A 60,948-nucleotide genomic window follows, 5' to 3' on the forward strand; every position below is an offset into this window, starting at 1 on the left:
AGGGCAAGGAGTAGGCTCTGTAGCAAGGTTCTCAGGGAAGGGGCAGGCCCGTGTCACCGTGGTTTCCAGCATGCTCCTGCTGAGGGAGGAGTCGAGGCAGCTCAGGAGCTTCCTGGGGGAAGGCGACGCCGCCTCTTCAGCTGTGGCGTGGATACCACACCACACCGGTCCTGGCCCTTGCCACACACAGGAAGCCCCAAAAGTCCTATAGGGCCCAACGTGTACTGCTGTACTTTCTTGCCTCTGACACCCAGGACTCAGGCCTTGGCAGCTGAGGACCCTCACACAACTGGAGCCGTAAGCAGGGTGGGGGAAATCTACCTTAGCGGGAGAAGCAAGTCCAAGGAAGCCCCTCCAGGGACACTGGTAGACAGGGGGCCCCAGGTGGGTGGCAGGGCTGAGCAGGAGCTCCCTCCCACAGCCTTTCCCTCTCCTTCTTCTCCCTTTGTCTCTTTTCCCAGGGGTCTCAGAAGGATGTTTTCTTAAAGGAGACACACGGGAAAAACACAACTATTCCTGCCATCTCTTTGTCTCAATTCCTGCACCCTCTCTTCCCCAGAAAGCAATCTTACCCCCAAACAGTCAGCAAAAAAATAGAAACCCTCCATGGTGACTAGTACTGGGAATATAGGACTCTGGGGATCTTCACCTGATTTGGTGCTGTAGGAAGCTGAGGTCCTTAGAACCAGAGGTAAAATACTGATAGATTCCAGAGCCAGAACCTGAACTCTTCCTCACTCATCGCTTTCTCCCTGGCTCACAGTTTTGGTACCTGCAAACTCTGAGGAAGGACCTCTGTGTACTAATATGTACCTACATGCCCATCCTTGGCCAACTCGCTAAGGCTCGTCTGCTGCTGAACAATGTTTCTGGGGAAGTTGAAAAGAGTGTAACTGAATGTAGGGAGGGAGACGTAGGAAAGCAGGGTGCCCCTCCACTTTCTCTTCCAGCCATCTTCCAAGGGACTTGGAGAAGAAGTCGGGGGAGGAGCCAGCATTCCAAGTAATGTCTGACCCTGGCAGTGGGGCCCAAAGGCCTTAGCCATAGTTACTAATTTTACCCTCCCGGCTTCCACCCTTCCGGACCTGGACTGCATCGTCTCCGTCACCATTTCCACCCAAGCTGGCGGAAGAGAGGCTGGAACAGGGCCTGGGGCCCGCCCCAAGTCTGCCTGGGAAGAGGGAAGGCAAAGGCCATTAACTTACACCAAAGCTCAAGGTGGCCTGGCACCTCCCCAGGAGACCCGGCCAGGGGGAAGAATTTCCAGGGACAGAGACTGCTGTACTCAGGGAAATCCCTCAGCATTCTCTGAGGGAGGAGAGGCAAGAGAGTGGGTTGGGGATGGAGAGTTTCTATAAAAGAGGGGGTAAGAAAAACAAAACGATAAACAATGGTGAAGGAAAGGCATCATCACTTAGTGGAAAGAGCTTTAGACTGGGGTACAAGAGCCTTAAATTTTATTTTATTTTATTTTATTTTTTAGAACCTTAAATTTTAATCCTGACTTTATTATTTATTAGCTGAGAGATCTTGGACAAGTTACTTAACTTCTCTGAGTGTCAGATCATTCTCTATAAAACTGGAATAATGATTTAAAGAAAAAACACCCACTACTTGCCTGGGGCTAGGGGTGGAATGGGGAGTGACTATAAATGGGCAGATTTGAGGGGGGTGATAGAAATGTTCTAAAACTTACTTGTGATGACGGTTGCACAGGTCTGTAAATATACTAAAAATCACTGAATGTACATTGAAATTAAGTGAATTTTATGGTATGAACATCATACCTCAATAAAACTGTTAGGTTTTTGTTTTTTTTAAAGATGATTGTCTGGAGATTCAGGTATTACATGAAATGACACTCTGTGAAGTGCAAAGCACTATAAACATGCCAGTTATCAGTATGAGCTTCATGATCTTGAACAAGTCACTTCACCTATCTGGGCTTCAGTTTCTTCACCTGTCAAGTTGTCATTATCACTCTGTGAGGTGGCAGTAGGTGTGCTCTTTTATTTACACCAAGGATTTCAAGTGCAGATAAAGATTGTAAAGGAATGAGGTTGATGGGGAACAAGAGTGATTGGAGGGGAGGAGAGAAGGGAATAAGGAGGTGAAAGAAGAAGGAGAGATAAGGAGAGAGGTGTAGGGAGAGACAGAGAAGATAAGAAAAGATGTAGAGATTGGGAGGCGCGGGGCTGTGGCCCCAGCTCCGAAACCTAATCCAGGTGAAGTGGAAAGGTACACCAGACCGGCGCGTCCCAGCACGTGGGCGGCGCTCTGACCCAGGGGCTGCGCAGCGGCCGGGAGAGCAGCCACGGGGTGGGGGGCGTGGGGGACGGGTCGGGGCGGGGGCGCCTTCTCCTCCCACCCCACCCCCCTGGCCGGGAGTGCCAAGCGGGCTGCTCCGGGGCGCCTCCCACCGGCCGACCTGCTCCCGTCCCACCGGGCTGCCCACTACCCGGGGCTGTAATTACCCAGCCCGCTCGCCCAGCCCGGCCTCCGCGGCCGCTCTGGGAAACCCCGCCCCGCCCGCTGCCAAAAAAAGGCCCCTGCGGTGCGAGTCCAGCTCTCGGGGAGGAGGGACTGGGGGAAGCGCCGCGGTCAGCCTCGGCTCTCAGTAGCCCTCCTGCACCGCGAGCAGAGATGCCCAAGCTCTTCCTCGGGGTCAGGGTGGCAGAGGCCTGGGTGTCTGGAGGGCCCCTTGTGGGGCGACGCCGGGGCTCCGGCAGGTGACCCCGCTCCGGCCCCTCCGGCCTCTCGGCCCAGCGCGAACGCCCGGGCATCCAGGCCACGGGGGATCAGCAGCCCTACCCGGTCCCCAGCTCTCTGCGCCTCGTGGGGCGCCCAGAGTCACCGCTTCGGGGGTCTCGGCGCCTTAGCCAGGGCGGTGGGGGCCCAGGGAGCGGCCGGAAAGGTCTGGAACCGACAGGCACTGGAGGAAGTCCAGACTCCAAATTAGGCACCAGAAGAAAGGTCCGAGGCCGGCCCCGGAGCGAAAGCGGTCCCGGCGGGGCCCCCGCACGGGTGCTTCCGCTCCGGCCTCACCTGTGGCCCCGGCGGCCAGCCCAGGCCTCGTCTCGGGCGTCGCATGGCTGTGGCCCGAGGCCTCCGGGGCAGAGCTGGGATCCTCTCGACCCGCTGCCACCGCCTTCGCCCGTCCGGCGCACATCCGCCCTCGAGGAAGGGCCGCCGGCGGAGGAAGGAGCCGGGAAGGGAAGGAAACTGAGGCTGGGAGCTCAGCGGGCGGGGCGCCGGAGCCGGGCGAGGGCGGGGGAGGGCGTGGGGGAAAGCCAGGGACGGAGGGAACTTCGGGAGAAGGAAAACGAGGGGTCTGCGGAGGGACGGGGCGGGTGGGAAGACGAAGGGATTTGGAGGGAAATAAGAAAGAGGGAGACTGAGGGATGAGGGAAAAGGAGGGCTGGGGAGGGAAGACTGAGGGCAGAGGATGGGGAGGAGGGGAAGGAGGTGGGAAACCGGATAGAGTCCAGGGGACGCAGAGGTGGGGGGAGACGGGGACGGAAAGGTAGAGGGACTGGGGGACGAAGGAGATGGGGGAGACTGGGGACAGAGAAGTCCTCAAGGAAAGGGGGTGACGGACCGGGGGAGCAGTCGAAGGTACCCAGGGCCGTGGAGGGGGAGACCGGGGGTGTGGTGGGAGGCGGGGCCCTGGAGTAAAAGAGGGGGCCGGAGGGCAGGCCGGGGGACCCAGGAGTGGGGAGAGACCGTAGGCGGGCAGCCGGGGCTGGAGGAGGCGGCGGGACAAGGCGAGAGTGTAGTTCGGGGGTGTGATTTTACTTGTGTGCGGGGTGGAGGTGGGGTGCCGGAAAAGGGCAGCTCTCCGAGGCCGGGGAGGCCGGGGGACTGAGTTGGGTTTCCGCACGGAGGGCTCCCTGCTGCCCCTCGCCGCCCTCCCCAGGGCCGCCAGGTGGGACAAGGCCGCAGTGTTGGGCCGCCTGCCGGGCCGCCCCGCCCGCCGCTGACGCCGGACAAGCGGCCTTTCTTTGGCCAGGCGGGGAGAAGGGGCCGCTTGTTTGCCCGGCGGGGGAAAGGGGCGGCCCCCAGACACCGCCGGCTCCCCGCGGGCGGCGGCGGGAGGGGGGCCGCGTGTGCAGCATTTGTGTGTGTGGGGGGGGGGTGCGTGTGTAACAGTCGGCCTGTGTGAGGACTGAGTGCGTGATGGGTGTGTGTGAACGGCGGGGCCGCGTGTGTCGGGGTGCGTGGCCCGGGGAAGGGCGTGAGCCGCAGGTGTGAATGTGGGCTTCCTGGGAGGGCTGCGGGTGCTTGGCCTGTGTGTGGAGTCCTAGGTGTGCGCTGGGTCCCACACTTGTCACGGCGGAGAGAGACGCAGCTGTCCGCGTGGCGTGTGCGGTGGGAAGGGTGCGTGGGTGATGCCGGGTGGGGCGCCGAGTGTGTCTGCGCGTGGGATGCCTGACGTGGTGGGGAGGTTGGCTTTGTGTGTGACCGGTTCGATGAGTCAGACTCCGGGACGGCTGAGCTAACGGGCCCAGTATGCAGCCCCGCCCCGGCGCCCTGGGTCCCCCGTCGGACCTCTCGGTCTCCCGGCCCAGGCTCCCCTCTTGCCCGCCTCGGCGGAAGCGTCCGCGGGCGCCTCGGCCAACCAGCTGCCCCAGACCCCCGCCGCCCCCGGCCGCCCGCGCTTCCGTATCCCGGAGGAGCCCGGAGGACCTGGCTCAGCCCCGGCACCAGGGAACTCCGCAAGGGATTCGAATCTGGACCGTGCGGGCGTGGCAAGAGCGGAGACTCACTGCCCCCAGCTTCCCCCCTCTGGCCTCCCAGACCCCTAAAGACGCGGGGCCTTGGAGAGGGCCGGGGAAGCCTCAGATGTGCCACCCATCTCCTGAACACACGCAAGAGTCCCTCCCGGACACCACTGCTTCCAAGCCGGACTCCGCAGCCCCTTCCTGTCCGCCAAGGCGGCCCGGCCCGGGACTGGAGCTGAGATGCCCCGGGAGACACCTCCGCTCCTGGTGCAGGGCTCTCAGTCCTTCTGTCGGCGAGAGAGGGGAGGTGTGGGGAGCAGGCGGACGAGACCCCGCGAGTGTCACCCAGACGTCTGGGTGCCCGAAGGAGGGTCTTGGGACGAGGATCCGCGTTCCCCCCGGGGGGGAGAGCGCAAGGGCCCCCTCTGGCGGCGGCGCGGGCGGCGGCTCGGGAGGGCAGGAGCAAGCAGCTCTCGGGAAAGCAGCGGAGCCCACTCCGCACAAAGCCTCTCGCGCCCCCACGCACTCACCTGTGGACCCCCTCCTCCCCTACCGGTTTCTTCCTGGCTCTTCCAGCCCAGAGCTGATCTGAGGGCTCTCTCCAGGTCCCTGGGACTTCCTCTTATCCAGTCCCAGCCGCGCAGCGAGCAGGACCCGCACGCGTAGTGGGGGAGAGCGTTCTTACCTCGGGGGGAAAGGGGGACACTGGTTCCTTCGCCTGGCTCGGCCGCCGCGGCCCCAGGCTCAGAAGGACACTCTTGCTTTTCCCTGGGAGCCCGCTGAGTAGGAGGAGAGCGAGTGGGTCCCGCCTCCCTACCCCACCCCCCCGCTAGTCCCCGCCCCCGTCCCCCGTCCCGTCCGCCAGGCCAGCCGGAGGAGACGCCCTTGTGGGACCGGAGCCCAAGATCCCCCCACCCACCCTTTCCCATAGCAGCACCCCCCCCCCCCCCCGGCCTGCACAGCGCCCGCTTTGTTCATCTCTCTGCAGCTGGGCTCTCCACTACCACCACCACGTACACACCCCTATCCCCACTCACCCTCCCCTTCGGGCTCTCCTAGACCACCCTCCACCCCTAGGCTTTAAGGCTCTTCTGAGAAGGTGTTTTTGACAGTTTTTCTCTAAACAACCCCCCCACCTTTTTTTTCCTCACTTTAGATGCCTGAATCCTCCATGAGCTCCCAATGAACTTCATGGTCGCAGCCCTACAACATAGTCTCATCACCTCCAAATATCTGCTGAGGGCACCCAGGTCTACTCTCTGTTGCCCCTTCTCCTCATCCTACTCCAAGCCCCTCCACCATGACGACCTGTAAGTGGGGTGGATAACTCTGCATATAGGGTGTCACAGATTTTCCTAAGGATACGTATAAGAAGGCACGGTACAGTGCCATGCAAACTGTAAAGCAAAGGAAAGCTGAATGGAATTATCGTCTTACCCCGTGTAGCTCCACCCTCACCACAACCTGCAGGATTACACTTGGGAGACAAGCTGTAGGTTTACTGTTGAGCACACCATCCTACAGCAGTCTGGGTCTCTGTAGGAGCGAGCGAGGGGTTAATAAGGAAGAAGAGGGGGGCACCGAAAACCTAAGGTGACGCCTAGAAACTGAGCCTGGTTGAAAGTCATTCTCCCCACCCGAAATCCAAGCTGACAGAGGATTCTTACCTTGCAAAGCCAGCTCTCGCCCCAGGAGACTGACAGGGGAGGCCCTAGGGAGCTGAACGCAGCTAGACTGGACCTCTTTAACCAGCACTGGAGGGACCCCTGAGACTCTTCCTCCCTGAAGGAGAGGAAGGAGAAATCCCCCAAGGCTGGCATAAATTCCAGTGAGGGAAGGATAGCAGAAAATAATTTGTCCTCTTTGGGATGGACAAATCTTGCTCTGATTCAGTGACTTTAGTGTGTACCCTCCCTGCCTAACCCAGGAACAGCAGAAGGTTGAACTGCAGGAATCTTTGGTCACTCATTGACAGGGCCAGCATTAGCAGGGGGACCCCCCACGTCTGGAGGCTGGAGCTGACCGGACTAGAAGCAGGAGGGGGTGGGACGCTCTCTGCAGCTACCTGCTATAGCTAATAGAGGTCAAACTATCAGGCTTCAGCATGTGCTGTGGGCACCAGGAAGCCCCAGGATTTGGCCTGGGGTGGAGGAGCGGTGTTGGGGGTGGAAGCCTCTTATTCTTTCTTTCTTCATACTGTTTGAGGCTCATAACAGTATTTTAACTCTGACCACCTTTTTATGAGGCAGATCACAACAGTAATTTTCAGGCTATTCTGTTTAAAAAAGAAAAGAGAGAAAATGAAACAAACCCCAAACTTGTTGTATCTTATGTGCCAAGACCCAGAGTTTGAGGGAAGAGGCTCAGATTGGGGTACCGCAAAGGCTTTTCACATAACTGTTTCACAATTCCAGCTCTTCCTTACCGTCTTGATCAGGAGGAATTTCAGGGAATAATCAAGGCTGCCACGGAGGCAGGCGATGCTGAGGCAGGGGGTTGAAACATCACCCAACTGCTCTCTGTCCTCCCAGCCCAGCGGCCAGCTGACCCCATGATAAAGGTTCTGTGCACTGTGTCCTCACTCCTGCTGTGTCGGGGCCCTATGTTCCCACAGTTAGAGCACTCAGGGGACTTCAGACCTACCATCCCCACCCCGCTCCACATCTGGAGCCCATCAAAAAACTCAGTGCTCTCTCACAGTTACGCAAGAGGTTGAGCAGCTGGGAGCTCAGAAAGGGGGAGGAAGAGAGAAGAAAGCAGAAAACAGCTTTCCAAGCATGCTTCAGACTTTCCGAAGTGGAAGCAGGGGGAGAGGGCAAAGGCTGGGTGTGGAAGGAAGAGTGGATTTTTTAAGGCCCTCTGCACTTGGCTATGAACGTCAGGAGTGGACTTCCACACCCAGCCTGCCTTTGCCACGGCACATTTCCCAGCTCTGTCCGTCCTCTGAAATTGTACACCCTCCAGCCCCAGAAAGAGGTGATTATTGCTCATTACAGCAAGCAATCCCTGTAGATGCACACCCTATCCCAGGAAGCTAACCTTTCTGGCCTCTTTGGATCCTGAACTCAGGCATCATTAGTGTAGGTGTGGTGGCAGCAACGATGCCAAGTAACTCCTCACTGCATCCAACTTGGAGAAAAAGTTCAAACCTTTCTTCACTAGCTGCAAAAGAGCAGAAGCTCTCTTCTCAGCTTGCCTTTGAAGCTGCACAATTCACACTTCCACCCACAGCTAAGGTACGTCCAAGCTGAGTGGGAAATTTGGGTAGGACAGAAGACTGGTCTTATTTACCTTCCGTGGCTCAGGACCTTCCTATGAGCGGAAAAGAACAAGCATTCATTCGGGCAAAAGAATGGGAAACAAGACCTATTTCCATTTCTCTCATTGCTTTGAATTGGTAACACTTCTTTTTCAAAAAGCCCGTTAACCTGATCTCAGATTTACATCTATGGGAACTTCCCAGAATTGGACTAAGCCTTAAATAACCACATAACCCCTGCCCTATGAACAGCAAGGCAAAAAACTTTCCTTTTTGACCACTGAGGGCAGAGGTAGGGGAGTGGCCCAAGCTTTTGAAAACCGCCTGGTTGCTTGATTCTTGTTTGAGAGGGGGCAACAGATCAGTTTGGAAAAGTAGTCTAAACTTCCTAAAGGCCTGCCTCCACATCAGTCACTAACTCCCCAGGGTGAGATGTGAAACTGACTCTTGTAGACATGCTATCTGCTCTTGGGTCAGGAGCAATACACAGCAACCAACCTACTTGTGGATCTTCTAGGAGTTTCAGAGAAGCTCTACAGCTGCAAATATATTTACCAAATGGGGCAAAAAGAGGGAATGAAGGGAGAGGATGGTTGCAGTGAGAGATGTGCATAGTACAAGGGAGTCAATTCGGAGTTTTTGCTTCCTTTTGAGCGATTCCTCTAAAACCTACCAGACCAAAGCTCTATTCCTCACCCTCATTGAGACCCACGTTGAGTATCACTAGTTGCAGTTGACACCGACCTACCTTAGCAAGAAAGCTTTGTAAGGAGGTACAGCCATTGCTTCCAGTTCTTCAATCTTCCTGAGGATGGGGACTCCTCCTATTTTCCTCCTCTTCTCCTCCAATGAGCCCTGCAGATGTAAACTTTTTTTTTGGCCCCGCCTCGCAGCATGCAGGATCTTAGTTCCCTGACCAGGGATCAAACGTGCACTCCCTGCAGTGGAAGCGCAGTCTTAACAACTGGACTGCCAGGGAAGTCCCATAGACTTTTAAGAAAAGCTATTCTCTATCAACCCTGGAAATCTCTGAGAGCGTACCCAGTGTGAACGTTAAATTAATTGGAGGGCAAAGTTTCCTGTAGAGATGCATGGGTTGATAGATTTGGGGTTTGATACTGTGAGTAGATGAATGACAGACCTTTTTTTTAAAAGGAACTCACCTACCTCCCTACCTCCTCTGTGTGGAATTAATTAACCCAGAGCAGGAACCACAGACCTCCTACATTAAACAGAATGCCCAGTCAGATCTAATTATTTTGTTAGTTTCCCTCACAAGAGGCCAACAAAAACTCCCCTTGATGCTGTGGAAGGATCAGCTGCCAGTCAGAGGGTGTGGCGTGGTTTTGGTGTGCTTCATTTCACTGGATTAACGTTACAGCCTCAGAGATCCAAGCCACACTTCAGCAACATTAAAGATACTTGCAATTTCTCTTGCAATTTCTCAAAATCTTGGCTTTCACCATTAAAATAAAAACTTATTCATTCCCGAAACTTACTATTCATCAGAGATTTGCCTTCCAATTTGGTGACATTCAATAGTTTTTCAAGTTAAATAAAAACAAAGTAAGGAAGAAGCCTTTTCTGAGGGAGTTATCAACTTCCAAGGAAGGCCTTCATCACTCATGCCTGCATCACTTACTTCTTACCACTGTTTGTCTAATGGGGAAGAGAATGCTCCAAGATATCACCAACTATGGTTATTCTTTAAAGATGAAGCCTCATTTTTCTGACTCTACAACTGGCTCTGACAAAATTAAGATCAAAAGCCCATAAGTGGCATCAAATTCAAAAGCTACACTGTCAAAAAAAAAAAAAAAAAAAAAAAAGCTACACTGTCAGGAGTGCATGTGTATGTGTATATGCTCAAATGTAGAAAAATACACAAGACACAATACCTGTAATAGGGAGAAAAGGCAATGAATACTCTCAGATAGAGATTATTTCCTCTTAAAGAAACATATCATTAATTTTTAATCTTAGATCCTGTTACAGCATTCTGAAGACACCAGAGAAGACACCAAAGTATGAGAGTCAACAGTCTAAAAAACATTCATTTTATAATACTTTTTATTTGATTAAAGAATTTGCCTTCTTTGTGTACAATGGAATGTTATATTCCCTATGTATTTTACAGGGTTACAAAACTTCTCTCATTTTAAATATTACCCCAAAAGTAATTTTAGAAAAAAAAGTTTTTGTGAAACTAAACTTCACTTTAAAAAAATCATATGGACAAGCAACTCTCAAACAAAACTGAATTAATAAGATTTCTTGTCTACTTAACTACATGACAGATTTTTTGTTCCAGTCCCCTTCCTCAAAAAAACCTTATGTGGAAACCAAGCTAGAGATAAGGATTCTTCCCTGATGCAGTTAAGGGAAAGGGAAAGGCCAGAAATTTCTTTGGCAAACAATTCCATCCATGGCCATTTGTGTGTGACTGCTCTGCTTCAATTACAGTACACTCTTTGCAGGGAAGGTCAGATGTTGTTCAGAGTGGGAGTCGTACTCTCCAACCAGCTGAAAGTGCAGGAAGTCATCTACTGTCATCTGTCTCTTCCCCCTGTCTGTGGCTGCAGCCTGGCAGCAACTCCACCAACTCCCAGTGCAATACTGGGTTAAAAGCCAACGCTGGGCTGGCTGATGTAGTCTTCTCCATTAAAGAAGTAATGGATGAGATGGGGCTGAGAAACAACCATTACATGATGACACTAAACAGAAAAGGCTTAGGGGAGAAAAAGGAAGGATTTCAGACACAGGAACAGAAAGGCTGCTGAAAAAATGCTGGGCAGGCTAGAATGGAATATATCAATGCCTACACAGCAATATAATCAGCTGAATCTTGAAATGCTAAAAACTTGGTGGTGAAAAGGGAGGCTCCTTGATAGTTCAGGACCAATGGGATTGGCACAAAGACTCACTGAACCTACAGCCTCCAAAATCATAACCTCATGTCTGACAGAAAGGAAAAAACTGATGACACAGAGAACATTCAGAAAGAGGGAGGTGGTGAATCTCAGGAATGTGAATGGATTACAAAGACCATTAGCTATCATGTTTTAGCTGAAGTACCCAAAATATGGAGAATGGAAGGCTGGGTAGCACCAGCAGCAGACATGATTACCTGTGGGTGTGAAATCCCTAACTGGACATGACCATTCTCCTCCCAGACACCTTGAAGTGGGGGCTATACCATTTGAAAGCTGCTTCTCAGCTGTCTTTAATATTGACACAAGTGGGATGCACACTAGTGTTCTAAACCAGAGCAACAAGACTGCAAGGAAAACAGCCTGGCAAAGGAATGGAGGGATGAATAGATATAGGAAAAGGATAAGACATCCTTATCTTTTAACTTCTAGACCCCCTACCCCTCAAGCAGTTCACCTGCATAGTCCAGAAATCAAGAATGGATTAGATCAACCTGTTCCCGGAGTGCCAAATACAGTGCCTATATGCAAATGATCTCAGTGCTGGATTGGATATATAGAAAGAAAAAAACAGAAGGTAAAGGAAAGGAGTATGAAAGATTAAAACCTTCTGCAGAAAAAACTTTTTAAAAACAAAGTATGAAATATATTTAGGCATTAAAATAAAAAACAACTTAGCTGATGGGGGACAAAGTGTTTAACTGGGGGCATTCTCTGGAGAGCTTGCTTTCCTGCTGGCCAGTAAAATCTGCCAAAGAAATCAGCAGCCTTTCCCTTTATGTTTGTGTCATTTCGTTGCCAGAGAATGTCTCTGTGACACTGAAACACTGAGGGTGAGTTGAGGGTCCTTGCGCTCAGAGAATCGTGCACTGTATTTGAAAAAAAGGGTCTCCAATGGCTTGCAGGTTTGGAAAAAATTCTTCAGCCACTGTTAGCTTCTTCTTTATTAATTTGAAAAATTTCCTTTTCGGTTCCCTCTTCTTGGTATTACAGAATTTCATACTTATCCACTAGGAAAGTGGTCTCTGTGGAAAACCTTACAGGGCTGTTTCCATCTACCTGGGTCACTTTGGTAACCTAGGAAAACAAACAAAGAGTAAGGTAAAGCAGAAGGAAAGCGGGTCTTTAAGGTGCTGGCTAAATTCTCAGTACAGAACAGATCAAATCCCCTAAAGCAGTATTAAAAGTAACTCAGAAATACTAAAAAAGTTCAATTCACAACTGCAGCTCACAGCATCACTCTTCCCCACCAACATGATTAATCTGCTCTCTAGATAGAAAAGACAACTGTTGGGATGACATGTAGAGTGGTATTAATATTAAGTAAAAGGTCCAGAATGAGTGGCCACTGCCCAGGCCCTGCCCTATAAAACCTATGAAAGTCATAGACATTCTATCAGGATGATCGATTAACATTTTGATCCAAAATGCAACATTCTAACAATTCAACATTATTTAATTTGCTCTCAGTCTCACTAAGTTGTTCTATCATATTCATTTTCTAGGTATGGCTGGGTCCTTCTCATGAGATTTCTTTTTATTTATTTTTTATTTAAACCTACTTTTTTTTAGTATTTATTTATTTGGTTGCACTGGGTATTTAGCTGTGGCAGGTGGGCTCCTCAGTTGTGGCATGCGAACTCTTAGTTGCGACATGCGTGCGGGATATAGGTCCCCGACCAGGGATCAAACCCAGGCCTCCTGCGTTGGCAGTTCGGAGTCCTAACCAGTGCACCACCAGGGAAGTCCTGAGATTTCTCTTTATTAATAATAATAGATGTCCAATTTAATGAACTACCTGTAACAATGGTGCGCATAATGGCACCAACACAAAACTTAAACCACTGATTCATATTTTCTAGTGAGGTTCTGACAGAGCAATTATACTGTCCTGTTCTTCAAATGGTCAGTAACAGGAAAATGTCTTGGGTTCAACAGTGTGCTGTCAATACTGATGGGGTTAAGCCAATAACTGAGATGGGGGGGGAGGGAGGGAGGGGGGGAGGGAGGGAGGACTGCTCTTTGGAATCATCCAGCAGATGAAACTATAACTTCCCAAGCACTTTCAGGAGAGACAGAGAACATCTGGGAAGATAACCAGAATGACAAGCAAATCAACAAGTCCAAGGGGAAGATAACAATATTAACTCGGTGCTTATAATGCAACTTGAATGCTGGAAGAACAAAGAGTTAAAAATAATGATCTGAAGGACAGTTCACAGGGAAATCCCTGGCAGTCCAGCAGTTAGCACTCAGCGCTTTCACTGCCATGGGCCTGGGTTCAATCCCTGGTCAGGAAACTAAGATCCCACAAGGTGCATGGCACAGAATGAATGAATGAATGCATGAATACATAAATAAATAAATAAACAGTTCACAGATTTCCCCTGCTTTGCCTGCCTACCTTAAGGACAAGGTTTACAACAGAATTGGCTTACGACTATCCGTATTAATGAAGGGAAGCTGTGACATAAAAGAACATAAAAACTGTATCTATTTGTATTAGAATCACCTTTTTTGGCAGTAATTTTGTCTTCCAAATAAACTTTCTTTCATTCCTTGGGATCAAACCAAGTGACAATACAGAAGGCATTACTAAGTCATGTGTTGAGTGTTTTGGCAAATGGATTTTAAGATACATGAGATTATTTTAAAAAAAACAGGCAACTAAGAGATATGAGTCTTGCACAACCCATAAGTACTTTTATATGTAGTCATATTCAATTTCTTTACTTTGATCTAGAGAGGAAAACTGAGACAAAGCAGGTGAAGAACTGACCAAGATTACACAATGAGGCAGCAATGGAATCCACGGGGGACATGAGCTTTTCTGATTTCTGCTCTGACCATGAAGTCATGTTGCCTATCAGGTATCCGTCCTACCACTTTCCCCATATAAGTTCTCTATTAAACAGGGGTACCTGTATGTTACAGTAATTTTTTTTGGAGATGAAGGAGACTTGAACAGGGAAGAAATCATTGGGCTGCCCAGCAATGCTGAACTCAAGGCTGCCACTCTTATTTTTGGCATCAATCACTGGCAGGCACCACTCCAAGGTATTTCGTCGACTGTCATGTCGATATTCGCCGTCAATCTCACCAATCACCGGTGCACCGACACCAGATCTGTCACAAGAAACATCCGTGTCAAGTTAGCTGTCCAGAGCTAGAAGAACTATGCCAAGGAAAACCAGCCCCAAATTTGATTATGCTCCTCAAATTCTGCCCGCTTTCATATAGTCCTAGAAAAAATTAAGACTCCCTGATAACTTCAAGGACCCTTAACCTTGGCCAAGAGTCTCATTAATTCCTTTTGTAGGTACAGATATATGCAACCATAAGTAATGGGCAAACATAGTCCTGGGCTGCTCCAACTTACGGACTAGATCTGGAGCTGGCAGGGGACTGAGACTGACAAATGTGTAAAGTGGGATGTATTTCCAAAAATACTGCACTAATGGTTTGCTGCCTTGTCATGATGGAATTTTAACATAGTGTAGCTCTCTTCATAGATGCCAATGAGGGGAAAAACAGGTTGATAATAACAGTGGGGAAGAACTTAAACACCATTATGTGGTTATTTAGAATGGAGATGAATTTGGACCTCTGAAAGGATGTTTTTAAAAGATTTTAGGGGCTTCCCTGGTGGCGCAGTGGTTGAGAGTCCGCCTGCCGATGCAGGGGACACGGGTTCGTGCCCCGGTCCGGGAAGATCCCACATGCCGCGGAGCGGCTGGGCCCGTGAGCCATGGCCGCTGAGCCTGTGCGTCCGGAGCCTATGCTCCGCAACGGGAGAGGCCACAACAGTGAGAGGCCCGCGTACCGCAAAAAAAAAAAAAAAAAAAAAAAAGATTTTAGAAGGTTTTAAAACTTATTGTAGTTGATGCCAGTGGGTTTATTTGATTTATAATCCAGTAACTGAACTTTTATTTGATAAGTGAAAGCACAATTACCCCTGGGCAAAATGTGAACGTGATGGGAAAGAGAGATATTACACAGTTGTCCTTAGTCTGCAAGAGAACCAGGGCTAGTCAGGACGCACTGTGCATCCCCGCACACGGCTGACAGGCAGTGCCAGCTACTCCTACACACTCTAAATTTACCATCTTTTAATTCACCAGTGACATCCAATGTTTGCATTAAAGGCAGGGTAAATAAGGGAGACAAAGAAAACTTTAAGGGTGGTATAACACAATTAACTCTTCCCTATCAATTTTATGGTCCCAGTTGTATGTATGTTTCTTCCCTTTGCCCTTGTTCCAATTCTGATTCTGAGATCCTCTAATTTGATCAGTTCTAGACAATAGGGTAAAATGCTGTCTAAGGGTCTCTTCTGGAGACTATTGCAAAGTTGAACTAAGACACAGGAAACCACCATAACCACAATTATAGGGTATATGGAGAGGCCTAAAACTTGTGGCATCCTAAAAATAGTCTAGTAAAATAAATCTTGACAAAATAAAACCCACACCTGTCACCAACGCCCAAGTCTCACAATGGTTCAAGGCAGCCATCTATTGTTCTGAAATAATAACCAAGCTGTGAAGAATAAGATGATTAGCCCATTAAAGGGGATATTGGTAATAAAGCATATTTTAAAAAATGGAAATAAGAATGACTAAAACCAGATCTGGCCATGTAAAGGCCTGAATCAAACTACAAATAAATTAGATTTAATTTTAATTCAAATTAAATTAAAATTAATTTGAACACAACTACAGATTAAATTAGAACCATTTTCTCTGTAATAATAACCAAGCAATTTAATAGTATAGACACACTAAGAATTCACTTACTGGGTATTCATAATTAAGCCCTGTACTTAATCATGGGGGTGCTGAAAGGCAGAGCAGAGAAGCAGGGATTCAATGGTGAAGTAATAATAGTTCAGTCACTAGAAATGCTAGTGAGGAGATAAAGTAGAGAGTATTTCCAGATGATCCTAGAAAGTAGGCCATTTAAGCACACATCAAAAACTTACAGGAAGTAAACTTCTGGGGGGGGATGCATATTTTTGTTATCTTAATTGTGATGATGGTGCATACATGCCAAAACTTATCAAACTTTATAATTTAAATACGTGTAGTTTATCACGTCAACTATACCTCAATAAAGCTGTTAGAAAATTTACTGAAACTAATGCAGATATCTTGTTTCAGCAAGAATAGTACCCTTGAAAACATAATCTCATCTTTAGCTGAAAATTTAGAGAAGAAAGTGAAAAAGAAAAATTCAGTCTGTCAGACTCAATTCCTTTAAGAGTTGCAAAACAAAGCAGAGAAAGTCTGACTGAGAATTGGCTCCTCCTTCTGGAAACCTTCATTACTACATGAACAATCTGAAGACCAATATCTGAAAACACAGCCCTAGAACTATAACCAGCTTTGCTTGTTTGGCTTTAAAATCAGTAATATCCACTCCTTTAAAAGTGTACAGCTCAATGCATTGACAAATGTAGCCTGTAAGCACCATTACTATCAAGTCATAGAACATTTCCATCATCTCCAAAAGTTCCTTTGTGCTCCTCTGCAATCAAATGCTTCTCTTTGCAATCAAATGCTTGATTTCTGTTCCAAGAGTAATACCTTTTCAGAATGTCTTATAAGTGGCATCATATAGTAAGTATGCAGCCTTTTGTACCTGGTTTCTTTCACAATTGACCTTTATGAGAAACAAATATCTTAGAATGGATAGCCAGCTAAGTGCTGCCTCCAAAAGGAGTTCCAAAAGACTAGTTCTATAAGCTCGCTATAGAAAAAATGATTATGTGGGGTACTTACGGGAGTGGGATGGTGATAACCACATCATTCAGTTCTAAATTATCTTCTTGTAGCTCATATTCTATGTTGACATCACAACCATTTCCACTTTCTGAGGGCCAGCAATTAACTGAAGAGAAAAGCAAAGCAGGTATATTAGAACATTAGAAAAAGAACGGAGGAAAGTTAAGATGGCAAATCAAAACTGACAACTGCAGGCCTTAAACATCCTAGTGTAAACTACTAAAAATAATGGTTTCAAAATTAAAAGTGTTTAAAATTTAAGCTACTTATTACCAAAATACACTAAATATAGCACTGAGTCCATTTTGAAAGGTCATTTTGTGAAAAAGAATTGTGGCAATGAAGAAGGTACAAGCCAAGGCTATTTCTAGTTCTCAGTGCAGTCTAGCTTAGTAGGACTGGCCAGAGGCACTTACTTGTCAGTGGAATAAAAGACTCCTCTGTGGTTTGTAGTCTCCACTTCAGCACCCCAACGTCACTACTGACTGGAAATGACTTCTCTGGATTCTTCAAGCCAATTAGAGATTCTGCAGTGAAAAGTTTTTTATCCACATTTGGATGGGTCTGAAATGAGAAGGGAAAGAAAACTTCTGAGGTTCAGACATTATAAGACAGGAAATAAATTCCTTTTGGTCTTACATGGCCCATAATCTAAACATCTAAAACAGGGTGCCTAAAAAATTCCAATTATTTTTTATTTTGAAGAAAGATTTCCCTTCTTCAAAGACTTGTAAAGATTTAAGACTCTAAGCCATTCTGTTTGTAAGTAACAAGTTAGTAACTTTGTAACTGAAAAAGTTAAAAGACCATTAACCAAGTCCTTTACAAAAATACTTCATAGGGAGCAGCCTGATGGTGAGGCCAAGCTTGCCAAATAGAAGACTAGGGTCAGACGTTGATAAGCTGGCTGGGTCACATAGCAGTCCTGGCCTTATACTAAGGAGACAGGAGAGGGAAAAGCTCTGTGGAAAGTTTAGCTGCAATTTTGCCTAAAAGTTGTTCAAACTCAGGCCAACTAAGATGGACTGATCTTTTTAAAAGAAGTCACATTAGGAGAAAAAAGGAAAAAGAAGTAACTTGTGGATAGCAGACTACATAGACTTTATGAGCCAGCAAAGCTACTGTCAAATAATATAAGCACTACTTCCAAAAGACAACTGTGTGCTGGTTATGAGTGGAATAAAACGTAGATAAAACCACTTTCTTCGCTGAAAAGGCTTTGTTCTCGTGACAAGAGATATAAGATCAACCATCTAAATAAACTGTAACAAGAACTGTAATAATATAAAGAAGGTCTCTTACACAGCCAGGTAGGTGGAACATACATATTCATTTTTAAGCATTTTATGTGCTTTTCAAATACACCATTAGATACTGCCCTTCAGCTAACAAAACAAGCACTGGCAGTTTATATAGCAGCAGAATGAGTAAACTTCGTGTCATAACCTGCTTTAGTAAAGTACCTCCCGGGCTTCCCACTGGTGGCGCAGTGGTTAAGAATCTGCCTGCCGGGACCTCCCTGGTGGCTCAGAGGGTAGGAATCCTCCTGACAATGCAGGGAACACAGGTTCGAGCCCCGGTCTGGGAAGATCCCACATGCCGTGGAGCAGCTGGGCCCGTGAGCCATGGCCGCTGAGCCTGCGCGTCCGGAGCCTGTGCTCCACAATGGGAGAGGCCACAACAGTGAGAGGCCCGCGTACCGCAAGAAAAAAAAAAAAGAATCCGCCTGCCAATGCAGGGGACACAGGTTTGAGCCCCGGTCCAGGAAGATCCCACATGCTGCGGAGCAACTAAGCCTGTGCGCCACAACTACTGAGCCTACACCCTAGAGCCCGTGAGCCACAACTACTGAGCCCACATGCCACAACTACTGAAGTTCTGGCACCTAGAGCCTGTGCTCTGCAACAAGAGAAGCCACCTCAATGAGAACCCTGTGCATCACAACGAAGGATAGCCCCACTCACTGCAACTAGAGAAAGCCTGTGTGCAGCAACAAAGACTCAACGCAGCCAAAAATAAAATAAAAAAATAAATTTAAAAATAAAATAAAATACCACCCTACTGTTTTAAAACTTTGTTTTTTTAATTATATTTCAAGCAATATCCTAAATGAATTTACTCTTTGCATAATAGTAACAAATATGCATCTCTTTGTACCTTTGTGAGTATGAAGTCATTTATTAGATTTCAAAATGACCTTTCACTCAATTCCAGTATTAAAAGGCCATACTAATACAGCTGCTGTCAGTCATTCCCAACTGCTTGGGAAGGCATTTATCAATTCAAGGCTTCCACTGTAGGTAATAAATTACTTCTCTCCTATGCATCTAGAATGGCACTAGTTATATAAGTTAAATAATCTTCTGTGTTTAAATTAACTTCTTTCCTATGCATCTGGAATGGCACTAGTTATATAAGTTAAATAATCTTCTGTGTTCTATGGTTCATACAGGGAACTCCAGTTGAGAAAGACAGTGTTAGGTAGACAAAAGCCTTAATACTCCCTTATCGAAAGCCTCTACACACCTGTAGCTGCACCCCTTTCTTGTCTTCATTTTCCACATGAAGACGAATTCGGCCAAATTTATCATCTGAGATCCTAAGCATGATCATGCCATGCAACTCCATATTCTGTAATCCTCCATCTCGTCCACAGATTAGTGTGATCTTTTCCTCAATCTTCATGTGCACACTGTAGAGAAAGAATGATAAATCTGCTCAGACAGGTAAAAACCAGAACTCTCTTTCTCCGGGGTTTAATGGTGATTAGCCATAAGCAACTTAGTTAAAGGTGCTGCAGCCATATGTATCAAAATTTAAAGCATTATATAAACTATCACATTTAGAATGGATAAACAACAAGGTCCTACTGTATAGCACAAGAAACTATATCCAATCTCCTGGGATAAACCATAATGGAAAAGAATATTAAAAAATAATGTGGGGACTTCCCTGGTGGTGCAGTGGTTAAGAATCCACCTGCCAACGCAGGCGATACGTGTTCGAGCCCTGGTCCGGGAAGATCCCACATGCCGCAGAGCAACTAAGCCCGTGTACCACAACTACTGAGCCTGCACTCTAGAGCCCGCGAGCCACAACTACTGAGCCTGCATGCCACAACTACTGAAGCCCGCATGCCTAGAGCCGTGCTCTGCAACAAGAGAAGCCACTGCAATGAGAAGCCCGCACACCGCAACGAAGAGTAGCCCCTGCTCGCCGCAGCTAGAGAAAGCCCACACGCAGCAATGAAGACCCAATGCAGCCAAAAATAAACAAATAAAATTTAAAATAAACAAAAATTAAAAAGAATGTGTATATATTATATATATTATGCATAACTGAGTCACTTTGCTGTACAGCAGAAATTAGCATAACATTATAAATCAACTATACTTCAATTAAAAAAAGGAAAACCACCTTTATCCCTAAAAAATAAAATAAAATAAAATAAAAGCATTACACCCTTTGGTTCAGCAAATCCTCATCCTACAGATAAATTCTCACCTGTGCAAAACAATGGAGTAAGTTATTCACTGAAGAATTGTTTGTAATAGCAAAAGTTTAGAGACAAATGTCCGTCAATAGAGGGACTACTTAAATACATAAAAGTATATCCACAAAAATGAATACTGGGCAATTAGAAAAAAAAAAAGAGGAACAATTGAAAAAGCTTTTTAATTGAAAAAAATTTCTAAAATTATAACAGAAATACACTTATACCCTTTTTATCTATTGTTAACATTTTATCCCATTTATCATTTGCACACTCTCTCTATATAAATATATTTTACTTTTTTCCTTGAACCATTTACAGGCAGAATATATACATCATGGCCCTTTATCCCTAAACATTTTCAGAGTGTATTTTGTAAGAACAGGATATTCTTTCACATAACCACAGTACTGTTATTAACTTCGTAAATTTACATTGACACAATACTTTAATCTACCATTCATATAGTAATGCCCCTTATAGTAGTACAAGATCCAGTCTAGGGTAAGGTACTGCATTTGGATGTCATGTCTCTATAGCTTCAAATAAGGAAATTCTTGTCTTCGAAATAAGTGAAAAAAGCAATTGGAAATGTGTCTAGTATGCCACCACTAATGTATAAAAAGGAGAAATACAGAAATTGTACCATGTTTTTATTCATCTATACATAGACTATCCCTCTTGGAAGATTCACACAAAAACTAGTTAATACTGAGATTTCCCCGGCATCCAAGTGGTTAAGACTCCGCGCTTCCACCACAGGTGTACGAGTTCAATCCCTGGTTGGGGAACTAAGATCCTGCATGCCGTGAGGCGTGGCCAAAAAATTTTTAATTTTAAAAAATTTTTTGAAAATTAAAAAAAACCAAAAAGCTAGTTAATACTAGTTGCCACCATAAAGAGAAAACTGCGTGGCTGGGGGGGAGGAAGAAGTTTTAGTTCAATACCCTTTGAACCTTTTGAATTTTGAACCACACGAGTGTATAATCTAGTTTTCAAAATAAGTAAAATAAAAGGTGCTACTGCTATGGGCAATTATTAAGTACAATCTACCCATATTCCTTACTAAAACTATTTTTAGCTGGGTGAACTGCAGAGGCTTAAAAAGACTATTCTGGCATCCTACTTTGCTCTGTTCTAACCTCTAAGACTTCCCAGAAACAAAGGCATGAGACTCAAGACCACAGAGGAATGTATCTTAAGACAATGCAGGGTCTCATTTACCTTCACAAGCGTTTGCTCCATGCTCAAGAAGTATTTCATCATTCAGAAAAGAGTCTCAAGTCCTCTCTAGTACATGACAGTCTCCAATATCTTATTAAAATAGTGTCAAGCCTCTGTCTCCCTCAAAGCAACTACTAGGAATAGCACAGGAGCTTTAGTGATTTAAGAGATTTATCCCGACGTAACCCTGTTCATTTCATACAGAATAAGACATACAACATACTCCTCTTTTATGCACACCTGATAGAGGTATCCTCCCAGACTCATCTTTCACTTGACCTCAAAACCATCAGTAACAGTAGAAGGTCTGGGCTTCAAAACAAGAAATCTGAGTCATGAATATGTGAACTTGATAACTACCACTTAAAAATGTTACCAAACAGTACCACAGTCCTGAGATAAGAGACAAATCAAAATATTCTATACTGGGTTCAAATACTTAAAAGGCTAAAGATAATACATTATTTGCTACTAAAGATATTTATAAATTTTGTCCTCCTTAAAACTTAATTAGAAGGACTTCCCTGGTGGCACAGTGGTTGAGAATCCGCCTGCCAATGCAGGGGACACAGGTTCAAGCCCTAGTCCGGGAAGATCCCACATGCCATGGAGCAACTAAGCCCATGTGCCACAACTACTGAGCCTGCGATCTAGAGTCTGCAAGCCACAACTACTGAGCCCATGTGCCACAAATACTGAAGCCCAGGCGCCTAGAGCTCACGCTCCACAACAAGAGAAGCCACCGCAATGAGAAGCCCGTGCACACAAACGAAGAGTAGCCCCCGCTCGACGCAACTAGAGGAAGTCCACGCACAGCAATGAAGACCCAATGCAACCAAAAATAAATTAATTAAAATTAAGGGCTTCCCTGGTGGCGCAGTGGTTGAGAATCTGCCTGCTAATGCAGGGGACACGGGTTCGAGCCCTGGTCTGGGAGGATCCCACATGCCGTGGAGCAACTGAGCCCGTGAGCCACAACTGCTGAGCCTGCGCGTCTGGAGCCTGTGCTCCGCAACAAGAGAGGCCGCGATAGTCAGAGGCCCGCGCACCGCAATGAAGAGTGGCCCCTGCTTGCCACAACTAGAGAAAGCCCTCGCACAGAAACGAAGATGCAACACAGGAAAAATAAATTAATTAATTAAAAAAAAAAAGTAACCACTTTAAAAAAAATTAAAAGTAAAAAAAATTAGAAAAAGACATGCAAAAATATAGTATAGTGCTAATCATAACTCTAGCCCTCTAATTCCACTCCATTTTAAGAGACAAAGTACACACTAGGCACAAAGAAAAGTTATTTTTGTTTAATTTAGTCACCACAGAGTTGATAGAAAGGTAAGTTCTAAACTTAATAGAAAACAGGTGGCTGAGAGCCTCCACTCGTGTTTAAAGGGGGGAGGGAGGAAGACCTCATGTTTATACCTAGAATGTACTTTTTAAAAAAAAATTTTATTTAAGTATAGCTGATTTACAATGTTGTGCTTAATTGCTGTACAGCAAAGTGACTCAGTTACACATATATATATTCTTTTTCATATTCTTTTCCATTATGGTTTATCACAGGATATTGAATATAGTTCCCTGTGCTATACAGTAGGAAGTGTTTTAAATCTGGAAAAATTAAGGCACAAAAAGAATTTACAGTGCATTGAGATAATTTTTTTTTAACACTATGTGGTCTGTTCTTACTGAAAGAGTTACTACTTACCTCTCCATATTAATGGGTGGAGCATGCACTTTGGTTGCTTCAGAGGTACGCTTGCCCATACTGGAGGACATGATAGTTTCACCTTCAGATTTCAATTTGTCAACAAAGTTATCTACTTCCTTTCCTTTGGCTCCCAGTTTCAAAGCCTTGCTAGGGCCTGAAGGCCTAAGTGGAAGAACACACACATACACACAAAAATACACACATGATTTAAAAAGTTAAAAACTAATTAATAATTCTCTATCACTGAAGCTTTCCTTGAAGCTGTTCTTTAAGAGGAATGTGAATACCTCAAGGAAAAAACACAAGCTTCCTAGTGTTTAGTGGACAACTAGACTACTCCCTGCTCGAACTGACAGCTGGGTCACAATTAGCATATAAGCTTCAGGAATTCCCTGGTGGTCCAGTAGTTAGGACTCTGTGCTTCCACTGCAGGGGCCACAGGTTCATCCCTGGTCGGGGACTAAGATCATGTATGCCACAGGGGCACGGCCAGAAACAAAACAAAAAAAACCATATAAGCTTCAAGTACCCAAAGATCACAGGTATACTTTCATAAGCATGTGTGATCTGATGAAAACTTTGTACCTTCTATCCAGATAAATATACCTGTGTACAAACCAACTTTTTCACATAATTTCAGGTAGTTCAGATTCTCCCTTAAATCCATTCATGAACACTAGATTAAAAATACATGTTCCTTAAACAGTTAAATATCCCCTCTTCTCCCAAAATAAGGCAACTCTCATAGGAAATTGAGATCATGTTATAATTTGTAAAAGAACTCTCTTTTACACAAAAGGAAAAACACCACATTCAGATTTCTCCTTTATCCCCATATTATGCAGTCAAATTTAATATTATATCTTACTTCATCAAGTCACTTGTTATTTACAGTTTGCCTAAAAATCAGGTATCACTCTGAGATACACACATACAGCCTTCATCTGCCATTCTAGGATTGCATTCTGGGTGATACACTGGATTATACCTGGCTGGTGCAGGTGCCACTTTTGGTTTATCAGTTTCAATGATGGTCTCTGTGATCATAGCAGCTGTGCTACCTCCAGACACTGTGGAGCTTCCAAATCCCCCAAATCCTGGTGCTTTTTTGCCCTGTCTCTCTGCATCTCTTCGGGCCTGCTGTAATTCTTTTGCTTTACGCCGCATCTCAGCCTTGGCTTCACGTTCTTGAGTCTACAAGAAGATACATACTTGGATGTAGCTTTGAGTACAGACTAGACTAGCAAATAAAAAAGGGAAAATCAGATAATGAAGCCTAAAAGAAAGATATACAAACCAGCTGTCCCAGAGAAGACCCTATTTACCTCTCTGACTGCTCTGAACACCTTCTCCTCATGAGAATCCATTTCTGTGAAGGTTCTGATCTGTGCCAGGTTAACATTCTCCCGGTATCCCAGGGCAACAATTTCATCAAATGCAAAAATCAAATCAAAACAGTGCTCAGATATTTCATTCTCTTCTAAGGCTCGGCAATATTCAGGAATCTAATCATGGAGAGCAACAGAAAAGAAAGATTTAGAATTTATCAGCAGTTTTGTTTTCCAGTTATCATCCTTTAAAATACACAAATTTCAATAAGCCTAAATCCCTTTATTAGCTCCTTCTGCTACTCTGTATTTTAAGCAAGTCTGTGGCATAAAGTCTTTTATGTGTGTGGCTACATCAACAAATCTTACCTGAAGAATATTATCTAAAAATATAGCCAAACAAGTGTCAGAACCACAAAGGCAGGTTAGAGTAACTGCTAGAGAAATGGGAAACAAAAGGGCAGTTCTCATATTCTCCTTTGTAATACTTACAGTCTAGGATACCCAGTAAGTGTCTGCTGAATGAATAGGAGCTGTAGCAATAAGATGCTGGGATGAGGGCTGGGGGCATAGAACATGCAAACTGATAAGCATCAGCTGCTTTGGGGGAAAAACAGTTTTACACAAAAAATTTAAAAACAAAAACTGTAACCCAATATTACAGGACTCTTACCACTCTTGAAAAGAGCCTTAGGGTCTCCAGATCTTCTAAGATGTTGCTGTTTTTGGTAGTGATCAGTACCATGTACAGTTTCTCCATAGGCTGGTAAACATATCTGACACTCTCTGTTTCAACAAACGTGTGTTGTTTTCCAGTGTTCATGAGCTTTGGAAAAGCTGCTAACAAGCCCTCAATCCGAGTTCGGGTCATCTCTACAAACTGTCGAGAAACAATAGCCTTTCCTGCTTTTGTGCAGACTGCTGCTGCCAACAGCACCTGCCGGGAACATATAAATAAGTGCTAATTAATTATTTCTTTACATGTGTTTTCTCAGCATCCTCACATCTTCTGTAGAATGGTACACTCAGTTATTTAGTGATGTGACTACTATTAGAATGCTGACTTTCAAACTCTACTTCATTGCTCTTTTAATTATAGTATGTCATTCATAAAACAAAGCTAAAGTAGAGGAAAATGAAGCTATTACTCCTGTTTTTCAATAACATACCTAGAGAAAAACTTAGTAAAGAAGTAATTTTTTCTAGGTCTACAAATACATTATGAATGGATCCCCTGTGACTCAAAACTGGGTTGCTCTCTGCTTTGGCAGACCCATAAAGAAGAGCTTAAACTTTTTCTAGGGAGAATAGAGATCTCCACAGCCAAAAGAGAGGTCTGATCAGGCAGACTGAAGATTTATACAAGGCCCCTGACCTTTCATTTCATTTTTACCTAGAATATGGAACCAATCTAATGAGTCTAAATTTATCTTCTGCTCTTTGATTAACCTTCCCATCCCACGCTATCTTACCTCCAGACATGCAAACAATCTGTAAAATGAAAAACTAAATGACTCAATGTTTCATACAGGTTTTGACACTGGGCAATGATCAAGACTAACAGTCTTTTTTTTCAGAGTCTGGCATTTCATTAAACAAAATGAATAAAGCATCAAAGAAGAGAAGACCAAATGCCATTAGCAGAGTAGTAAGAATATTAAGTACAGTGTTAATAGTCTCTTCACTACAGGAACCCAAAAGTTCACAAGGACAAGGAACAAAAAGACTATTTACACATTTTGGAAGCCTCAATCCTGGGATACAACCTCTGAAATATCAACATCCTGCGGGTCAGGCTTCTCAGCTTTATAGAAACCTGTCCTCTACAGGTGAGCAGCTTGAAGAAAAAACAAGTTAGTCAATTTGAATAAATATTCTCATAGTTTCAAAACAGCAGAACAGTTTTATAATAATTATAGGAGAACACAATGTCCTTATTCATCAAGGATAGGTCATTAGGGTATTTGGGAGATAATTACCATCACGCTTATTTCCAAGCAGCTAGGTAAAAACAATTTATATCGAAAAAGTGTTTGATCTATATCCTGCACAAATAATTTCCCTCTACCAAACAGATTTGTATTTTTACTGATTGATTTGCTTCCAATGAACATCAGGCAAATTTTCTCATGTGAAATCTCAAGAATAATGCTATCAACTGCTCTATTTCCCAAATAACAACTGCAAGTTTAGAAAGAAGCTCATTTAAGGGAGTTGTACAATTTTATGTTCCTGAGTCTATCAACTCTATATTGAAACTTACCTTAATTATTCCAGCATAAAGTTACGTTGTATAGAATTAAAAAGTTTAAAAATAGAAAGTAGTTCTACATCATAAATAAATACTCTAAGGAAGAATCTTGTTTTGTAAGTTATATCCTTTTAAAAAGATAAAATACTTCAGACATACAGAGAGGTATAGAGTATAAAATTACAGTTGGCTACTTCAAGAGTGGCAAATAAGCTAGCTTAAAAGTCCCAAAACAGTCACTTTCCCCAAAATATTTATAATTTTTTAAATAAATAGTTTGTTTTTTTTTAAAAAAAATAAACAGTTTTGTACTTAAGAAATGTATCTTTCACCATCACCAGCTGCTTGGGAGGTTTCTGCTACCACCCAGGCATGAGGCAAGAAGATATACTGAGGGGAGTAAAGGATCCCAGAAAAAGAATAAAAATGCAACAAGGTTATGACCCATTCTTTTCAAAGGAAATCTCCCACCTCATGTCTTTAACTTTACTATTTTGTTGTTGGCCACAGAATTTTATTTAATTCAGCTTTACTGAGGTAAAATTAACATATAAAAATGTGAGATATTTTAAGTGTACATCATGGTGATTCCATGTCTTTTTTTTTTTTTAAGTTTTTGGCCACACCCCACGGCATATGGGATCTTAGTTCCCCAACCAGGGACTGAACCCACGCCTTCTGCATTGGAAGGCGAAGTCTTAACCACTGGACCGCCAGGGAAGTCCCAGTGATTCCATGTCTTTAATTTCATTTTTTTCTTCTGGTTTTATTGAAATGTAATTGACATACAGCACTGTAAAAGTTTAACATGTATAGCATAATGATTTGACTTACATACATCATGAAATTATTACCACATAAGTTTGGTGAACATCCATCATCTCATATAGATACAACATTAAAGAAATAGAAAAAAGGGAGCTCTCTGGCAGTCCACTGGTTAGAGGACTCCATACTTTCACTGCCAAGGGCCTGGGTTCGATCGCTGGTCAGGGAACTAAGATCCCGCAAGCCGCACGGTGCAGCCAAAAAGAAATAGAAAAAAATTTTTTTTTCCTTCTGATGAGAACTTGTGACGTTACTCTCTTAACAACTTTCATATGTAAGATACAGCAGTATTAGTTATATTTATCATACTGTTCAATGCATGCCTAGTACTTATTTATCTTATGACTGGAAGTTTGCACTTTTTGACTACCTTCATCCAGTTCTCCCTCCCCCCACCCCCTGCCTCTGGTAACCACAAATCTGATCTCTTTTCTGTGAGTTTGTTTGTTTGTTTATTTTTAAAGTATGACTGACCTACAACACAATGTTAGTTCTGGTATACAACATAGTTATTTGATATTTCTATACATTTCAAAATGATCACCATGATAATCTAGTTACCATCTGTTACCATATAAAGATATTATATATAGACTATATTCCCCACACTGTCCCCCATCCATGTCTTTAAATTAATAGTGTGAGATAAAGAAAGATTTCTTCAAATAAGGGCAAGGACTCCTGTAATTTTTGGTACACACATAATGATAATACCTTAATCTCGAAAAAGAAGAAACTGACCTAAAATTATCACCAGGCAAGAGACTTAGAGACTTGTTTGAAGACTAAAACCAAATATACTCAAGAAATTTGATTTCACATTAATTTTTATCATATGAGGTTCATGTTTCAACCAAACCATGCTTCAACCACTGCAAAAAAAGAAAGAAAAAGGTAGTTGCTGCTTTAGCTTATGAATGATAAGCAAGTATGTCTCTGTATTGGTTCACTAAAGCTTTGTATGACATGTACATCCAAATAAAGTAAGGTTTGCGGGATCTTAGTTCGTCAACCAGGGATTGAACCCGGGCCCTCGACAATGAAAGCATGGAGTCCTAACCACTGGACCACCAGGGAATTTCCCAAAAATATCTCTTTTAAAATCAACTGTCATACATAGAGAATCCTAAAGATGCTACCAGAAAACTACTAGAGCTAATCAATGAATGTGGTAAAGTAGCAGGATACAAAGTTAATGCACAGAAATCTCTGGCATTCCTATATACTAATGATGAAAAATCTGAAAGTGAAATCAAGAAAACACTCCCATTTACCATTGCAACAAAAAGAATAAAATATCTAGGAATAAACCTAACTAAGGAGACGAAAGACCTGTATGCAGAAAATTATAAGACACTGATGAAAGAAATTAAAGATGATACAAATAGATGGAGAGATATACCATGTTCTTGGATGGGAAGAATCAACATTGTGAAAATGACTCTACTACCCAAAGCAATCTACAGATTCAATGCAATCCCTATCAAACTACCACTGGCATTTTTCACAGAGCTAGAACAAAAAATTTCGCAATTTGTATGGAAACACAAAAGACCCCGAATAGCCAAAGCAATCTTGAGAACGAAAAAAGGAGCTGGAGGAATCAGGCTCCCTGACTTCAGACTATACTACAAAGCTACAGTAATCAAGACAGTATGGTACTGGCACAAAAACAGAAAGATAGATCAATGGAACAGAACAGAAACCCCAGAGATAAACCCACGCACATATGGACACCTTATCTTTGATAAAGGTGGCAGGAATGTACAGTGGAGAAAGGTCAGCCTCTTCAATAAATGGTGCTGGGAAAACTGGACAGGTACATGTAAAAGTATGAGATTAGATCACTCCCTAACACCATACACAAAAATAAGCTCAAAATGGATTAAAGACCTAAATGTAAGGCCAGAAACTATCAAACTCTTAGAGGAAAACATAGGCAGAACACTCTATGACATAAATCACAGCAAGATCCTTTCTGACCCACCTCCTAGAGTAATGGAAATAAAAACAAAAATAAACAAATGGGACCTAATGAAACTTCAAAGCTTTTGCACAGCAAAGGAAACCATAATCAAGACCAAAAGACAACCCTCAGAATGGGAGAAAATATTTGCAAATGAAGCAAATGACAAAGGATTAATCTCCAAAATTTACAAGCAGCTCATGCAGCTCAATAACAAAAAAACAAACAACCCAATCCAAAAATGGGCAGAAGACCTAAATAGACATTTCTCCAAAGAAGATATACAGAATGCCAACAAACACATGAAAGAATGCTCAACATCATTAATCATTAGAGAAATGCAAATCAAAACTACAATAAGATATCATCTCACACCAGTCAGAATGGCCATCATCAAAAAATCTAGAAACAATAAATGCTGGAGAGGGTGTGGAGAAAAGGGAACACTCTTGCACTGCTGGTGGGAATGTGAATTGGTTCAGCCACTATGGAGAACAGTATGGAGGTTCCTTAAAAAACTACAAATAGAATTACCATATGACCCAGCAATCCCACTACTGGGCATATACCCTGAGAAAACCAAAATTCAAAAAGAGTCATGTACCAAAATGTTCATTGCAGCTCTATTTACAATAGCCCGGAGATGGAAACAACCTAAGTGTCCATCATCGGATGAATGGATAAAGAAGATGTGGCACATATATACAATGGAATATTACTCAGCCTTAAAAAGAAATGAAATTGAGCTATTTGTAATGAGATGGATAGACCTAGAGTCTGTCATACAGAGTGAAGTAAGTCAGAAAGAAAAAGACAAATACCATATGCTAACACATATATATGGAATTTAAGGGGAAAAAAATGTCATGAAGAACCTAGGGGTAAGACAGGAATAAAGACGCAGACCTACTGGAGAACGGACTTGAGGATATGGGGAGGGGGAAGGGTGAGCTTTGACAGGGCGAGAGAGAGTCATGGACATATACACACTAACAAACGTAGTAAGGTAGGTAGCTAGGGGGAAGCAGCCGCAAGGCACAGGGATATTAGCTCGGTGCTTTGTGACAGCCTGGAGGGGTGGGATAGGGAGAGTGGGAGGGAGGGAGACGCAAGAGGGAAGACATATGGGAACATATGTATATGTATAACTGATTCACTTTGTTATAAAGCAGAAACTAACACACCATTGTAAAGCAATTATACCCCAATAAAGATGTTTAAAAAAAAAAAAAAAAAAAACCTATGCCAGTATACCCAGACAAAACTATAATTCAAAAAGATACATGCACCCCTATGTTCATAGCAGCACTATTCACAATAGCCAAGATATGGAAACAACCTAATGTCCACTGCCAGATGAATAGATAAAGAAGATGTGTTACATATATACAACGGAATACTACTCAGCCATAAAAAAGGATGAAGTAATGCCATTTGCAGCAGCATGGATGCAACTAGAGATTATCATGCTAAGTGAGCTAAGTCAGAAAGAGAAAGACAAATACCATATGATATCGCTTATATGTGGAATCTAAAATATGGCACAAATGAACTTATCTACAAAACAGACTCACAGACATAGAGAACAGACTTGTGGTTGCCAAGGGGGTGGGGGCAGGGAGAGGGATGGACTGGGAGTTTGGGGTTAGTAGATGCAAACTATTACATTTAGAATGGATAAACAAGGTCCTACTGTATAGTACAGGGAACTATATCCAGTCTCCTGGGATAAGCTGTAATGGAAAAGAATATACAGAAAGAACGTATATATGTGTATAACTGAGTCACTTTGCTGTACAGTAGAAATTAACACAACATTGTAAAACAACTATACTTCAATTATTAAAAAATGTGATAAAAAGAAAAATCAACTGTCATAATGTTATTTATACAAATGGGTTAAAATTTCCAAAAGTATCAATATATGAATTCAAAAAGTGTCAAATATCAAAAAACTCAACGTATAAAAGTTCTAAAAATCTGGTAATTCAAAAAGACCTAGTGATGATGATGCTTGTGAAGAATTTGGATAAACTGTTTCATGAATATAAGAACAGAAAAAAGGAATTATTTCTCAATTAAAAATCTTATTTATGTAACTTTAACAATATGTGTAAGTAAATTACTAAATACTTTAAGAACATATTTAACTATTTGTGCTATAGTCCTAAAAGTTTTATATTCTGAAAAGCTTTTCTTCTTAATATTCTCATCAGGTAAATGAGGAATTCCCTTATATTTGGGATCACCTCCCATTGGTTTCTCCTTCTATGTGAATTAGACTATGTGAATTAGAAATAGTGTTCTAAATTTGTGAAGAACTAAGTTAATATACCAGGAAAATTAAATGACTGGAAGTGAGACGATTTGGATCCTACTTTTTGTTCTTCTATTTACTGTCTGTCTGACTTAAGTTACATTTCAACCTCTCTTAGCCTCAATTTCCTCTCTGAGAATATGGAGCATCATCTGACTACCTCACAAGCTATTATGAGGATCAAATGAGTGTAATAAAAATGTAAGCCAAAGTTATACAACTTATGCCACAAAATATGTAAACGTAAAACACACACACAATGTAAAACAGCACTATTATTAATAATAAACTTGCCAAGAAATGCATGTCATTAAAAAATTTGTCACTTCAAGGCAATGGACTTTTACTTTCATGGGTTTGGCAGTATTTTAATACTCAAATAATGCAAATGGACTCCCCACAAAATTTTACATATAATGTCAGAGAATTCATAGATCCTTTAGAGTAGTAATTCTCAAATGACCCATGGAGAACCACTTTATGCAGTGAGAAATATTACTAATAAATAGGAGCACATCATAAATTTAATACTTATAGAGCGCTCACTAAAAAAAAAAAAAAAAAAGGCCGAGAACCACAGTCCTAAGAAGTATGGTACCCCACCTTAGAATTTTATGAGGTTTTGAAGGAACAGAATAAGCCACAGTAAAGATACTAAGCACAGCACAATTTAAACATTTGAAGTCAAAAGTCTACTCAGAGGGGGCTTCCCTGGTGGCGCAGTGGTTGAGAGTCCGCCTGCCGATGCAGGGGACACGGGTTCGTGCCCCAGTCCGGGAGGGTCCCACGTGCCGCGGAGCGGCTGGGCCCGTGAGCCATGGCCGCTGAGCCTGCGCGTCCGGAGCCTGTGCTCCACAACGGGAGAGGCCACAACATTGAGAGGCCTGCGTACCGCAAAAAAAAAAAAAGTCTACTCAGAGAAAGGACTGCTCAGACCAAACCTTCAGACCTATATAAATATGCTGATTTAATACAAAGCCCATGTCTAACATACCTAATAATAATAATAAGCCTGTTAGAAACAATGTTTGTATGTTTCAGGGTAGTTCTTAGGCAGCTGGAATTTAAAACACCTCCATACCATACAGAGTTTAGGTAAAAATTAACATCAAGGCAACATGAAAGGGAAATTAAAGGTAACCTGTAACCAGAAAGATGTATGCAATGTAGAGGGGCAATTCACCCACTTTGCTTTATTGATTGGGCATGGTCAAAGGCTAATTTTAGGCAGTGGCAATCTCCATTTTAGCAGTATTACTATAAGAATTATATTAATTATTTATTGGACACCTAAATAATTATTTATTGGACACCTACTACACACACTAGATGCCCTCTGGGAATACTATGAGGAAATCAGTAAGACTGGCATTCTTCTCTTAAGAAATCTAGTAAGATCTCAAAAGTTCGCATCCCCCAAAAACTAAATTTTTTTGTTAATTATGTATAGTGATGAATGTTAACTAGACTTATTTTGGTGATCATTTCACAACACATACAAATATCAAATTATTATGTTGTACACGTGAAAGTAATATGCTATATGTCGATTATAACTCAAAAAAAAAAAGGCAGCAGCAGGCTAATAGGGATAAGACACAAACATAAATAACTGTAATACTAGGCAGAATGTGTTAAGTAATGCGCTATAGGAATTCAGAGGAAGAAATTACTTCTAGCTCACAAGATCACTGATGACTTGACGGAAGAAAGAGCATTTAAATTATGCTTTGATCAATCAGGGAATTTGAGTATGTAAAGATGAAGAAACAGTAGGGTAAAATAGTAGGTACCAAGCGAACTCTGGGACTCTCTTTGAGACATTCCACTATCCAGATATAAGCAGAATAAGGCTCCCAAAGTAGGACCAAAGTGCCCAACACTAAGCATAACTCTAAACCTCAAGACACCACAATCACAGGATCCACAAAGCTGACAAAGGTTTCTATTCACTGTTATCCATGTTAATAACACAGTTATTAACATGGCTGGAAGGTATGGTTAGCTCGAAACAAGATAAAGTTAACCTACCCTAAATTAACATTCATCTTAAATGCCTTTAAATAATTAAGCTTCCCTTCACTTAAGTGTTTACCAATTATTAAAAAATAGGTAGGTTAATTTTTCCTACTGTAATTTGATCTGATTTTCTTTGGGGAAGAGTGAATAAGTATGATTCTCTATACAGTTATTATACTTGTTTTTTACATTTTTGGAAAAGAGCATTTAGACCTAAAACAAACTTTCAAGAGCCCTTGATCGTTTTATAGATACAAAAACTGAGGGTCCAGAAGTTATGCAGATGATCTCTTCAGGACTGTTTAAAAAAACAAAATAAAATTTCCCATTAGGTTACACTTTGTCAGACAACTTTTCTCTTAATAATACTTAAAATGCTTTGAATATATTGTCATTTGTTTTTGGATTAAATAACAACACTCTGCTACCCAGCTTTAACTACATGGATCAGAAAGTTCCTTGAGTAAAGAAACCTGGAGAATTAGGTTTCTGTTCTGCCTCCGCCACTAATTATGTTACCTTGGATGTCACTTAATTGTTTCTTGAAATATCCCTAAAATAGAGGTTAGGGACTTCCCTGGTGGTGCAGCGGTTAAGAATCTGCCTGCCAATGCAGGGGACACAGGTTCAAGCCCTGGTCCGGGAAGATCCCACATGCCGTGGAGCAACTAAGCCTGTGCGCCACAACTACTGAGCCTGTGCTCTACAGCCCGCAAGACACAACTACTGAGCCTGCGTGCCCGAAAGCCTGCGCTCCGGAACAAGAGAAGCCACCGCAATGAGAAGCCCGTGCACTGCAATGAAGAGTAGCCCCTGCTTGCCACAACTAGAGAAAGCCTGCGTGCTGCAACGAAGACCCAAGGCAGCCAAAAATAAATTAATAAATTAATTTCAAAAATAAATTAAAAAATAGAGGTTAGTTTATGTGAAAATAGAGGTTAGTTTATGCGAAAGTGCCTTTGCCTCTTTAAGATTCTATAAGTGTAAGCATCTGAAAACTTTACAGCAACAGAAAATGTGCAATACCTCCATTTCACACCCACTGCTCCAGTGGTAACGATCAATACTTTGGGTTTTTTGGTTTTTTTATTGGTGCGCGGGCTTCTCTGTAGTTGTGGCATGTGGGTTCTCTCTCTAGTTGTGGCACGGGCTCCAGTGCGCCTGGGCTCTGTACTTGTGGCCCATGGGTTCCACGGCTCATGGGCTCTGTAATTTGTGGCACGCAGACTCTCTAGTTGAGGCGCATGAGGTCAGTAGTTGTGGCACATGGGCTTAGTTGCCCCGTGGCATGTGGGATCTTAGCTCTCTGACCAGGGATCAAACCCACGTCCCCTGCATTGGAAGGCGGATTCTTACCACTGGACCACCAAGAAAGTCCCACTATCAATACTTTGGAACCATACTTTACATTAATATTAAGCTGCCAGAAGGCAAACTGCCTAACCAAAACAAATCATGTGTGTGTATAGTATATGTGTGTCAGATAGCTGCCATATCATCCCTTCATCCCCACTAGTGATAGAGGTCCAAGCATAACAGGTAGTAATTCAGCATAAATACGCATAATTCCCTAAAGAAAAAAAGTCAAGGACTTCCTTAAACCTCTAAATGCTTCAGTATTCCTCACTTCCAGAATTAGCCAGTCACTTTGTTCCTCGTAATTCACTGTAATGATGATATATATATAATTTATGATCATATTAAGGCCAGCTTCTACAACTGTCATAGAGGACCATTTCATCTTTCTTGTATGCATGAAGTGATTACAGATAAAATCAAATTGGGGGAAGATTACAATAAAATACAGAGTACATACAAAACCAAAACCTGAAGTTACTCAGTGAGAGTTTTAAGCTCATCACAAGTTTCTGTTCTAAAACAAAAACCTGTAGAGTACAAAAATAAAAGGACAGGGCTTCCCTGGTGGCGCAGTGGTTGAGAGTCCGCCTGCTGATGCAGGGGACACGGGTTCGTGCCCCGGTCCGGGAAGATCCCACATGCCGCGGAGCGGCTGGGCCCATGAGCCATGGCCGCTGAGCCTGAGCGTCCAGAGCCTGTGCTCCGCAACGGGAGAGGCCACAACAGTGAGAGGCCCGCGTACCGCAAAAAAAAAAAATTTTTTTTACATAAATAAATAAAAGGACATTGTTCTCAGTTTCTGCAGTGTACCTTCTATTTAGAGAATAAATAAGATGGTAAATCAAAAGAAACTCAAGAAAATCATTTTCATTCTTCACTCTCCTCTCAAACAACAAATCAAAAAAATACATAAAGAATACAATAGCTGTGCAGCTGCTGTATTGTATATGAAAAAGAAAAAAGAAAAACCAAAACAATAATAACTCCCTAACTGGGAACTGTTATTACTGTGTAGGATTTCAGTCTCCCCCCGCCCCCATCATGTGTAGACCAGCCATACAAACCCAAATCTAGCTTTCTAATAACTAATGACTCTTGGAAACTGAACATATTGTGATCATCTATATTTAATGTGATCACTACAGTAAATTTACTCATTGCCTATACTTAGTAAATAAGAAGAGAACAGCACTCTGTAGATAAGTAAAGATTTTACAGATTAGGGCTACCATGAGACTTAATATCAAGTTCATTCAAATATAAGTTTACTAAGAAAAAGAACTGACTATAATGATATCTGACAAGTGTTAAGAAAATAAGAACATGTTCTCATTAATTTGCAGAAAGCTGGAAAAAAAGATCAAATCAAAAGATGCTTTTTTGTACTTCATTTTATAACAAAGTCATCATAGGCCATTTGTTTTTCCATTTGTTCATTTATTTCTCTAGAAGGACTTTGTAGTGTAGGACATTTTGCACCAACTTCAGTAACTAAAGCTAAAGGAAATTTATTTTTCAAAAATCAACATTTACATACTGATATCTACAACTTACCCTAAAGCGCATTTTAAAAAAAAGATGGCTACAGGGATGAACGGATCATTAGATGCGTGATAAAGCAAGAATAGTGAAATGTTAATTACAGAATCTAGCTGGTGGTTACATGGGGTGTTCACTGTAAAGCTCTTTCAACTTTCCTACATGTTTGAAAATTTTATAATAAAATGTTGAGGAAAAATCAACTTTCAGAAGTTTGGATACAACTTTTAGATCCAAGAAATCTTACAAAATGTTACCCTATTTGGACCTTTCTTTGTCCAGGGATCTCTTTGTAAAGGAATAGAACCCGAAAACATTACACAGAAAAATACTTAATAATGTCTTACAGAATGTACTGAGATAAGCTGTTATCCAGAGTACACAAATCTGTAGGTATCTGGATCATGCCAAGTCCCAAGTAATTCAGAAACATATGCATATTTAAACATGACACAACTTTATGTATATGCACACATGTCCAAAGAACATGCAAAATTTATATTTTTATATTTACTACTCAACACCTAGGGCTCTACCATCCCTCTGGTTATCTATGAATTAAAAATCGTACTAGGAAAAAAAATAGTATGAGGTTCCAAGAACTTTTCAACAAACAAGGTTTTTGTAAAAATTAATCTATATTTCGTTTATATAATACAAGACTTTAATTTTGCTTTTAATATTACAATATACTCTGAAATGCACTATAGGTACATCCAGGATGTATAAAGGAAGTAGTTTAAAAATCACTACCCAAATACTAAGCCTCCTAGTGGAAACGAAGAAAGGAGTTTTGGGAAATTTTACATCCAACATAAAAGTTTTATGAGGTAAACCTACCTGATGCAATTTATATGCCTGAAGCTGAAGAAAACCTTTCAGTGGTTTAAAGCCCAAGCATGAATCCCCCCCCACCAACCAAGTTCTCATCTAAAAAGGTCGTGAACAGAACTTAATGATTGGCACCAAATTATACTGTCATCTCTGAAGTGTGTAGGAAGATGCTTTAAATCAAATTAATAATCTATTGACAAAAAGAGAATTAAAAAAAAAGAATGTCCTTCAAAAGACTGAAGGGCATAAAGTGCACTTAAAAAAATTACCAGCTTGTTTGGAACCAAAAAATTTCTCCTACTTCACAAATAGCCACAAATCGACGTGAGAAAGAAAGAGGCAGTGGAGTGAGCACTGTTGTGTCCCATCTCGCACCCACATTAATTTTAACAATAGATGAGAACACAAAGATAATGCAACTGAAGGCAAGTGACAGGTCCCAGAGTATAAACTCCTCCTCCCTCCTGTGAGATATCTGATTACGATATGCCACATTCACATTTCACTTCACTAGAACGACAAGCTCCCTGAAGGCAGAAAGCCTGTGATATCGATAACTCGGCTCACATTTTCCCAATGCTCTTATACACAGTGTATACTCAATCACACTGACAAATGGACCCACTTAAGATCTACAGAAGTAGGTGGCAGGTTTCTGGGACACTTGGGTCCTACAAATTAGGGACAAATTAGTGTCAGAAGTTATTCCTTCCTGTTCTATGCCTCCTTTCGAACTTTCCTCTATTTGTCCTTTCCAAACAAACTAAAGGAAAGTCCTGAACACTAATGGGTTTAGATTTCAAACTTCAACGGCCTACGGAACACCGGGGATGAGAGGTGAGCTTTTTACAAAAGGAAGAGAACCCTCGAGAGGCCCAGCTTGCTGCGCCTAGGTGCCCACGGAACCTGCTGGACACTAGCGCCCAGGTCCACAGCGTGGGGTCCAAGGGACATCACTAAAAGGTTCTTGCAGAGCAACAACCCTGGGCCCGTTTTAGGGCCCGGGTCCCGGCAGAGGAGGGTGCCCAGCTGGTTGCGGGGGAGGGGTGTGGGCGCGACCATAGAGGGACTGGAGTCAGGTCCCTCGGATCTCCCGGGAGGTCGGGCACAGGGTGCGGAAGGCCACCCTGCTCCCAGAGCCCGGGGAAAGCGCCCAGCTCCGGGCCCTCGGGGCGGGGCTCCTCTGGCCCCAGCACAGGCGGGCAGCAGGGAGAGCGGTCGAGCAAGGCCGGGACCCGGGAGTTGGGCCCGGCCCGGGTCTTACCATGGCGACGGCGGTGGTGGGTCGCACCCGAGCTCCGGCGCCACTGCAGCTAGGGCTGGGGTCGGGGGAAGGGGAGCACCGGCCGCTCCGGACCTACTGCCCCCCTGACAGGAGTGCCGGGCGCTTCGCCTCTTGCCAAGATGGCGGCCTCGAGCCACGTCTCCAACCGGAAACGGCACGGGTCAAAGGGCGGGGGGCGGGGCGCCGTGGGGTGGGAAGACTGTGCGCGCAGGCTGAGACGCTGGTTGTGTCAGGGAGGCCCCGGACTCGACCACCAGCGTGGAACTGGTGGCTTCTGTCCTTTCCCTGTTCGTCAGTGCCTTCGTTTAATTTGCGACGTCTCTTGCAGTTTATAAAGCTCTCACAGCCACTCTATCATTTGATATACAAAATAACTGTTGTTCATAAGGGACTAGTAGCCAGAATATGTAAAGAACTCTTAAAATTCAACAATGGAAAGACAAAAAATCCAATTTTAAAATGGCCAAAATAGCCATTTCTCTAAAGAAGATATACAAATGAATAATAAGCACATAAAAAGATGATCAACATCTTTAATCCTTAGGGAACTGCAAATCAAAACCCTGCTTCATACCCACTAGGATGGCTGTAATAATAAGTGTTGGTGAGAATGTGGAGAAATTAGAACCCTCATACACTGTTGGTGGGATCGTGAACTAGTGCAGCTGCTTTGGGAAGCAGTTTGGCAGTTCCTCAAAAAGTTAAACGTGGAGTTACCATGTGACCCAGCAATTCCACTCCTAGGTGTATACCCAAGAGAATTAAAAGCATACATTCACACAGAGATTTGTACACTAATGTCCATACAAGCATTATTCATAATGGCCAAAAAATGGAAACATTCCAAGTGTCCATAACAAAATGTAGTATATCTACATAATGAACTATTAGTCACAAAAAGGAATAAAGTATTGATATATGATACAACATGGATGAACCTTGAAAATATTATGTTAAGTGAAAAATGCTGGTCACAGAAGACCACACTTTGTATGACTCCATTTATATGAAACATCTGGAGTAGACAAATCCATTGAGACAAGAAGTAGGGCTGCAAGGGACTGGGGGAGGGGAGAAATAAGGAATGAGTTTTGGTTTTTGGAGTGATGAAAATGTTCTGGAATTAGATAGAAGTGGTGGTTACACAGTCTCGTGAAATACTAAAAACCACTGAATTGTACGCTTTAAAAGGGTAGCTTTTTATGGTAAATTATATCTTTTCTTCAAAAAAATGTGTAGGAAGCAGGGCAGTTACTGTGCTTATGTCCATTTTGTAAATGAAGAAAATGATGACAAGTTTAAGAAATGTACCCAAACTTCTAGTTCTATAATGGAAACAAGATTCAAATCTGGTCTTCTGATTGTATGGGTAGTCTTCCATGCCAAATGTCAGACTTCTCAGATTATAAGTGATTCAGCAGTTCTTCCCCACATTATTTTATGCCATGTTAGTGGCTCAACTGTTTATCCATTATTGCTGCAATAATGGATAAACAGCAATCTTTTATTTAGTGTTTATTTTATGTCAGGTACTTTACACGTATTATCTCTGATCCTTATACACAACAATTCAGGTAAGGACACTGAGGATCAAAAAAGTTAAGCATTTGCCCAAATTCATACAGCCAGCAAGTGGTAAAGCCAAGATGCAAACTCAGCTTTTCTCATCATGTCACACTGCCTCTCTATATCTCCTGTGTACTCCTTAATGTTTATTGAACACTTACAATGTACCGGGTGTTACTTCAAATTCTTCACACAGATTATTTTACTTTTTTTTTTTTTTGGTTGCACAGGGTCTTAGTTGCAGCGGGCATGTGGGATCTAGTTCCCTGACCAGGGGTCGAAGCCGGGCCCCCTGCATTGGGAGCACAGAGTCTTATCCACTGCGCCACCAGGGAAGTTCCCCAGATTATTTTACTTAATCCTCACAAGAATTCTCTAAGTACCATTAATACCTCCCTTTTGCAGGTGGGGAAACCAAGGTACAGAGAGGAAAACCATTTTACCACAGGTGTCAGGGCTAGAAAGTAGCAAAGCCAGGATTCAAACAAAGGCTGCTCAACTTCACAACCTGTACCCTTGAGCACTGCATTATAGAATTCTCTCTCTTACTCATTTCAATTCCATTTCCAGTGGCTTTCTAGTAGAATCTTTACAAAGCTCGAAAACTTTTTTTTCTATTTTAAAAAGAAAAGAAACAAAGACCAAAAATCTTTTCTTTAAAACTTTGTTTAAAATGGGTATAAATTAGAAATTATAATATTAATAAATCAAAGGCCCATAAAGAGCTTAGATATTTGTATACTGATAGATGCCCAGAGATTTTTATGCCAATTGGGACAATTTAATTTGCATAGGAAGGTTACCAATCAGCAATTTTCGATTTTTCTATTGTAATAGGATATTTTCCTTTACATGTACCCAACTTTTTAACATTAAAAAACTGTGCAGGAAGATAAGAACTACTAAGTACCTTTGTAGCTTAAAAAGATTAAGGACTTAAGCAAAGGGTTGAATTAGAATTGTTATTTTCCCCGAAGTATCCCTTCATAAATATGAATAAACACAAAAGTACATAATGAGGAAGACCATATTCAGAGAATCATTTTCTTAAAAACTCTATACACTTTAGATAAAAGGAATCAAGATTTAACCGGTATTAAATGAAGTCCCCAAAACAGTAACAGATGAAAAAACTTAAACCCACCATCGAAAACTTTTAAACTTTACATGTCTGGAAGGATATATATCAAACCGTATTGTTTATTTTTGTTATTAAAAACACACATTTTTTAAAAAGATGAACAAATTTTTTTTTTTTTTTTTGCGGTTCGCAGGCCCCTCACCACTGTGGCCTCTACCATTGCGGAGCACAGGGTCCGGACGCCCAGGCTCAGCAGCCATGGCTCACGGGCCCAGCCGCTCTGCGGCATGTGGGATCTTCCCGGACCAGGGCACGAACCCGTGTCCCCTGCATCGGCAGGCGGACTCTCAACCACTGCGCCACCAGGGAACCCCCGAACAAATTATTTTTAAAATTTATTTTATTGAAGTATAGTTGACATACAATGTTGTGTTAGTTTCTGGTGTACAACAAAGTGATTCAGTTATATATATGTATATATATATATATATTCTTTTTCATATTCTTTTCTATTGTGGTTTATTACAAGATATTGAATATAGTTCCCTGTGCTGTAAGTAGGACCTTGTTGTTTCTTCATTCTATATATAATAGTTTGCATCTGCTAATCCCAAACTCCCAATCCATCCCTCCTCTACCCTCCTCCCCCTTGGCAACCACAAGTCTGTTCTCTATGTCTGTGAGTCTAAAAAAATGAACAAATTCTTAATTTAAAAAAGTAAAAATTCTGCCTGGAATTATTGCTTTATTATGGCAACTTCCAGGGGCCTTCAATATGGACCACCAAAGTTCAGCAAGGACCAACTGATACTGATTCTTTGGAAATATGAAATTAGCTGAATTAAACTGCAGAAGAAAAGCACCTCTGCAAGCATGCTTCGTGAGGAGTGCCTTAGAGGCAGTATGTCACAGTGGTTAAAAGCAGAGACTTGGGAATTAGACTGACCTGTGTGTGACTCCCATTTTCTGCACTTACTGCCTGGGTGACTTTAGGCAAGTTACTTTAACTCTCCTAAACCTCAATTACCTAATCTGTATATTGGCAGTAACATCTATCTCATAAAGTTACGAAGTTAGATTACATATTAATAAATAAGATTATCTACTCTAAGTGCTCCTACATACTAAATGCTCAACAATACATATCCATTATTGTTAGCAATAACATGACAAAATATTTCTTAACGTTTTGCATTTCCCTTTTAACCAGAAGTGTCTCAGAAGAGGTGTCTCTTATTTCCCTTTTTAAAGCCAGTTTTCGCTTTCCTCTGGCAGGTTTTCATGATCAAATTTCCAAAATTCTTTTCTTTGTTTCTCTCCCTCTGACTCCCCAAATTAAGTATGTCTGTAGTTTTGAAATATTTGTTCCTTATATCTTCATTCATTCATTCCTTCATTCATCCACACAATGAGCATTTTGAAAGTGCCTGATTTATGCAATGCACTGATCTGTGAAAAGCTTATAAAACTAATTAGACACAGACCATGCCCTAAAGAAGCCCACAGTCTTCTTTAGCAAATAAAAACGCAGGAGAGGGCTTCCCCGGTGGCGCAGTGGTTGAGAGTCCGCCTGCCGATGCAGGGGACGCGGGTTCGTGCCCCGGTCCGGAAAGATCCCACATGCCGCAGAGCGGCTGGGCCCGTGAGCCATGGCTGCTGAGCCTGGGCGTCCGGACCCTGTGCTCCGCAATGGTAGAGGCCACAGTGGTGAGGGGCCCGCGTACCGCAAAAGAAAAGAAAAAAAAAACGGAGGAGAAGGAAGCAGCCACATAGCACAGGGAGATCAGCTCGGTGCTTTGTGACCACCTAGAGGGGTGGGATAGGGAGGGTGGGAGGGAGACTCAAGAGTGAGGAGATATGGGGGATATATGTATAGCTGATTCACTTTGTTATAAAGCAGAAATTAACACACCATTGTAAAGCAGCTATACTCCAATAAAGATGTTTTTAAAAAATGCAGGAGAATGGGTTAAACCTGAATCTCAGATAATGAATAATTTGATAGTACTATAAGTTATGTCCCATGCAATGAGACACAGTGGAGGGGAAGGACTATAATGTAATATAAATACTATAAAAGGTCGTACAAAGTGTCCTGGGAATTTAGCTAAACTTCCGAGTTTGCCTAAAGTCTGATTGGACTGACTTAGTAGGAATTGCATACCCAGTGCTCCTTGTCCTGGGGGAGACAGGCACACCGTATTTCCGGATTGGAAGGCTAACTCTATGCGAACCGAAATTCATCCGTCAGCTTTGCCGCCCCCGGCCGCTAGATGCCGCCACAGACAAATTTATTGAAACCCTAGACAAACAGGATCCGAGCCCCTCCAGATCCTCCCTGGATCCTTCAATGCTGGAAGAGACTTAACGCGCGAGTGGAGAAGGTCTCACGAGAGTGAAAGAAAGTATCGCGACTTTTTCTTTCTCTCCCTTTTTTTTTTTTTTGCTTAGCGACTGGAAACAGGCCGGTTGCTCCGAGTAGAAGCGCTTGGCCTTCTTCCAAGTAGAAGTGGCCTGGCCTGAGATTGGAGTGAGACCCCAGCCCTAGGCTGGGGTTCTTTCCACATAGAGGAGACGGATTCAGAGGGGCTACAGGTAATTCGTACTCACCCTAGCAGAAAGAGATCTCTTTCTCCCACCGTAGAGGAATAGAAAGGACTCCCCTTCCCTCTCCCCTCCACCTCTTCCCATCTTCTTGACAACTGTTCTTTCCCTCCTTCCTTCACGCCATCACCAACCATCCTGCTTCCTTTACTCCCCAAGAAACTTAAGTGGGATCCGACATACAAGACGGGGGTGGTGTGGTGGGGTGAGGGTGATGCTTTCGGGATTATTGGGTGGGACCAAGAGGCTGGAGTTTACCCTGTCTTCGGGGAACGCCCCTCCCTCCCAGGTAACCCCAGAGACAGAACTCTTTCTAGAGCCTCTACAGCCTCCCCTGAGAAGCTCCGGCCGCCTTGCGAAACTGATCGAACCGGAGGAGACAGCCATTATCTACAGACAACTGTTTTGCCCTTGCGCGGGTATCTTACAGCTTTGGGGAGCTGCTTCAGAAGTTGGCTGTCGTTTCTCTCCACGATTCCCTCGTTCCTCAGCCAGCCTGCCAGCAGTTCCTAAATAAGGGCTGCAACAGAATGACTTAACTGCTTGGCCTGGGGCCAAGAAGCCTTAAGGAAAGTTTGAATGGGGGGGGGTATGGTGAAGGTTTCAGGTAAAACTGGTGTCTTGGGTAAGGAAGAGGAACCAATGCTGGTTTGGAATCCACCTCCCCACAGAGTGCTTAATGTCCCGTGATAGGAGCTCTGTAATCATATTTCCTTTTGCTTAGACCAAGACCGTTGAAAACCAGACATATGATGAGCGTCTAGAGATTAACGACCCTGAAGAGGTTGCGAGTATTTATGCTCCAACCACAAGACACAAAGGTAAGAGAGGCATGAAGAGGAAAGAAAGAAATGGTTGTTTTTTGTTTTTCTCTTTGTTTTGTTTGTTTTGCAATTGTAAGTCAGCGGTTACTAAAAACAAACCAAAATTTGTAAAAAAATAAAAAATCTCCAAATAAACCATGAGAATCAAAACTGTTGATCTCACATGAATGACATGTAGCTTAGAATGACATGTAGCTTAGAATTTAGCCGTACTTTCTTAGAAACAGAAACAAAACAATTGTCTATTACCACATGGAGAATACGTTTGACCCTGGTAGGTACTGCCTTGAGGGTTGCCGGATGGATTCATGATTGTCCCCAAGAATTTTCTATTTTCTATTAGCAGATGTTGGCTTTCAGAGTCAAGTTACTTGCCATTGCTTCTGTTTTCCAAATAGTTAAGGGGGGAGAAAACACAGCCACCCAGATTGCAGGATCTTCCATCAACCTAACCAGTGTTCCCCATCACCATTTACTTCATGATACTGTTCTGCCCACAGTCTGCCGGGGGTTCATGTTTGTTTGTTTAATTTATCAAAACTCTTTTGCTCAGTTCTGAAGATGCTTCAGTTACCTATCCTTAACCTGCAATTCCAATTGAAACCTCAACAGAATATTTTTAGAGGACTTGACACCATCATTTGTTCAACAAACATTTTTTGAATGCCTATTATCTGTCAGCCTTACGCTTGGCACTACGTATACAGTTTTTTGTTTGTTTCTTTGTTTTGGCCATGCCGCGTGGCTTGTGGGATTTGAGTTTCCCGACCAGGGATTGAACCCAGGTCTTCGGCAGGGAGAGATCAGAGTCCTAACCACTGGACCGCCAGGGAATTCCCAGGTATACAGTATTAAAAGAGGCATTGACCCTGCCATCCTGATGCCTGTAATTATGGGAGACAGATGCCAAATGAATAAAGAAACACAATTACAAATGTGTTAAGTGCATTGATGGAAGCAAAGAGTTTGATGTTATGGAGAATACTGGTGAGGAGTGGGATCTACTTTTGATGGAGGGGTCAGGGAAGACCTAAGGAGGTGATGGTTGAAACTGAAAGGTGAGAAGGATTTAGACACAGAGGAAAAGTAGGCCCGGAAGAGGGAGCCGCTAGTGAAATGTGCAAAGGACCTGAGGCCAGAAAGAACTTGGGTTACTTTGAGGACTTGAAAGAGACCAGCATATGGTAGGAGAGAGTAACCTCAGAGGTAGTCAGGAGGTATAACAAGCAGGGCTTTAGAGGCCATACTGCTGTTATGTATGGCATGGATTGAAGGGTGCAAAGGTGAAAGCAAGGAGCCAGTTAGAAGGACTGTCGCCATGGCTGAGTTGAGGTGTGACAGTGGCTTGGATGTGGGGAGGAAGTTGAGAATAGAGAGAATTGGCAAACGCTAGAGGTATTGTTGTAGTAGAATCACTAAGACTTGCTGATGGATTGGATTTAGCTCTTGAGTTAGGAATCAAGGATGACATCCAGGGTTGTTTGTTTATTGTGGTAAACTTGCCTAATATAAAATTTACCATTTTAACCATGTCGAAGTGTACAATTCAGTAGCATTAAGTACATTCGTGTTGTTGCGTAAGTATCTCTACTGTTTCCAGAACTTTTTCATCATCCTGAACAGTTATTATTAAACAATAACTCTCCATTCCCCTCCCCTCCCCCCCGCCCCCCAGCTGCTGGTAACCTCTATTCTACCTTGCCTCTATGAATTTACCTATTGTAGGTACTGCATAAGCAGAATCATACAGTGTTTGTCCTTTCCTGTCTGGCTTATTTCACGTAGCTTAATGTTTTCAAGGTTCATTCATGCTGTAGCATGTGTTAGAATTTCCTTCCTTTTTATGGCTGAATAATATTCCATTGTTTGTATAACCACATTTTGTTTATCCATTTGTCTGTCGATGGACACTTGGGTGGTTTCCATCTTTTGGCAATTGTGAATATGCTGCTATGAACATTGGTGTACAAGTATCTGTTTGAGTCCCTGCTTTCAGTCTTTTGGTGTATGTATACCTAGACGCTCAGGTGTTTTTTTTTTTTTTTAACCAGGTAATTGTCCTACTTATTTTTTTGTTTTAAATTTTTAATTAATTTTTAATTTTTTAATGCCTGTCATACATATTTATTTATTGAAGTATAGTTGATTTACAATGTTGTGTTACTTTCAGATGTATTGCACAGTAATTCAGTTATATTTATTTATTCATATATTCTTTTTCAGATTCTTTTCCCTTATAGGTTATTAGAAAATACTGAGTATAGTTCCCTGTGCTATATAGTAGGTCCTTGTTAGTTATCTGACACCCAGGTTTTTTGTTTTTGTTTTTTAATATTTATTTATTTATTTGTTTTGGCTGTGCTGGGTCTTAGTTGCAGCATGTGAACTTTTAGCTGCTGCACACAGGCTTCTTAGTTGCAGCATGCGGGATCTAGTTCCCTGACCGGGCGTTGAACTGGGGCCCTGTGTACTGGGAGCTCGGAGTTTTCCCCACTGGACCACCAGGGGAGTCCCCTGACACCCAGGTTTTTGACTTGAGCACATTTATAATCTTGCCAGCTGTGGACATTATAATTTGTTTTCAGTTTAGGCAATTTAAAAGGCAGAAAAATGGTGTTTAGTGGGCATTCATCTGACTTAGAAATCATTGAACATGTTTTCATGCCAGTTAATAATATCTTACATCTGGTTATGCTTTTAATTGTTCAGAATATTTTATTGCTTTTATCTTATAGACAGTGATTCAGATTCATATTTATGACTACTATTTGCCAGGAAGTAGGTTATTTCCTTCCACATAAAATTGTTTTCAATTGATCCTTACAACAATCCTGACTGAGAAATATTACTGACCCCATTTAGAAGTGGGAATACTGAGACTCAGAGAGGTTAAGTCATTTTGTCCACCTGATAGAGTTGTCCTATAAACCCAGTCTTCTGACTATAAATCCAGCACTCCTTTTGCTTTACTAATTACTAACTAATTACTAACCTCATTTCACCAATATGTAAACTAAGGGCAGATTTTATGCTGTTTATGTAATGGCAGATAATCAGTTAGTATAATGTCTAACCTAATGCCTTAAGCATAGTAATACTTAGTAAGTATATCTCAAATTGAATTGACAGAGCCATGACTAGAATTCAGTTTCCTGTCTTTCAGCTAGATATTCTTATAAACCCTGTTTCATAAAATGGTTAGAGCATAAAATATTATAAACGAAAAATATCTGTCTTTGAAAATCATTTTAACAATAACCTAGGGACTTCCCTGGTGGCAGAGTGGTTAAGACTCCACGCTCCCAATGCAGGGGGCCTGGGTTCGATCCCTGGTCAGGGAACTAGATCCCACATGCATGTCGCCACTAAGAGTTTGCATGCCACAACTAAGGAGCCCGCCTGCCACAACTAAGACACAGCGCAACCAAATAAATATTTTTTAAAAACCCCAAAAAACACTAACCTAAAGGGAAAACTTTTCTTCCAAGGACTTCGTCGTTCCGCCCATCTTCCTAACAAGACTATGGCTGACAACAGCAGTGATGAGTACGAAGAGGAAAATAACAAGGTGCAGTATAACCCACAGCTTCTTGTGAAATTTCTGCTTTGAATTTTTAGTAGTTAGTTTGAAATGACACTAGTTCAGTAGCAAACATTTCTTAAATACTCACCTCCAGTGATTGGGTTCCTTTGAGCTCGTGGAGGACAGTCACGAGCCAAGAGCATTAAGATTTTGACTCTCCTTCTGGAATAAAGCTTACTGTTATAGCTGATGTTTTGGTGAGAAATTTCATATAACACAGGCCAGTGTTTCACAAACTTTTCTAGTCATAATAATCAACTGGGGTACTTATTTAAAAAAAAAAAAGATAGGAATTCCCTGGTGGTCCAGTGGTTAGAACTCTGTGCTTCCACTGCAGGGGGCACGGGTTCGATCCCCTGGTCGGGGAACTAAGATCTCACATGCCACGTGGCACGACCAATAAATAAATAAATAATTAAAAAAAAAATTTAGAAAAACATTTCCAGTCCCCACCCAGAACTGCCTAATCAAATCTTGAAGGTAAAAGCCTGCAAATGTATATTTTGAGCAAGCACTCCAAGTCATTCTTATGATAAAGAAAGTTTGGAATGATTGATTGTGGCATTGGTTCACTGTCAGCATTTGTGATACTTCTAGTATTTTGTGAAAGAGACTTTAGTTTTGAAGTCTTAAGGCCCAGATGTCACTTTGGTGTTATTCTATGAACCAAGAGAATCACCGTTTCTGGAAGTGGGATGAGAAGACGCCTTAAATTTGCACACGTGCACTGTCTAACAGCCCCTGTGTTTAGGCTTAGCACATGGTCCAATGGTTATGTTTTAATCGTCCTCCAAGAACAGGCATTTTGAAAACTCAGGTGAAGGAGAATATTTGAAGTAATGCAGAAAGCTGTAGCAACAGAGACGGATTTCATAGAAAGTCTTAAAGGTCATGTTTTAAGATAGCCCCACTTTGTGACTAGTGTGCTGTCTGACATCTTACCTACAAAGTCATTTTTTGGCATCTTGTCTGTGGTATATAAAGTCTTCTCCCATAGGTCAGAGATTTTGCAAAGCACTACTTTGGAGAAGCAGACAAAAGAAAAGTGAACAATTTTCCTAAATTGACCTCCTAATTTTGTATATTCGCCCTAAATTTTTCTAGTTTTCATCATGATGTAGTCAATATTCAAGGCTCATTTATCTTTCCAATTTAATATGCACCCAGAATCAGCAGATAGGATCCACTTTTGAATAATCTTTGAGCTGACGATATTCTTAAAAATCTCTCCTTGCCAGACTGCTTCCCATGTGACAAAGAATAATTTGGGCAGATTTTGAATTAGGAAAGAACACTGGGAGATTCTTACCAACTGTATACGAATAAGGCATATTCTGCAACTGTGTCATCAGTCTCACATGTTACAGATTAGTTAAAATATATTTTTATCTATGTATAATAAATCTGTGTTATGCTTAGAGGAGAATGTAACCCAAAGAAGTTTTTGATGTCCTGTAATGTGTCACAGTTTTATATGTCAGTAGCTGCTTTAATGTAAAAGAAAGATTAAATAATTTAAAAAACTAGAACCAATCATCTCTTAACCTCAGTGTAAGCCATATGGCATATGGAAACCAAGCTTGAAAAACCTATTTTTAAAGCGGGCCAATTGGCCACCCTTTAGGTCCTAAGTGAGGGCATGCCACAGGCTCCAGGTCCTAAAGTCAAAGACATGGACCCTGTCCCAGCTGCCCCGGCAAGCCCAAGCACCACCTTACCCCTTCTCGTCAGCTTGAGGGTGGGGTGGTGCATCTAGAACCAGAAGCCCAGAAAGGTAGGTCGTAATGCCAAGGACAGAAGAGTCTCTTATCTTGAGATATAAAGTACAGTCATTGCATTTAACTTACGGGGGAAGGGAGGGGAACCATGCATAGGTTAGATACCCATTGAATGGAAAGGGAAAACACACAGTCTCCGGAACTGCTGGTCAGAATCCAGGCCCGGGGTTGATTATGAACTTTCTTCTTTTGATAGTTACAAGCAGCTTACCCTGGGCAGTCTTGCAAATTAAATACTAGATTTCCTCCCTGTGATCTCTGTGAGTATTAAAATTCCCTAAAGTGTGTCTTCCCTACTTCATCTTCCCCCATTTCTTCCCAAAATAACTATTATATTTAGAGTTGCTTTCTTCTTCAGAAGTCCCTCAGTTTTAGAGTTGAAGCTGACTGGATAAAGTTTATGCAGAGTTCTCAGAATCTCCTAAGCAATAGGTAAAAGAGATATGTATTGGATAAAATTTATACCCAAGCCTCGAGCAGAGGAAGAGACCATGGTTATAGAAAGTGGGGACTCAGTAGCTAAGGAGGAGCAGAAGAAGGTTCTCGAGGCCCTTCTTGGGAGTGCTTCCTTCTCTTTCCAGTGAATTGGTGTCAGGCGGGAGGGTTCTGGTTAGAGTACTAGGAGAGAACTGGGTAAAGGTATACTAAATTTCTCCTTACCTGGACCTTTCTATCTCCTGCCCTATCTCAGGAGAAAAAGAAGACCTCGCAGCCCACTCCTCAGCGGGGCTTTAGTGAAAACGATGACGACGACGATGATGACTCATCTGAAACTGATTCTGATGATGACGACGATGATGATGAAGAGCACGGGGCCCCTCTGGAAGGGTGAGAAAAGCTCCCTTGCCAAGGAGGGAAACGCCTCCTTCAAAACACTGGACAGGAGGACGTCAGTGAGAAGTGAAATTCCAGCAGCTCTTTTGATCTCCTCTATTTAGGATTATCAGATGCTCAGAAACCCAGTGTAATGAGTTTTCCTTCTTTTTCGGCTCTACTGCCCGAATCCTGTGATGTCACTTGCACTATTGGAAACACTTGTGGGCTCAGGGATTTCATGAGGATTTGCTGAGTCAGTTTAACTGATGGTCTCTGACTTCAAGGAGTTCACATTCTAGGGAAGAGAAGATAAATTTATACACATACCAAAGCATTTCTATTTAGCAAGGAAAACATGCATGCACAGGAACATTTCTATTTTAGGCTCAGACCCTTTTAGGACGGGTAGAGAATAGGTGCATCCGGAACCCTGTATTGAGGCAAAATGTTCCTGCATGATGCTTCAGTAAAAATTCTCCTCACCATATTCCAGCTCTGGTGCTAGATTAATCATGACCCACCCCTGTAGGTTTTAATCAAAGTAGATTCTAAAGCCCATTCATTTAAAATACAATTAACTGGTGTAGCCAATCAGTAGAATTCTTTCTAGCATTAAAAAGTATGAGGCAGCACTCTATGCACTGTAAAGAACAATCTCCAAGGGACACTGTTACGTTTTAAAAAGGTATAGAAGTCTTTATGCTGTGCTACCATGTGTATAAAACAGATGTTACATAAGCTATCTCTAGGCTGCCCTAGGAACTAATAATACTGATTACTCTTGGGAGGGGAACTTGGTGGTAAGGGAACAGGGGTGGAAGGGGACATAACTTTCCACTGAATACATTTTGTACCTTTTATTTCCTATCGTGTGCATGCATACTTTATTCAATGAAGTAGTTTAATAAAAATAAAAAGTTACCTTTGAATTATCCACCTGAAGGTAGACACTAAGTAAATTAGGCAAATGTTTAATACCAGACTGACTTTTCATGCTTCCCAGTTTACTTCATGATTCTGCTTCCATAAATTATAATCTGGGGAAATATAAACTATTTAGTTTTTTTGTTAAGCAGCTCTTCCCAGAAGAACCTTAAGTAACTTTCCTAGTCACTTATATACTTTGTCAATTCATTACATTTTACTTAATTATAGTCATTGATATGTACTCTACTACTTTTTTACTGTATACATTTCATGTATTAATACAAATATTTTTAATAACTGCGATATTCATCTTGACATATCTAACCATCTCTCAAGTGTTGGACATTTTGTTTCTAATTTTTTACTTTTATAAATAACACTGAAAAACATCTTTGTAAAAATTCCTTTTTTTCTTGGGGTAAACCATTTTCATGTCAGAAATTAAGATCTCATTCCATCTTTTCTCTTCATCCCCTTCATTCAAAAAAAAAAAAGGGAAAACAATTTCTGCTACATTCTAAAATTTTTTTAAATTATGTTTTGGATTTTCTGTAGCTCTGTTCTTCATTGTCAGAGATAGCTGAGAGCTAATTATAATCACTTTTAAAGTTACCTTGCAAGCTGCTCAGAAAAGGCACATGTGGGTGGAGCAGAAACTAGGTCCAGAGTCATATGCCCTGTGGCCAGAGTAACACCCGGGCTGAACCAGGGCTCAGCAACCCCTGCTCTTCTCTGGCTACCTTGAACCACATTTTCCTTTCCCCAGTGCCTATGATCCTGCAGATTATGAGCATTTGCCAGTTTCTGCTGAGATTAAGGAACTCTTCCAGTACATCAGTAGGTGAGTACCAGGCCCTCCCACCATAATCCCCAGCCCTGCCTTGCCCTTTCCTTCCTCTAGTCTGAAACATGGCCATTCCCCTTAGGTTTTTTCAGCCTGAATAATAAAGTAAGTTTCTCTGACAGTTTCCACCTTCCCGTGGCAATATCTCCTAGGTATACACCTCAGTTGATTGACCTGGACCACAAACTGAAACCTTTCATTCCTGATTTTATCCCAGCTGTCGGGGATATTGATGCATTCTTAAAGGTACAGTCAGAACATCCTAAAACTGACTCCTTAGGTGTTTCTTCTGACCCCTCTATCACTCTAACAGTTCCACTAATTTCCCTGACTACCAATAGCTACCTTAATATATATTCTTCATTTCACTGGAGTTAACTTGCTCTCAACTCCAAATTATACTTATTGCTATTAGGTAATCATTGATTATCTCACTAGGTGTTAAAATTTGTCATATATCTGCCTCCTGGTTATCCATGACTTCAGCTTTATATCTAAGGTCCTATAGATCATGTATTTTTTTTCTAGGTAGTACTTTAATACAGCATGATATATAGGCATGCTTTTTAATACTAGAAATAATGATGAACCAGAAGAGTTCTTCCTCTTCAGCTTATTGGAAGCAAGTGTACCTTTTTAGATCCCTCCCATGTTTTTTTTCTCTGCTTTCTTACCTTTCTCCTAACCAGGTTCCACGTCCTGATGGAAAGCCTGACAGCCTTGGCCTACTGGTATTGGATGAGCCTTCTACAAAGCAGTCGGACCCTACAGTGCTCTCACTTTGGTTAACAGAGAATTCCAAACAGCACAATGTCACAGTAAGATACTAGCCTAGCACAGGCCCCAGCTCCAGGGGGCCGAGAGTAGAAGCCTTGCTAGTATTTGAACAGTTGACTTACTGCCTATTAAAAGGGATGGCTATGGTTTCAACCAGGCCTATTTTTTTCAGTAACAATTGTATTAAGATATAATTTACCTACCATGAAATTCACCCTTTTAAATTGTACAATTCAGTGACTTTTAGTATATTCACAGAGCTGTACAACCATCACCACTATTTAAGAACATTTTCATTATTCCAAAAAGAACCCCCTTGGGAATTCCCTGGTGGTCCAGTGGTTAGGACTCAGCACTTTCACAGTGGTGAGCCCGGGTTCAATCCCTGATGGGGGAACTAAGATCCCACAAGCTGTGAGGTGGGGCCAAAAACCTACACAAAACAAAGAGAAACCCCATACCCATTAGTAGTCACTCCTCTCCTCATTTCCCCTGCTCTTAAACCCTGGTCACTACTTCATTCCTTTTTTATGGCTGAATAATATTCCATTGTGTGGACATACCATATTTTGTCTATCCATTTACCAGTTGTTTCCATTTCTATTCTGCATCTATGAATGTATACAAGTTGTTGCATGCACATATATTGTTGTCTTGCGTATATAGGTAGGAGTGGGATTGCTGAGCCATATGGAAACTGTTTAATATTTTGAGGAACTGCCAAACTGTTTTCCAGAGTGGCTGAATCATTTTACAATCCCACCAGCAATGAATTAGAGTTCCAATTTTTCCACATCCTCACCAACACTTGGTATTGTCTGTCTTTTTTATTCTAGCCATCCTAGTAGGTGTGAAATGGTATCTTATTGTGGTCATTCCTGTCCTATTGACCTGCCCCCTTCCCCTGGCTCCAGAAGATTTTATCAGGGTTTCCTATAATCTTCATTTGGCTCCTGGCAGGCTTCCCTTTTCAGCAGCTACCTTGAATACGACATAGCAGCATATGATGAGGCACTCTGTAAAAACAAGAGTAAAAACATCCTTCAGGGCTTCCCTGGTGGCGCAGTGGTTGAGAGTCCGCCTGCCGATGCAGGGGACACGGGTTCGTGCCCTGGTCCGGGAAGATCCCACATGCCACAGAGCGGCTGGGCCCGTGAGCCATGGCCGCTGAGCCTGCGCATCTGGAGCCTGTGCTCCGCAACGGGAGAGGCCACGAAAGTGAGGGGCCCGCGTACTGCAAAAAAAAAAAACAACAACAGGAAAAACATCCTTCAGGGGCTTCCCTGGTGGCGCAGTGGTTAAGAATCCGCCTGCCAATGCAGGGGACACGGGCTCAAGCCCTGGTCCGGGAAGATCCCAGATGCCGCGGAGCAACTAAGCCCGTGTGCCACAACTACTGAGCCTGTCCTCTAGAACACGTGAGCCACAACTGCTGAGCCCGTGTGCCACAACTGCTAGAGCCCACGTGCCTAGAGCCCATGCTCTGCAACAAGAGAAGCCAACGGAATGAGAAACCTGTGCACCGCAACAAAAGAGTAGCCTCCACTTGCCGCAACTAGAGAAAGCCCACGCACAGCAACAAAGACCCAACACAGCCAAAAATAAATAAATAAATAAATTTATTAAAAAAAAAATTCTAGAAAAACAAAAAAAGAACATCCTTCAGTGCCATCAGCCAGGCTTTCCCCTTATTTTTCTAGCAACATATGAAAGTAAAGAGCCTGGAAGATGCAGAAAAGAATCCCAAAGCCATTGACACATGGATTGAGAGCATCTCTGAATTACACCGCTCCAAGCCCCCTGCGACTGTGCACTACACCAGGTAAGAAATAGTACATTCTTCACTGTAGTAACCCATGGTAACTTTCACCACCTGTGAAGCCATTGCTTCTGAGAAGGGGGTCCCAAGGCTGGGACATATTTGAGATATATCAACCTGAGGATCTATGGATCCTGGCTGCTACTGGCTAAGAGTACAGACATGAAGATTATGATTTATCTGGTATTATTACTTAGCCAGCTTCTCCAAACCCCAGGTGCTGGGTAAGTTTGGCCCACCCAGTCTATGTTCTCCTGAAATCCTAATGTGCCAGACTGAGAATCTCCCTTCAGTCTAGAATATCCTGATGCAGAGACTGCCGATACCTGCCCATGTCCTCTATTCACGTTTACCTCTGTACTTGTAGGCCTATGCCCGATATTGACATGCTGATGCAGGAATGGTCTCCAGAGTTTGAAGAGCTTTTGGGAAAGGTGAGTGGAAGTAGCAGGAGCTCAGAAAGTGTGGCATTCATTCTAGGGCCCAGTGTTTTCTCTCTTCTTGTATTACTATTATCATTAACTTTTAAATTGAAATATAATACAAAATCAGAAACATACATATAAGTGTTGGTTAACTTTCACCAACTGAACACCTTTGTGTAACCAACACATCAGATCAAAAAAACAGAACATCTCTGGCATCCTGGAAGCCCCTCAGGTTTCCACCTCCCAACGGGACTATTTTCCTGACTTCTAATAGCACAGATTAGGTCTGCCTGGTTTTTTGTTTTTTTTTTTGTTTGTTTGTTTTTTGGCCATGCCACATGGCTTGCGGGATCTCAGTTCCCCGACGACCAGATATTGAACCTGGAATCAGTGAAAGCCCGGAATCCTAACCACTAGGCCACCAGGGAACTCCCTAGGTTTGTCAGTTTTGTATTTTATCTAAATATAATCATGTTTCTTTGTGTCTTATTTGCTCATCTATATTGTTCATCCATATGGAGAGTCATCCATATTGTTCATACATCATGGTTATATATTTGTTCTCACAACTGTATGGTATTCCATTGTTTGAATATATCCATTCTATGATAGCCATTTGGGTAGTTTCCAGTTTGGGGATATTACAAATTACTCTGTAATATTATTGTCCTACTACTATGAGTACCTACCTTTTGATGAACATATGTACTTTTTGTATTATCACTTTAGACTCCACCTTTTCCACAGAGGTATATATGCTATTCTAAGAAGCTGAAGTCCTATTCATAATGATCCTAAATTTTTAAAAAGTGCCCAGGAATATATTTAATAAGAAATTGTCAAGACATTTTGAAAACCAATTATAAAACTTTAGTGAAGGGCAGACACAAGCTCTGAGTGAATGAGGAGTCAAGCCATGTTCCTGGAGGGGAGGGGTCAATCGCTCAGCACTGTCAGTCCTCCCCAGTTCACCGTGGAAATGGAAGGCCGTTTCAATTAGGATTTTAACTGCATTGTTTTAGAAACTGAAAATTCGGTAACAAAGTTTATCTGAGAGAATCAATTTTTAAGACTAATCATGAAAATTTTAGGGAAAAAATGAGGATTTGCCCTGTCAGACATTAGAAACACATTATAAAGCTGTAGTAAATAAAACAATAATGTACTGGTTAGGAATAGAAATAGATCAGCAGCACATAACAATCCAGAAACAAACCCATGTAAATGTAGAAATTTGTTGTATAAGAAAGATGGTTATTTTAAATGATTAGAGGGACTTCCCTGGCAGTCCAGTGGTTAAGATTCCGCACTTCCAATGCAGGGGGCGTGGCTTCGATCCCTGGTCGGGGAACTAATATCCCACGTGCTGCGTGGCCAAAAGAAAAAAAAGAAAAAACTAGTTGGGAATTAAATGATTAGAGATAGGATGGGTTGTGATGAGATGATTGACCAGCCATTTGAGAAAAATTAAATAGATCTAAGCCTCAACCATATGCATATAGGAATTCCAAATGAATTAAACAGTTAAAAATAAAACTATACAGGACTTGCCTGGCGGTCCAATGGTTAAGACTCCACGCTCTCAATGCAGGGGACACGGGTTCGAGCCCTGATTGTGGAACTAAGATCCCGCATGCCACGTGGTGCGGCCAAGAAGAAGAAAAGTTACTTACATGTATATGTGATATTACTGTCCAAGCAAAAAGCTCTTACATATCAAGAAAAGAAAACTGAGCAAAGATGATAACAGGTCCTTCCTGGCCATGGTGCTTAAAATTGCTTCACCATGTTCCCCAAGCTCTTTCCCTGCTTTTTCTCCATGCTACTTACCTTCTAACATATTGTATACCTTACTAATTTTGTCTTTTGTTTCTCCCTACTAAAATATAAGCTCCAGGAAGACAGAGTTTTCGGTACATGTTTATTGAGAAATTGTTGTAAAAGCAAAAAATTTGAAAACAATCTCTTTTCTCACAGCATTTTAAAGCTATAGCTGAAGAAAACTGTTTGATTAGGGAATTGAATAGATAGATTGTAGTACATCCATTCAGTGAAATAAACAATGGAGTATCGTTTGGCCTTATTTTGCTCTGATACAGAGAAATACCAATGACATGTTGTTACATGGAAAAAGGAAATTGCAGAACCATCTACTCTGATTTTTGTAAAAAGAGAACAAAAAATTTTTAAGAAGCCAGTGGTTTTTAAACTTACAATATTAGTTTAGATCTGGAGCCTGCTGAGATGTCATGTCATTTTTTTCTGTTCCTGTGGTGTCCAAGGACCATTAGGCCTTCTAACACCAAGTAACTATAAATACTTGGCCATAACTTGGGTCCAGTTTCTTCTTCACAAATACACACAGGAAGACTGCATGGCAATATATTTTACTTATAAAATATTTTGGTCCTGTTATATCATATGCTACTTTGGTGGTTAATGAGTATAACCATTTTACTGATCAGGGGGAAAAGAAAAGGCACGTTGTATTATTTGCTAGGGCTGCCATAACAAAGTGCCACAGACTGGGTGGCTTAAGCAACAGAAATTTATTTTTTCACACTCTGGAAGCTAGAAGTTGGAGATCAAATTGTCAGCAGAGTTGATTTCTTTTAGACCCTTTCTCCTTGGCTGTCTCCTCCCTGTGTCTTCACATGGTCTTCCCTCTGTATGTGTGTAGGTCCTAATTTCCTCTTCTTATAAGGATTCCAGTCATACTGGATTAGGATTCACCCTAATGACCTCATTTTAACTTCTCTTTTTTACGACCATATCTGCAAATATAGGCACATGATCTCAGGCACTTAGAGGTTAGGACTTAAAACATATGAATTTTGGGGGAACACAATTCAGCCCATGTCACCCCTTATGCTCGGAGCTCTTTTGCTTCAGAGAGAGTGAGTGATGCTAGGACCACTGAAATTTCAGCCTTTTGACTCGGGTCCATCCCGTGCCCCTCCTAGGTGAGCCTGCCCACAGCAGAGACTGACTGCAGCCTGGCACAGTACATAGACATGATCTGTGGTGAGCCCTTCCATCCCCTCCTTGACCCCCATCTCTGGATAAAGTCATTGTGGGCTGTTGAAAAGGCTGGTTCACTCTGAGTTACAGCCTTTACTTTAAGCCCGTTGTGCTATTTGGCAGCACGCGAGGGTGGTATTTGGGTTTATGTGACTACCTGCTGGGTATTTAACCCCCAGAGTTATAGTCACACATCCCGTCTGGGAGGGGACTGGCCATCCTAAACAGAAATGCCCCATAGCTTCCGGATTTTTGTTTATTTCTGCTCACGGGAGTTCTTGATTTCAGCCATCCTAGACATCCCCATCTACAAGAGTCGGATTCAGTCCCTCCACCTGCTCTTTTCCCTCTACTCGGAATTCAAGAACTCACAGGTAAGACCAGCATTGGAGATTGACTTAAGCTGTAGTGAGGACTGCTGCTGTCGCCACTATTTTGGGTCTGCTGTGATTCTGTCCTGTGACAATGGAGAATGTCTCTGCCTGGAGTTACCATCACCCTTCCCCATAACGAAGGGAACTGCAAAGCAGGCAGGGGTGGGGCTTGTAAAGGAAGGGGAAGTAGAAGCAATGTGGGCCTTAGACAAGGCTAGGTAAGGATCTACAGTGGACACTCATTCTTACAGGAGAACCAAGTGGCCTAATGAATGGAAGCAGGAAGCAAGGTTAGTTCTTGCTAAAATGTAGTAACTAGTATGTCCTCAATCCTTCACGTACCCTCTCTCTCCTCACAGCATTTTAAAGCTCTAGCTGAAGGCAAGAAAGCATTCACCCCTCCATCCAACTCCACCTCCCAAGCAGGAGATGCAGAGACATTAACCTTCAGCTGAGACACCTCCCATGTCACTCTGTTTCAAGGCTGAGCTGGCTTCTCTGCCCCATCTGAGAAGGAGGGATCACTGTCAGCCACTTGGCGGCCTTGCCTGCCTCACAGCTTGATTCGGAGACAGCGCACGTCTTACTGTCCTCTCTGCCAGAAAGCACTGCCCATGGTCGTTAAATGGCTAATGCCTGTGTCAGAGTTCCTTCCCATGGAAATTAATTATGCATCTACACTACTGTGGGGATGTGAGTTAGAATCACTGGAATTCCTGGGATCCCAGGATGCTCAGGTTGGGAGGAAGGCTTAAAAGATGTTCTTTTGAGATAGCAATAGAATTATTTTCTTTCATTCTTAAAGTTAGTTGGCAAAGATTTTACAAATAAAATACTCTTATCTTTCAGGTTATCCTGCTCTCCTTGAAATATGAAAGAGAGAAGGCAGACTGAGCATAGGCAGAGCTAAGGAACTTGGCCTAGGAATAGGCATTAAGTGAATAGCAGTTTAAGCAAATCAACTTTGTGAAATAAAATCAAACCCCAGTCCTCCAAGGTTGGCAATAGAGGGGAAACTTTTTTCTCCCAGAACTTATTTTTTCTGGGGGTCTCCCACCAGGTAGTGCTACCTGCCTTACAGGCTACCTGCCTGTCTAGCTCCAGACCTGTCTGGTTGTGGTCTTAGGGAGCCTAGCTATTGCAGTCACCCAGGTGAGAGATGATGGTGTCTTGGGCTGGGTGGTAGTGGTAGAGATGGACAGATTCAGGAAATATTTTGGAGGTTTTATCAGCTAAGCTCCAGTCAGAAACCATACTAGTTATTTCTAACAAAGGATGTTAATTTAAGTATGGGCAGTTGGTTACAAAAGTGTTGGAAGGGCTGAAGAAACAAAAGGGAGAATGGAGAGTGCTGAAGGAACAAGAGGCTAAAGGGGAGTGTCCACTGCTGGAAACAGAAGAGCTGCCACAGTGGCTGGGATGGCTGAGCAGGTCCGAGACCCTCACCCCTACTACAGCCACCCTGGGCAAGCGCTGCTGCCTCCTCTATCCCACCCTCTCCTAGCTTGCTGGTGCCTCCCACTGGCAGAAATTAACAGCTGGCAAGGGAATCTGGAAAATCGAGCAGCATAAAGTATAGAAGGGAAGGTGTGGGGTACGAGAACAGATAAGCAACCAGGAGAGGTGGAACCAACAGAACTTAGTGATAGAGTGAATGTGGGG

General features: G+C 42.5%; 3 protein-coding genes across 15 annotated transcripts in view; 1 reads left to right on the forward strand and 2 right to left on the reverse strand.

Moving 5' to 3' along the window:
- PHLDB1 (pleckstrin homology like domain family B member 1) overlaps nucleotides 1-6,429 on the reverse strand; it is a 46,310-nt gene extending 39,881 nt beyond the window's left edge. Inside the window, exon 1 of one of the 10 annotated variants that reach the window (XM_029207787.1) lies at nucleotides 6,389-6,429. Coding sequence is in view for 2 of the 10 variants with exons in the window: in XM_029207788.1 (XP_029063621.1) it covers nucleotides 1-72 (72 nt within the window). In the remaining 8 variants the exon portion in view is untranslated. Of the gene's footprint in view, nucleotides 151-3,045; nucleotides 3,140-5,251; nucleotides 5,506-6,388 lie in introns of those variants that run through there. The other 9 variants (XM_029207786.1, XM_029207792.1, XM_029207789.1 and 6 more) reach the window with 9 other exon arrangements.
- A 3,501-nt stretch (nucleotides 6,430-9,930) lies between these two features.
- On the reverse strand, nucleotides 9,931-51,045 carry ARCN1 (archain 1). 2 transcript variants are annotated; one of them, XM_029207239.1, is made up of 10 exons: nucleotides 50,941-51,045; nucleotides 25,120-25,383; nucleotides 24,444-24,623; nucleotides 24,107-24,312; nucleotides 23,116-23,280; nucleotides 19,220-19,385; nucleotides 17,110-17,257; nucleotides 16,691-16,799; nucleotides 13,832-14,036; nucleotides 9,931-11,987 (listed from the first exon to the last, which is right to left on the reverse strand). In XM_029207239.1, exons 2-10 carry the CDS (start codon nucleotides 25,315-25,317, stop codon nucleotides 11,898-11,900), a joined length of 1,467 nt encoding a protein of 488 aa, XP_029063072.1. In that variant the 5' UTR covers nucleotides 25,318-25,383; nucleotides 50,941-51,045; the 3' UTR covers nucleotides 9,931-11,897. The 2 variants fall into 2 exon arrangements, with proteins under 2 accessions (XP_029063072.1, XP_029063071.1); XM_029207238.1 differs by lacking the exon at nucleotides 50,941-51,045 and adding an exon at nucleotides 38,824-38,966 and having other exon boundaries at nucleotides 11,817-11,987.
- IFT46 (intraflagellar transport 46) lies at nucleotides 43,646-60,139 on the forward strand. 3 transcript variants are annotated; one of them, XM_029207242.1, is made up of 12 exons: nucleotides 43,646-44,086; nucleotides 44,820-44,916; nucleotides 48,408-48,487; nucleotides 50,972-51,108; nucleotides 52,790-52,864; nucleotides 53,020-53,113; nucleotides 53,557-53,685; nucleotides 55,345-55,466; nucleotides 55,831-55,897; nucleotides 58,855-58,915; nucleotides 59,201-59,286; nucleotides 59,646-60,139. In XM_029207242.1, exons 3-12 carry the CDS (start codon nucleotides 48,443-48,445, stop codon nucleotides 59,739-59,741), a joined length of 912 nt encoding a protein of 303 aa, XP_029063075.1. In that variant the 5' UTR covers nucleotides 43,646-44,086; nucleotides 44,820-44,916; nucleotides 48,408-48,442; the 3' UTR covers nucleotides 59,742-60,139. The 3 variants fall into 3 exon arrangements, with proteins under 3 accessions (XP_029063075.1, XP_029063074.1, XP_029063073.1); XM_029207241.1 differs by lacking the exon at nucleotides 59,646-60,139 and having other exon boundaries at nucleotides 44,526-44,916; nucleotides 59,201-59,637; XM_029207240.1 differs by lacking the exon at nucleotides 59,646-60,139 and having other exon boundaries at nucleotides 59,201-59,637.
- The last annotated feature ends 809 nt before the right edge of the window (nucleotides 60,140-60,948 follow it).

This window comes from Monodon monoceros, unplaced genomic scaffold (genome assembly GCF_005190385.1).
Source record: "Monodon monoceros isolate NGI ecotype Baffin Bay Population unplaced genomic scaffold, NGI_Narwhal_1 Super_Scaffold_7, whole genome shotgun sequence".
NCBI classification, from domain to species: Eukaryota; Metazoa; Chordata; class Mammalia; order Artiodactyla; family Monodontidae; genus Monodon; species Monodon monoceros.

Coding starts and splice junctions, on each gene's coding strand:
- ARCN1 (XM_029207238.1), bottom strand. Junction 14,037..16,690: donor GTTATCACCATCCCACTCCC/GTAAGTACCCCA, acceptor TTCTTGTGACAG/ATCTGGTGTCGGTGCACCGG. Junction 11,988..13,831: donor AAAATTACTGTAACATACAG/GTACCCCTGTTT, acceptor TTGTTTTCCTAG/GTTACCAAAGTGACCCAGGT.
- IFT46 (XM_029207241.1), top strand. CDS start 48,443: ATGGCTGACAACAGCAGTGATGAGTACGAAGAGGAAAATAACAAG. Junction 53,686..55,344: donor CCAAACAGCACAATGTCACA/GTAAGATACTAG, acceptor TTATTTTTCTAG/CAACATATGAAAGTAAAGAG. Junction 58,916..59,200: donor GTACATAGACATGATCTGTG/GTGAGCCCTTCC, acceptor TCTTGATTTCAG/CCATCCTAGACATCCCCATC.